Source organism: Diadema setosum, chromosome 22 (genome assembly GCF_964275005.1).
Source record: "Diadema setosum chromosome 22, eeDiaSeto1, whole genome shotgun sequence".
Taxonomy (NCBI): domain Eukaryota; kingdom Metazoa; phylum Echinodermata; class Echinoidea; order Diadematoida; family Diadematidae; genus Diadema; species Diadema setosum.
The window spans coordinates 16,197,340-16,269,428 of record NC_092706.1 but is presented as its reverse complement, the minus strand read 5'-3'; the positions used below and the strand labels follow the sequence as shown (position 1 = coordinate 16,269,428).

The following is a 72,089-nucleotide window of genomic DNA, read 5'->3' as shown; positions in this document are numbered from 1 at the left end:
TAGCATTCTCTGCCTCATTGTCCTGCAGATTTCTTTTAATGTGAGCAATAGAATAGCCAGTGATGTTATGTATTTTAACCTGGAAGTTTATGACATGATTAAAGAAAATTACCTGTATTGTAATTATTTAGCATAAACGGTAAACCATTTTTAAGGGGAAATATTTATGTTGAATCTATTAAGTTTCTTGACTCAAGTCATTTTACAGTAATTTCTCTAAATAATAAATGGTTGTAAATTAACCAGTGAAGATGTTTGGAGATTGTCAGTTTGATGTGAAATTAAATTGTGTAGAAATTGAGATGTCTTGATTGCCTAGAAAAGGTAGTAATAACTGCACATCTTTACACCATTTAAAGCACTGTTTGAAAGTCTTTGTATTCTTACTTTTACTTGTGGATGTTACATTTCATAGTCATATTCTTGCAGTTTACCAAGTGAGCTTTGGTTGACTTTAAGGTTCAGTTTGAATTGAGCTGTAGCAAGCAAACTACATCATTTAATAATTGAAATTGAAACTACGGTGGTTCATATTTTTAGTCAGCACCACAGATTATGGATGGATGGAAGAACGTACAGTGGGATAGACAACCTGAAAGTATGAGAGAGAGAGAGAGAGAGAGAGAGAGAGAGAGAGAGAGAGAGAGAATGAGTGGGAGGGTGGGAGGATGGGAGGGAGAGAGATTAAGATTAGAAAATGAGCAAGGGTTAGGTTTAAAAGGAGGTATCCATGCCCTCAACGACAAAACATTTACCCTGATGAAAGTGTTCAGCTAAGAGTGGAAAGCTGATGATATATTTTGTTTTGTCTAAATTCACTTCGAACATAATTGCTCTTTCTCTCTCTCTCCACTTCATTGCCCTGATTACTTGTAACTGTTTTGCATAATGAATAATTAATATGGTTCCATCATCTGACAAGTATGGGTGGACTATTGCTTCACAGAGAAAATAATTCTTTAAAGGTACTGTTTACCATTGCAAGCAGTGATTAAAAAATTTTCGAGTTATCACATCTGATGCATGTTATGTGTAGGTCAGTTGTATCACAAAACATCCTACCACACTAAAAAAAAAAAAACAACCTGCAATATATGGAGATATTACTATTTTTTTCACTAAACCATAACTGTAGACAGTTTATTCTAGAAATAAGTTTATTGTAACTATAGTTCTCATTTTATACACTTAACCATACTTATCATTGATTATGCTGATTAACATTTTTATATTGGTTGTTTCTGTCCTAACTTAACAATGTTGCTTTGCCAAGTCTTTGCAAGTACAGTCAACCTTGATGTCAGATTAGATGAATATCACTTAAATCAAAGGTAAAACCAAAGTCCTGATTTTTTTTTTCCTAATGTATCTCCTCGTAAAGCTCACATAATGCCTACCTTGAAGTTCTTGTACAGGCTAAACCATTTTCTTCAGTCCTGACTAATTTGAGGTTTGTTAGGTTGACTGTAACTGCAGTATCATTCAGTAATGCTAAGAGAAAATGTTGTTTGTCAGGTTGTCTGTTATTAATAACAATGACATGTTTGTTAAGGGTGTTCAGCAAGCTGTATTCACATCTTCATGAGATTTCGGATAATTGTTGGGATACTTTGAAATATTTGTAATCTTTTGAATGTGGAATACACAGTATGGACAAGTGAGTAGATGATCTTGAAATTAATGAGTATTCAACACAAAAGTGCTTAGATGGGTCTTATTCTACTTGTGAGTTAGGATTTTCTTCTTCTTCTTCTTCTTCTTTTTTTTTTTTTTTGGCTTCACTAGGCTATGATTTATAGAAATGCAGTTCATGTCAGGGAGATGAACGATAAAAAAAAAAGAAATATTATGGTGAACTTCCAAGTTATGGTACAGCTCCTAAATGTAAATGGAGTTATGTTTGTTCATAATGGATATTATAGCATCCCTGTCATTACTGCCACTGCCACTAGGTCCATCTAGTTTTTCATGGTTTTCTGGAAAAATGACAACCATCTTAAGTGATTATCATTTGTCTTATACAAGCTCTGCAAATGCCTAAAGGTTTTTTTTTTCTAAAATCCATCAAATCCATTGATTCCATCTTCTTTCAAAAACACACACATGCACACACACATATATACACACACACATATAATGTCATCGCAAATGCAATTACTACCATCCATGTGATATACATGATGACAGTAACTGGAATTGTGGGTGTTTGTCCTTGTCATTGATGCTCTAATAATGTTTTGAGAACTTCCCCAAGTTGATGCCATTTCATCATAAGCCTTGAAAAATGAGTACTTGTATTTATGAAAACCTCTCATGAACTTCCACTGATCATCTGTCAATCCTTTCGATCATCTCGATAGCAGAAAGTAATTTACTGTCTACAGCATGTAACAACCAATCACACTGTTGATGTGCAGCCAACTTTGAAGCCATGATTATAATTGCACATGATTAATGTTCATGGCAGGCAGCAGCTTTTTGATGAACATTTTCTTCATCTCTTCCTCTTTTTGTTCTCTCTCTCTCTCTCTCTCTCACTTTCTCTGTTGCAACTTGTTTCATAGAACTGTCAGAGTTCAGGATATGACAATGATTGATTTATCTCTATCACTCGTAGCATTTAAGTGTTTCCCCTGTTGGATAAGACGTAGAGTGTACATTGCCAAATTCGTGCCGTTCATGAGTCAATTTGATAGCACTAACGTGAGCAAATTTGTTTGCGAACGTTTTTATCTTAAAATACTTCCTAAAATCTATACAAGACATGTCACTCTTTGCTTTCATCATCAAAACTGTGTGAGAAAAAAAAATGTCTCTTTGTGTTCATCATGATTAGTATGAACTGGTAAGGATTATGGTAATTGCTTTCCTGCCCTAGCTCTCTCAGATTTGGGCTGGGCTTGCCATGGATTTGTTAGATGCACAGTCTTCTGCCGTGATCATTTTGCATTTCTTTGACAGAGAGTTTGGAGTTACAAGAAGAAAGTCACTGTGCAGACTTTTCAACCCAATGTTTGTTACTTGTGATGCCATTCAGGGTGAAGATAATTCTAGATTACTTACATGTCATAAGTTATGTGGAGACTCAAGCAAGAATACACTCGAGGAATGAAGTAAGATACATGGTAATTTAGACCAATGTTCAGATTCTTGTGAATGCAGATATTATATGAGTGGAAGAATTATTTTCTAAATGCATTAGAAAGCTTTTGAATTTGTTCTGAAAGGCCAGGACTAGATGCATGAGTAGACTTCATTAAGTAGCCTGATGGCCTGCCATGATGTGGATGTAGTGCTGACACTATTTTCATCATGACTGAGAACAGTAACCTTCAGTTCATTTCACCAACATATAAATGTAAAAATAGTTATGCATACTCTGTGTTCCCGGCTATGAGGCAGCAAGTCTAGGAATCATGGCCCTCTCTACGGAAGCTACAGTACGATTTGCTGTCAGCCTTATCCTGAGTGTTGTTGGAACATTGGGAAATGTTTGTGCCCTAGTGGTGGTGACCAAGTCACCAGCCTTGCGGAAACGGAGCAATGCCTTCTTGGTCAACCTGTCATTTGTTGACTTCCTTGTGACTGCTGTTGTCATGCCCATGTTCCTTGCACAAACCTACTATCAATCGTGGCCTTCAACTTATGGATCATGCCAGGCGTTTACTTACCTGTTCATCGCCTGTCCAGGAAATTCCTTTCTTACTGCCTTACTCTTTACTCTATATTGCTATGTAAAGATCACTAAATCTTCAGTGTTGTTTGAAAGACTATTCAGTGGATACAAGGTTCTTGTTTATCTCTTGTGTATATGGATTTGCTCCATTACTTTCACAATCTTGGCAGAATTGATATCTGCTAAAATCAAGTATGTAGATGTCTACATGTACTGTTTTTATGAACCTCATGACCACAAGTCATGGGTCTACTTTGCAGTGTTTTCTGGCATAGGAGGAATAGTCATTCTTGCGGTGCCCCTAGCCTACAACCACATCTATCGCTCAGTGCGATGTGCTCGCCAAAGGATTCACGCTGCACCCCCTGCTGATCAGCAGAATACAACTCAGCATGGTCCCTGTAGCAGAAGTGTACACAGCAAAGAAGAGCTGCGCATTACCAAAGTTGCTCTGTTGGTATCATGTGAGGTAATAATAACCTGCCTTCCTGGTTGTATCAATTTGATGCTGCAACAAGCCATTCCTGCAGCAGTGCCTGCTTGGAGGTATATCTCAATATTGCTCCTGGTGAAGTCTGCCATCAACCGATATCTGTATGGATGGATCAACAAGCACTACATGAATGCATATCGCAAGGTCTTTGCACCCTGCTTCAGGAACAGTCAGCCTTCTGAGAATTCAGACTGTGTGGATAACATTAACAATCGCAGTAATGATAAAGTATCTGAAACTAAGCAATCTTCCTAGTGACATGTTGATCCTTATCCAACTTTCCCCCTAGAGCAAGTAAAAGGATCGTACAGTTTTGGTTGAGACCTAATTTCAAGTTTCTAACATTTTTTGGTGAGATAATGAGAAACCTCTTATGAAATATAAAAGAGTATGTAATTCTATTAGGAATTCAACATTTATTTGATGAAAATTGGTTTTGAAATGGCTGAGATATCCAAAAAAGAGCAATTCTAATAAAGTGTGGGACCCACACTTTATTACAATCGCTTTGTTTTTGCTTTGTTTTTGGATGTTTCAGTCATTCCAAACCCGATTTTCATCAAATAAACTTTGAATTCCTCATAAAATGTTATGCTCTTTACTTTATCATAGTGTTTTCTTGGTATCTCGCAAAAAGTTAAAAGCCCAATTCTCATATCCAACAATACTGTACCATCCCTATAATTGTTGGTTCTAAGAAAAACTGTGTGATAATAGTTGTCCAAACTATTTTTTGACATTCCATGTCAATCATACTACATATCTTACATTTCTGTTATGACAACAAATGTACATAGAAATCATATCACAAATCAAATCATAGAAATCAAATCATATTTACCAGTGATGAGGTTGCATCTTCTTCTAAGCCACATCCTGACTTTGGCGACAAGTAAAAAAGGGGAGAATAAATACATGTGGGGAGATTTCATTCCTATCAAGATTTTCATCAGTTTTCTGAATTTTGACAACAAACTTAATTTAGATTTCATCCTGATTTTGCATGTTTGTTTCCTATAATTTTTGTTTTCTTTGCATGTTATCATCAATTCTAAGTTTAAGATGTACAACTTGATGATGGAAGCTCCATGTCAGGAGTTTGTAGAATAATCAGGCATGTAGAATGTAGAATAGTTGAATGTGCGTGTGCAAAATTTTGATGTATTAAACTTGAGAATAAAACTTGTATGAAAAAGAGCTTGCACATTTGTGATTTTATTCACACAGGCAGTACACCTTGAAACATGCAATAGATGTGTATTGCATGAGATTGGCGTTATCATTGTGTGATGTTAAGATGCATTATACAGGACAGTTTATTTTTTCCAATGGCCACAATGGGTCTGCAAAGTTACTTGTTTGCTCCGCACTTTGTGTCTGAGAGGGATTTAATCTCCCCAAATTTGGTATGGAAACAACAAGGATTAGTAGTTGTCATTTGATGGCAGAACATAGCTTAGCTTTGCCTGTGAGATTGATTCATTCATTGTATAATATTGAGTTGGTCATAAGGGCATGGCATAGTCCCATACTTGCTTACTTACAATGTATGTTGGTTAAGCAGGTGATTTGCTCAATGATTGGACAGACCATGATTTGGTTGTGCTGGTGCATAGGCCACACCCCAGGTTTATATACTGCTTTATTGCAGCCTTATTGCAACCTAAAACTCACTGTTGATATTTTTTTTTTCAAATCTGCATTTGGATGGATAATGGCACAGCAGCTGTAATCATAACTGAAGAAATTGACGCAGATGGGTTTCAGACCTATAATCATATTTATTGGTTATGCCATAGAACATTTTTCATGCAAAGCAAGGCATTTTTGTGCATGTTAAAGGATGAATATTTGAATTGAGTGTCTCTCAAACATATTTGGCCAGTCATGGTCCTTGTGTGTTTTCCAGTCAATCTTTTGTTTTTATTTTTAAAGGCTTTGCAACTGCAATCTGAATGGTCTGACCTCTAAACCATGATTAAGGAGGTACAGCTTGGCACTAACTTGTATTAAATACTCCCACCTTGTTGCTTTCATGTAATTATGTACTGAGTTTTGCATGTTTTGTGTTTGATTGACAGAACAAGGAGTTTGTGACACAGCTGTTATATGGAATGTCATTGTAAAAGGCAGGCTTCAATTTCAGATTCATTTCAGTGTCTGAACAGCTTGCAACTCTGAAGGTGATCAGAATTATGCTTTGAAAATGTCATTACAAAGAATACATTTTTTTTTTTTTTGGTGTCAAAACTCTCACAATGGGAAAACCAATTTTGATTTGTCATGGTGAAAAACATTAAGATCTTTCAGTGATTTTGTTGTCAATGCCCTTAATGCATTGGAAGATGTGAGCTGAATCAGCGTTCCCTTGAGGGAAAGTAATTTATATGCTGCACGACTCCAGCTTGAATGTCTGCTTTTCAGTGTGTTTGCCCACAAAGCATTTTTTTATGCCTCCACCACGAAGTGGTGCCGGAGGCATTATGTTTTCGGGTTGTCCATCCTTCCGTCCGTCAGTTCAACACATTTGTGACAAACATTTCAATATTTTGCTAATTTTGTGAAAATGTAATCACACATTGTCCACATGTACTATAGACCTATTAGGAGAATCATGCATTATGGCGGAGGCATACCAGTTGCCTTAGCGACATTTCTAGTTTTTTTTTTTTTAATATGAACACATCCAGTGCGGAATGTTTGCTCGGTCTGTGTAGGCATTATGTATGAAAACTGTTGTTGCTTTTGTTTGTTTGTTTGTTTGTTTGTTTTTTACCTCTGCTATATATTTGATAATTTACTTGTGACTTTCTTGGAATTCTGATGGGATTAAACTGATTACAGCCTGCCTTCCTGTTATTTTTTTTTTATGCCCCTGCCACAAAGTGTCGCCAGAGGCATTATGTTTTCGGGTTGTCTGTCCCTCCGTCCGTCCGTCCTTCTGTAATGAATTTTGTGGACAGCGTAACTAAAAAACAGTTTAAGGTATCCTAATGAGACTTGGTATGTATATGCATGAGTGGACAAAGTTGTGCCTATCAACTTTTGGGGGCACATGCTCAAGGTCAAAAGGTCATGGTCAAATGCTCAAAATTTCACTATTTCCCCCATATCTATGCAATGCCTGGAAGTTTTTTCTGGAAACTTGGTATATACATGTAATACCAAATAAAAATTTTCCAGAGAGAGTTTCAAGTCATGAGGTCAAAGGTCAGATGTCAAGTGAAAATGTTAAAATTTCACTTTTTTCTCCATATCTTGGAAATGGCTCAAGCTATCTTCATGGAACTTAGTACATATAATGCATGTACTGACTAGCAGTGATTATCTAGGGAATGTGGAGTCATGGGTCAAAGGTCAAGGTCAACTTCTCATAATTTCACTTTTCCCCTCATATTTAAATGCAATACTTGCCAGATTTTTCTTGAAACTTGATATATACATGTATATCCCAATAGATATTCTCTTGGAAGTTTCTTGCCCAAAGGTCTAAGGTCAAGTGAAAGGGCGAAATTTAATTTCTTGGTCCATATCTCGAAAGTGACTCAAGGTATCATCATGAAACTATGCATGTTCTACCTGACAGTGATTCTCTTGGGAATTTTAGGGTCAAAGAGCCAAAGTTCCAGGGTCAAAGGCCAAATTAAAATGCAAATATTTTACTATTTGATAGTGAAATTACACTTTTTCTCCCTACCTGTAAAATTTAATCTATGCATAGACTTATTAAAAAAAAGGGGTCAAAAGTGAAGTAAAAATCCTCAAATTCCCAAATACCTGCACTCTTAGGCAGTATAGCCATCCATCCAATTAAACCTAGTTCAAGGTAATATTTTGCCAATAATTTGAAACTCATCACACATTGTCAAAACATTGTACTATAGACCTATTAGGAGAACCATGCATTAAGGCGGAGGCATACCAGTCGCGATAGCGACATTTCTAGTTTTAATTTGGTATCATACTGTTATTCCTTACCTTTCTCAGTCTTAATTTTCAAAGTTAAAAGTTAGCTCACATAATTTGCAGTGTGAACCTCAGCAGCAGCAAATGGACAATTTGGTCATATTACTTGCAGTCCTTCCCATTTTTGCCTAGACATCCATATTGTCACATTAATTCCCTTCCCTTTTATTTACCATTCCATCTTCTCTACCTCTCTCTTCTGTGTCCCTCGATCTGTCTGTTCAGGGTCACGCAAACCAAACATTAATTCAGATAGAAGTTATGGCACTCCCATGATAATAATAATAATAATAACAGTAATATGAATTCATATTATGCTAAATCTACTCTGTAGAGTGCTCAAAGCACATTTTACCGATACTATTATTTCCCCTTTCTCTGGATACTAATTATTTCCTGCCAGCACTGACAGTGCTCACTCTCTACTCCAATGTGTTTGCTGGAAATTGGAAACTTTGAGCTGTAGCCACTTATTCAAAGACAAGTACTGACCGACAGACCAAGGAATGAACAATGACACTAAAATGTCTGCTGATACAGAACACATCCTGTGTCCAAACTACACTATACATACCCATTCATACATTGTACCTTTCTTTCTATCCTGCTGTTTCCCTTGGTTGCTTTGTCCAATTCTATTCCTGCTCCTGCTTTTATTTTCTCCTCAATTATAACGCCCCCTCTTTTTCTGAACAGTGTGTGTAGGCAAAGATAATCAGTCAATAGCGTAGGTGTTTCAGTGTGTCATGATGTCGCCTCCTGCCTCTGAGACAATATTATACAGATATCATCAAAAGTTCCTTCTTTGATATTTTCAGAATAAACCAAAAGATGTTGACTTGGCCGTGCTTTTGAAGTCTCTTCACTTTCTGCAGTATACAAAAGGGTTGAAGTCATTTTTTATTTGTTATCTGTTTAGGGCTTCTCTTTCAATGTATGATTTTCAAGTGCAATTGCAAGAAGGGCAAGGGAATTGAAATTGCAGTTTCATGTTTATAGGCTACCATGAAAACAAATGAGGCAGTGACTTTAATGAGGAAAATACAAGAAGATTGATTGAACCAGGGAGGTGGGTCCACCTCCCTGATTGAACTTTGTAGCAAGCAGAATGGTGCCTGGTGTGAGATTAGCATGATTTGCTGCAATTTGTAGAATATCTATGCACACACACACACACACACACATACACACAAAGACAGGATGACAAAGATTACTAAAAAAAGTATCAGGTTACAAGACATTGTACCATCTGCATAAAAAGAAGCAATTGCTGCAAGCACAATCTCAAGCTTGTCATGCAAAAGATGAAGCTCAAGTAATAGCTTTCAATTTCAACAAAAGGGACGTCACACCTTTGTGAACTAAAGATCAAAGGTGGGTTTGTAAATATTGGTACTGTTATTTTTCTGAACAAGAGTAGTGCATTCATTACTGTCATCACGGGAGTCATATGAAAAACTTGACAACTGGATTTTTAACGATGACTCAGGATCTAGATAATTTTTCAAAGTTGCATAGGTGATCAGTAACAGATAAGTTCTGAAAACTAACCTTTTTGTTAAAGAGACCAATTAAAGACACATTAAGTATTCTAGCAGATAGAGAAATCAAGGAAATGTCTTCATTCATCACAGCCAAAGTGTTTAGGCACTTTGAGCCAAAATTTTGTAATTACTAGAATGAACCAGACAGAAAACAGGTCTTTTTTGTTATCTTTGCATGAACAGGTGAAACTTTACAGGAATTTACGCCTTCTTCTCCTGCTTCCCCCAAAAGCAGTGCAGCTAGTTGAATGTTTCATGGAGTAAAAAGATTGAAAAAAGATAACAGATTTTTTTTTAATGGTATTTATGATAAAAAGTAAAGCTGATCATGGTAAATTGCAAAGATAGTAAAAATGGTAGGAAAATGGATATGAATGATGAAAATCATGGCAGAAATTGGATGAAAATGTAACAATGTTATTAAAAATGATCCCTTTTGTCAACCAGTAGCTGCAGCATCACCACACATGGCAAAAAAGATTAAAGTTTTGTGGAGTAGAGCATGCATTGCATGTTTGCGTAGCAATCAGTGCCTCTACTCAATTACCAAAGAACACAGAGACTGCATGTATTGGAGAACAATTGATGCTCTTTGTGCTGTCTCATCCCCTCTGAATGATGTCAACCTTAATTGCATTTGCATTGTCACGTCAGCATAGAATTTTCGTCCCAAAAGGAAGCATTGTTGAGAATAGGGAGGATCGCATCTCTGCCTTGCATTTCCTTTTAAGCAGCATGCAGGCAATAGTCTAATTGTCTCCTTGGAAGTGAATTGGAGCTGGTGATATGAGGTGAATATTCAAGTGTGATATGACTGAATCAAAAGGTTGTCGCTGTGGAGGCATGTGAGGGCCAGCAGTTTACCTCCCATTGTCTCATAATATTGTGGCAATATTAATATGTGATGAGCCTGCATCCCTGCCAAAATGAGAACAGAAAGCTGACATTGCGTTGTTGTTTCTAGTGCCTTTCATTTAGGAGTCATAACAAGCGGGCAGTCCCACTATTGCAAAAATCATGTTTGAACTCCGCAGCCTGTCTCGTTTTTTGTTTGTCTTCTATTGACTGTCCATAAATATGGCATGAAGGAGTTCACAGATATTTGACATTGACTGCTGCATCCTTGCACCTTGGATCTGCTCTCTGATGAGATTTTTTGTTTATCGTCGTCATGGTATTGAAGCATCTTGACAAACTAGAAATGACACGTAGGATACCATCCACAGCCAGCTACACCGCTTAAACATAGAAATCTTGTTTGCAGTTTAAGTCTCCGCAGGATTGGACACCATTGGCTGTTCATCCTACTTCAGAATCTTTTCAAGAATTTATGGTTGCAGCCAAATTTCCACATTTGACGTTCCTGAGGTGTAGAATTGAAGGCTGTGCTTGAGGCACAATAACCAGACTTGGTGTCAGTTTATGGTTAGCAGTCAGTGCAAGTTGAAGTATGGACAGCTATTCTAGACCTGAGCATTAACATCAGTCATACAACTATAGCTGTTCAAGTGGAGGATCTCCATTTCATCTCATTGGAAAGAAAAAAAAATTATGTGCAGGCTGTGTCTGTGGCTAGTCAGTACTTCAACCAACAGAACAGTGAGCTTTAGATATGCAGTGCTAATGGGTATGACGTGTCACCCCTCTGGTTGGACAGTGGGAACAGCTGTCTCGTGCATGTGCAGTACAATTTTTTTTTGCCTAATATCTGCATCGTAGGATTAGCTTCACAAATTTAAAGCTCACTAGTATCACAAGGGATGCTGACAAAGGCACAATTGGATTTCAACTACATGCAGTCTGGGAGCTACCTTGAAGCTAGTAAAGTCAATGTAGTTGTTCTTCCATATATTGTAGCCCTCCACAAGTGGACATTTAAATCGCTGGTGAATGTCAAGTCTGATTCTATGCCTGGAAATATACTCTGAGGTAATTTATATTTTGTGATCTGTCAGGGTTACCAAATTTCCAGCGCAAATGGCGGATTCAGGACTAGAAAGATAGTGGCATGCCGAAGAAAGATGAGTTTTGTACTCTGAACATGAGGAAGCTGCTTAAGCCCTCATGAAATGATCTTGGTCACTCTGTTATCATTTTGGTGCTTTGAAAGGTCAAAATGAATACTACAGCAGAATATTAACCCTTTGAGGGCGGACTGATATCACTATAACACGCATTTCCTATATAGAGACCTGCTGGCATATTCTTGGGACTCATCTTCAACAGGTTAAACATGTTTACTTCATGGCAAGGAATAGTGTACTTTGCAGTCTACCTATTTCTCAGTGTTGTTGGAACATTTGGAAATATATGTTCACTAATAGCAGTCATAAAGACACCTATCCTCCGCAGACGTGACAACTTCTTTCTTGTTAACTTGTCTTTTGTGGACCTCATGGTGACAAGTGTTTTGTTGCCATGGATACTTGTCCAAACCTACTATGAAGCATGGCCGTACAGCATTGTTACGTGTCACATTTTCAACTACTTTCTTGTATATTCAGCTGGCATATCACTGCTCTCTGTGACACTGATAACTCTTCAGCGATATACAAAAATAGCAAAGTCCTCAGCGGTCTATGAAAAGTTGTTTGGTTGGAGACAAATCCTGTTCTATGGGTTTCTCACTTGGTTTGGCACCCTTCCATTGGTTGTCATGCCTGAATTTGGATTTGGGCAGATATTGTTTGTGCCCCTTTTCTCAATTTGCTCCTTTGATCCAGCTGATTTCAACTCTTGGCTGTACATGACTATTCTTATGACACTAGCTTTAGTGTTCCTCCCACTAGTACCACTGGCATACTACCGGATTTTTAGCATGGTTCGCAATGTTCGCAGAAGAGTTCAAAACTGTAATCTGGAAGTGGGAGATATACAAGGACAAAACTGTCCTGTTAGCAAGGAGGAAATCCGCATCACAAGAATTGCCATGTTGGTGACTTTCCTGGTGATGTTTTCATGGTTACCAGTCTGCATCACCCACCTCCTGGAGATTGTATGCCCATGGGCAGTCTACGGCTACCGCCCTCTGCAGGTGCTTTTGCTGGGAAACTCAGCAGTCAATTCTTACCTGTATGTGTGGGTGAACAAACATTACCGCAATGCCTACAAACAGATCTTTAGTGTGTGCTTGTCACGGACACGGCTTTGTGTACTTCATGAAAATAATTAGTGTCAATTTTAGTCTGAATCAAGACATCGTGAATGCTTTGCAAATCCAAATTCTAAAAAAAAAAATTATGAAGGCAACATGGATCTTCAAAGTGTAGATGTGCAGGAGATGGAATAGAGCGAGAGTATTATTCGTGTGGTATAGAATTTTTGTATGAGACAGAAATCAAACATGATTGGATCCTATAAGTCTCAGCAGTATTTGCATTATGCAATTGCTGATAATTTCTCAACTCATATTTTAGAGATGGTGTACTCGTGATTAAAATTGTAATGGTTTTTATAGCTCTGAAAAAAAGGAAGAATTCTGGCTGTTTACAGCTTCATTCATCTTTAGTCATTATCATTTTACCCCTGTCAAAAAAGTTTGATGAGGGTATATTATATGACATCGCTGTGTGGTATGTCTGTCGGGTGGTCTGTAGCAAATAATGGTGGTCAAACTACTTCTCCACTTGTCAAGCAATCGAAAAGAAATTTGACACATATGGTGAACTTGATGTAAACTTGTGCAATACGCATTTTTGAACAATTGGCTGAAGAGTATTGCCATGGTAACAACACATTCATGCAAATGCTTGCAAACTCAATATAAAATTGTATAAGACACTTTTTTAAAGATTACTGGTGAGTGTGTCTGTCGGGTGGTCTGTAGCAAATAATGGTGGTCAAACTACTTCTCCACTTGTCAAGCAATCCAAAAGAAATTTGACACATATGGTGAACTTGATGTAAACTTGTGCAATACGCATTTTTGAACAATTGGCTGAAGAGTATTGCCATGGTAACAACACATTCATGCAAATGCTTGCAAACTCAATATAAAATTGTATAAGACACTCTTTTAAAGATTACTGGTGAGTGTGTCTGTTGGGTGGTCTGTAGCAAATAATGGTGGTCAAACTACTTCTCCACTTGTCAAGCAATCCAAAAGAAATTTGACACATATGGTGAACTTGATGTAAACTTGTGCAATACGCATTTTTGAACAATTGGCTCAAGAGTATTGCCATGGTAACAACACATTCATGCAAATGCTTGCAAACTCAATATAAAATTGTATAAGACACTGTGAGTGTCTTACCATGGTAAAAGTGCATTATGGCACCCAAACCAGGAATTGCCTTGTAGTTTGCAATTCTTCTCCAGTGTACTTAAGAAGAAAATTGGTGCACAAGTGTACTGCAATATAGAATTGTGCGAGACAAAGTTTTAAGAGTAGTGGAAATGCATTGCCATACACAGTAACAGTGCATTGTTGCCCGCAAAACAGGAAAAAGCCTTGTAAATGGAATTTCTTCACCAGTTATTAAGTATTACAGAAAAAAGTTGGCACATGTGGTAATTGTGATGTAGAGTTTATATTTTTTCAAGAGTAACCATGGCAACAGCACCTTTTGGTGCTGTTACCATGGTTACATGGTTATCAGGAAAACCAGATTTGAAACAATTCAACAAAAAATCTTACTTAATTAACGATGTCTGTTTAGCAATATTGTGCTTATGTCTTGCACTCATTAACATGGAGTATGTATATAAAGTTACCATTTACTCTTCTTAGCTGTGTACCAGTGCAGGAGTATTAGGCACTGTTATTTCTAATTGTGTTCATTCCTTAGTCATTTTATCTTTGACTTCAAATTTAGTCCTAAATTGACTTTAAAATGTGTGAATTGCATGAAGTTGTTTTATCTAAAATCTTTGCTATATGTACCTGTACAAAGCTGTTGGAATATCAGAATGAAGAATACTAGCATTCCATGTGATACCTATTAATCTATATTTTCTGGAGATGAATTCTAGAATTGCTTCATGAAGTCTGCCAAGTATTTCCATCTGTCAAAGATGCCAAATGTAAAATGTCCACATTTGTCAGTTAAAAATGTATATGATCAGATATTGACCAATCTAAAAACCAACCACAAAGAAATTACAGTCAGATTGAATTCGTATGGTAAATATCATATATTTCTATAGATGTTATAAAAAACACAATGAAAGCAAAATTGTTCTACAAAAGATGTTACCATTGCATGTTGTAAGTAATCATGAAGATTACAAATATCTAGTTTTCATGAGATTTCATCAAGAGCAGCAATTTTGATGACTTAATGAATTATTCGTTAACATTTAATCTATCCTCTAAATTCTCTGAAGGAGAAAGACTGACTTCAAGCTTGTGCTACTTTTCCTGAAAAGACAAACTTACAAGTTTCTCTTCACTGGTTACTTTGTTCTGATATAGCATGATTCAATTTTGATCTTGCTGTATTGCCAGTCTTTCAGTTTCAAAGCAGAAACACATTTTATTTATGGTGTCAAGGCATGACAGCTTGTTAGTTCTATACTTGAATAAAAAAGATTGTGAATTATCTGATATACTTGTCAGTGGTGTTTTGTTCTGTGCTATTCTGTGTAATTTTTATATTTGGTTTGTCTGATAAGAAATTGTGTTCTAGAAATTTGATTGAAATTATAAGTATGTACATGTACCTGGCAAACATTTACGTCTGTGTTACCCATTGAATCCAAGCCACGTATATTCATATGCATTCATACGTGCAATTTTTTGCTTTCTTTTCAAATCATATTGTGATCAGGAATTAATCAGTCTTAAAGATTTGATATCCACACTATCACTGCTCACTATGATAGTGAGCAGTCTGCTCTTTGTAGTGAATTTAAGTCTGCCAAAACAGTATAAAGAGATGCACTGTTTATCACTAAGAATGTACATGGAGGTAGGATCTATCTCTAAAGGTATGACTCTTTTGTTTTATGGGGGGGGGGGGAGCAAAAAAAAAGAAGAAAAAGAAAAAAATGACAACTATGAATAAGGCTTTATGAATACATGTATGTATAAAATTATTAATCCTTGACACTGAATTTGAATGCTAATATATATATATAAATGCTAAATAGTCCAAATACAATATTATCCAGATCTGTATATTTGAAATGGAATTCAGTTTCAGTTTCCAGTTTCATATTTATTTTTGCCTTGCAGGTGTTGGGCACAGTATTAAGTAGAAAGCAAATATTCATCTTTAATTTTACTGAGAACGGTGGGCCACTTCAATGGAGTAGGCAGGAAGTTTATTGGATTGCAAATGCAGTAACCATAGGCGACCAATGCCATGTCTTTTTGTATAATATTGCACAGTGAATTGCAATCTAGCAGAATGGCACATAGACACCAGAGGAGAGTTATTTAATTTGAACAATGCAGGCAGCAAGGAGCAGTGAATCCATTGCCTAGATTGTAAATATTATGATGAATTTCAATATTATAGAAGAAGTAATAGACTGGAAAGAATGGGTCTCAAGGGAACAGTTGAGAAAAATCACTTTTTCTGTCTCGATTCTTTTTAAGCATATTTTACTCACTTCCAGACCTGAGCAAATGTGACCTGTCAACACATGATCCTGTAAAATTCACAACAATCCAGCAGAGAGTGCAGAGCTAAAATGACACAAAATAAGATGACTTTGATATTTGAACAAGACAAAAATAAAGATTTTCAGAAATAGCAAGCTTTATGATAAACTACTTCCCATTAGAATATAAAGGACTACAAATGTTTTGAAATGCAGAAAAATTTGATGCATTTTGATGATAAGGAGTTTCTAAAAAAAGGTTTGGTAATGTTTTTTCTCTAAAATCAGATTTATTTTACATATCAATACACAGGTCTATAATCACATGCATATCGTAATGTCTTGTATTACCCTTGTTGTTGTTTTGTTTGTTTTTATTTCCATCTTCAGATAGAAAGAATAATACACACAAGTTGCCTGTACATTGCATATACGTACAGTATGAAGAAACAGGGGATTGTCCGCTCAGTCATATCTGCAAAATATGACAGTTCTTCCACAGGGTCCCAAATTTACAATACAAGAATAATACACTGTATGCACAAAACATGAAGAAAAAAAAACATAATGAAAATAATACAGAACTGGTACAGTGAGAGTCAACAATAATCAGAGATAGGTTAAAAGCAGAGCAAGGAAAAGAAAAGAAGAGGAGGAGAACAAACCTAAAAAAGAAGAAGCATGACTCATATACCCCCTCCCCCTTGCAGCTTCTCTTTGATTAATTAACTGCATTGTACCTAAATTGAACATTAAGAGGAGCTTCAATTAGGGAAATCTCAAATATATAGGTTGTAAAAGAAGGCTAAGTAATGCCTGTCAAGTGTACAAGAGGAAGGTTATTTGCAGACAAAATGCAGTATCATTGTCCTAAAGATAAAAGACAATACATTGCAACCCAGAATCAACTGACTTGTGACTGGACTGCTCACTGGCTTTGTATGAAAGATACACTGTAACTCCAACATTGAGTGCAATGGCCAACTCACAAGCTGTCATCATTCTAGTAGTCTGTGTGTATATATTGAACTCCTATGCCTGTTGCCAACTTGTTATATGCTGATGAGGTGTGCATGTCTACAGGGCAGGAATTGAGTTGATTATATGCAGACTTCTCTTTCTTTGATCTTATGTTACTGCTATCACAAAGCAAGTGCCACTGTAGAGCATTTTGTTTCTCTTGTGTTTATAACATTAACCATGATCCTTAGTGAACAAATTGACTGGCATTTGAAATCAAATCTATAGCTGGCTGTGAGTGAAATAAGAAAAAGCAAAAAGGTATAGAGGGAAAAAAAATGCAACCCCATTATCCTCATTGTTTGATATGTTGCAAAGAGATGTTAAACTCAGTAGGCTTTGTATCAGCCATAAATGTGACCGTGCATCACAAAACGAACAAAAAGTCGCACCCCTTGATTTTACGTGAGGACTCAAAAAAGGTCAAATGAGTCAACTTTCAGATTTTCTGAAAGGGCTATCATTCTTCTACAATATCCTTTAGTTTGGGATCATATCGTGAATGGGAAAATGTGTTTTCAGCAGTTTTTCTACAACCCTTTTTTTGAGGGGAGAGCAGAATGACCAGGTATGTCTCAGAGGCCACTTTCCATTTCTTGAAATCCTTTGCACACTCTTCACTTTCAAGTCTGATAACTTTTGAAAGGATAACGCTACTGCTTTGAAAGTTGACATTAATCATGAACAGAATGTCTCAATATAACATACTCAACTTCAGCTTAATCTGATAATCCCTTGATTGTTGTTGCACCAGTGGTTAACATCCTCTCTTTTGCTCTATTCATCGAGCAGCTAGCATGGCTTGGTAAGGATTAAGCGCTTGAATAGAAGCTGTACTGCAGAGCCTCTTTTCTCAGTTCACTCTTTTCCAGAGTGTGCTTTCTTTCCAGTATGTAGGTAGGTTACAGGAGTCCATTTGAATTGTGTCATACATCATTTTAAAGCTTAGAGTCTGCTCTTTCAGAATCTGTCCTTAACTAAAAATCCATGTCTGGCGACTTTTTGTTGGTTTTGTGGTGCAGGGTCACATATTATTGAAAGACCCTGTGCTTCTTAATTGATGTGTATTCACGCTTCTCAATTATGGAGTCACATATGATAACGATGGACAGGTAATTTATTATTCATACTTTGTTCTCCCCACACTTTGTTAGCCTTCTTGATGAATTGATTTTTTTTCCTTATATTAACTTCAAGGCACATAGAAAAAAAATGCATAAACAGAGGAAAAGCTTTTGAATGTAATATTTATGCAGACCTACAAGCTTGTACCAAGTCTCACGACTCCAGTGTGAGACACATGCCTCAGCACCTCATCTCATGCTCACACGCCTAGCATCCACTTTATCATGCCTCCAGGCACGGCAAGGGGGAGGAAGACCGCAAAATAGGTGCAATGCATCAAATGCGTAATATACTTGCCATCAGTGACAGAGAGGTAACAAGTAACTTTCAATCCAGTATATAGATTAGAAAATGCCCTGTTTGCATTTTATTCTCAGACAACCAATTTATTAATAAAATCATGAGATTTGGTACATAACTGTAAAGCAATTTCATTAACAAAATTGCCTCACAGGTATGCACCAAATCTCATAATTTCATATTCCAAATTTTAAAATCTCTCTACCGTGGGAGGGGGACCCTGCTCCCACCCCCCCCCCCCCACCACACCCTCCCCTGCTCGGTCGCTTCGCCCCCTCACAGGGTCTCACTCCCAGCCACTTCACAAACTTGCCATTTCTGCCTATGACTTTTTTCTTTTTCTGCTTCTGCCCCCCCCCCCTTTTTGCTGGCTGTCCCATCTATCCATGGGGGGAGGGGGGGGGGGGGGGGAAACAGGGTCATTAAGTCACTACAAGCATGGACCCTACCACAATAGGGTCCATGCTACAAGTAAGCTGAAAGTGTCATTAGTGCCATTCTCATTGCACTCAAAATAACATTTTTTGAGTCGCAACCCTGATCGCGGACCCAGATATTTGCAGTGAGATCAGAAATAATACATCTTTTGAAAAAGCTGACACTAGGGACATTTTACACACAAAACTAATATGGATAAATTTACATTACTGAACCGAGATGTACCAGTAGATATAGCTCCTAAGATTGCACTTTGACCCATTGCCTAGGTGAATATGGTGGATTCTGCATGAAGTATATGTGCATACTAGTAATAGAATTTTGTAAGGAGCAGGTGTGCTCAGATGTGACAAGACAGTGGAAATGGAACATCAAGGCTACAACACAGGCAATACTGAGATATATGATGATTTGACAGAAGTCAATCTCTGTCTCTCTGTTAAAAATGTCATCAATTTTTCCTTCTGCAGACATGCTTTAATTGAATAAGTGTGTCTGTATAATTAATGGAAATTTCACACTGAATGCACTGTATAAACTTTGACCAAACGTAGGAAATCAATTGAGGTGAAGTTTTCTGAACCGCAAGATTCTGTGAAATGAAGCCTGATTAAGTTTTGACCATACTGTCTCTGACTGTGAGTGGCAGAAGTCTGTTATCTGTAGAGAATGGCAAACTGATTCAATTACTGTTGTGTGACGTCTTTTATCATACCCCCGCCACACGTAGTGTGAAGGGGGTATATAGGAATCACCGTGATGTTGGTCGGGATAATTTGCTGTACTATAGAAGAAATGAGACTGCAATATATGCACAGTGGATTTGGGGCTTTGAAGCTTGAATGCTGGGTTTTGCATACAACACTTATACCCTATTTATACTAAGCAAAAAGGGGGTTCTAAAGCCTCTTATAACAGCCTCATGCAGCCTTTCAGCTCAGTATAAACAGACAGAATTCAGAAAAGGAGATCCAATCAGGTCAAATCGGGTCAGGTTCTGAAACCGCCTACAGGGGGTGGTTTCTGAGCCTGCTGTAGCAGCCTTATACCCCTTTCAGTAACTCTCCTGGCTCAGGTCAGGCCCAAGCTAAGCCATCAAATTTTGGGTTTATGAGTAGGTCAGGCCAAAGTGGCCTGCACCAGGCTCGGGCTATTTTGGCGCTGGCCTCAGTGGCGCCGATTGAAGAGTTTATGAACGGTAGCAGTGCTGGCCGGAGTGCGCATTCAGTTACCATGGTAGTTATCCCTTACATGGCTGAATTCTGCTATGATTACTGAACGCAATTTTTACTGCTTGGTGTTGGTGTTCAGTTACTGAAAGGGGTATCAAAAAGCCTCTGCTACAGTATAAAACTACGTAGGGGTTCAAGAAGCTGCTTTTTTACTGATTCACAAGTTATCACTGAAGGTCATTGGCAGCTGACATAAACAAACCGGCCAACGTGACCAACCGCCGCTGATAAATGCAGCACAACTTGCACACTTTCATGCTCAATCACATTTGCGGTTGTGTAAGAAATTCAAAAGCCTGTGCCATGTATTGAAGGGGAACCCAGTTACCATGGGATTAGAGCCAGTCGGGCCTGCTTGGGCGAAATCAACCTATGCTAGCAGTATAAACAGACATCAAGGAGGTTCTGAAACCCTCCTGCAGTAGAAATGAGGTACTAGATTCATCACAAAAGAGTGGTCCGTTACAGGATTTGATATATTGCCCAGGATGTGGCATGCTGTACATTGTGATGTAATAATGTAGCTCCTTAAGAGTCTGATGTTTATTTAAGACCCTATAGAGACGAGAGAGTGGTGTAGTTGTTGCCTTTTTGCAGGTAGAGCGTCACACCTGCCATCACTGGTTTTTATGCCTCCACCACAAAGTGGTGCCGGAGGCATTATGTTTTCGGGTTGTCCGTCCGTCCGTCCTTCCGTCCGTCCGTAATGAATTTTGTGGACAAGGTAACTATCAAAACCTGTTGAGGTATCCTAATGAAACTTGGCATGTATGTGTATTAGGGGGTGAAGTTGTGCCTATCAACTTTTGGGTGCACATGCTCAAGGTCAAATACATAAAATTTCACTATTTCCACCATATCTATTGAATGCCTGAAGATATTTTCTTGAAACTTAGTGTATACATGTATTACCCAATTAAATTTCTCTGGTGAAAGTTTGGGTCATGAGGTCAAAGGTCAAAGGTCAAAAGGTCGGGGGTCAAATACATAAAATTTTACCATTTCCACCATATCTATTGAATGCCTGAAGATATTTTCTTGAAACTTAGTGTATACATGTATTACCCAATTAAGATTCTCTGGTGAAAGTTTGGGTCATGAGGTCAAAGGTCAAAGGTCAAAAGGTCAAGTAAAAATAGTAAAATTTCTTTTTTTTTTCTCCATACCTTGGAAAATTCTTCAAGGTATCTTCATGGAACATAGTATATACATATACTGACTGGAAGTGATTATCTAGAGAATGTAGGGTTCATGGGGTCAAAGGTCAGGGGTCAAAGGTCAAGTGCAACACTTCAAAATTTTACTATTTCCCTCCTATCATGCAATGCCAGCAGGGTTATTTTTTTTTACACTTGGTGTATGCATACATGTGTAACCTAATCGAAATTCTCTGGAAAGTTTTTTTTTTTCTTCTTTTTTTTTGCCTCAAAGTTCAAAAGGTCAAAGATCAAGTGAAAGTGCTGAACTAACTTTTTCCTCCATATATCGGAAGTGGCTCAAGTTACCTTGAAACTTAGTACATATTATGCATGTTCTACCTGAAAGTAATTATCTTATGAATTTTAGGGTCAAGGGCCAGATGAAAATGGTAACAATTTACTATTCAATTCAAAAATTGCACTTTTTCTCCACACCTGTACCTTGAAAATTACTCAATGCCTAAATGTATGAATGGGTCAAAGTCGAGTTAAAGTCCTTAAATCCCTAGATACATGCTCGCCTATTCATCCAATTAAACCTAGGTCAAGGAAGGTGAATATTCAACACATTTGTGACAAACTTGTCATTTCAATATTTTGCCAATTTTGTGAAAATGTAATCACACATTGTCCACATGTACTATCAGTCTCACCTCCCTGGTACTATCTAGACCTATTGGGAAAATCATGCATTATGGCGGAGGCATACCAGTCGCCAAAGCGACATTTTTATCTTCTTGTTTTGTGTCTTGTTTTCATAATCACTTACAGCCGACAGCTTCCACCAAACTTCCCCTAATGTCAGCCATCCATCACCCAGTGCTGCCCCACCCATCCCCTGGAGCTACGATTTTCAGAGCCTGAGCCAGTCCAGCCAAGATGATATCAACTCGCCAGTCCTTGACACATTACGGACAGAGGCTAATAGGCTCCTGGGCTCCTTCCTGGACCAGCAGCTCCAGCAGGAAGGACTTGATCCATCCTGGAAGGAGGTGGTTTGGTCTCTTGCCACCAAGATCTGCTCCCTGGTGAGTACTCACGTGCATCCCTGCTATTTACCATGATTGAATTTTATGGGTCACAATTAGCTGTATGGTCATTGTCAATGGGAACTCTGTGAATGAATTTTTTCTTTCTACATGTATCTCTGTCTTTTTTCACAGGGTTAAGACCTTTAAGGCTGGGGACCGGTCATAAATGTTAAAATCATTCATAGGGCTAACCATCAAGACATATGAAACAAGATATGGATGATACAAAAGAAATTTAACTTGTTTTTTATATGTTTATGGGGTCAATATTTGCATCATAAGCAGTGGTGGTGACATTTCTTTATGTGAAAGTAGGTATCGACGTGATACAAAATGATATTCATCCTTAGACGCATTAGCTAATCTTCACAAAGGATTACCAGAGCACCCTATCGTGGGTCAATATATGCATTTGTTTTCCTGAATTATAACAAATCATCACTTCTTGTTTTAACATATGGTAGGTGAAACCAAATGTTACTGAGGGTGACTGCATGGACATCCGGTACTATGTTCATATCAAAAGAGTGCCGGGAGGAGCACGGTCAGAATGCTGCCTGTACAAGGGAACTATCTGCACCAAGAATGTGGCTCACAAAAAGGTACCTTCTACCTAACCACCTGTGGGTAACAAAGATGCCAGTTTGCTTCATTTATTTTACAGAAACAAGTTTTTGAGTCTATCTCTTCTTGAAGTGAGGAGATAATAATGACAAGATGTGCAGTGCAGACCATGGATTTCTTTCGTACTGTGCGTGCTAATCATTACAAGAGTGTATTATTTCTTGAATTGGGACTTGTGACACCATGTCATGAGGTGTTGAATTCATGATCAAGAACCACATTGACTGAACGAAGAAGAAATGTCATCATTTTACATGAGAAAAATTAGCGATCTCCCCTCTCAGAAAGGATACACAAAGCATTGATATCACAGAAGACAATGTTTTTGTGAGTTGCTAATTCACCAATGTCAGTCAATTTGCAAAATTCCTGAAAATTTGAAAAACATGGCAAAATATGCTTCTTATACAGAAAATCTCACTATTGTGAGTAGTAACATGTAGGTATGTGTTTGTGAAGATGTTTATCTTGATATTTGGTGAGCAATCCCATTAGCAGCTGACTTTGGAAGATTTACTTCAGTGGTGGTTGAGGCATATAGCTGTAAGACATGCCATGAAGTGCAGGCATCATGTTTAGACGAAGCAATAATCAATGTACAGAAAAAAAAAATGAAGGGTGTGTCCAGTACAAGTAAAAACAATATGGGTAAAATGGAACTATACCAAATCTGAGGGGAGACTGCATCTTTTTAATGAAGGGTAGAGCAGCCTCCTCAAAAGGGTTGTTCTTTTGCGTTAACTGCTGTGCCTGGTAGATGATTCCAAAATATCCTATTATTCTTGGGTAAAAAGAGAAAACCAGAAAGTTATGCCAAATGATTTTTGTTATATTTTTGTTTGTTGTTGTTGTTGTTGTTTTTGGCTGTTTTTTTTTTGTTTGTTTGTTTGGTTTTTTTTTTGGGGGGGGGGGTAATTCATGAAGACATCTTTCCAAGATACATGTAAAAAAAGATATGTTCCTTGTTTTGTTTTTTCTTTTATAGATTTCCTATTGAACTAATTAGCAAACCTTTTTTTTTTTTGGGGGGGGGGGGATTTGTCTGAATCGTGCTATTTTTTCCTACTTACTAGTCGTATCTAATTGGATTCTCTTGTTATTTTTCCACTAAAGATGGCATCCAGGGAGAATAACCCCAGCATCCTACTCCTCCAAGCAGCTATTGAACACCAGCGTGTCCAGAACAAGTTCGCCTCTCTTGAACCGCTCGTTCTTCAGGTACTGTCAAAGAATTTTAAAACGTGCATGAGATTGCACAGTTGAGTGGTTGTGCATCATATAGTTGAGAATACTCAATGTCAGTAGGCCCAATTTATTGGGATTGCAAAAATGACATCAGAGGAGCAGTGGAGTGTTAAGAGGCAAAGTGGTTACTGCTCTGATGGGAAGGTCAGGTGATGCAGTTGAATGAACTTGATTAGGGCAAGTAGCTTATGTACTCTGAATGATTGTGTGATACCATTACTTCATGATATTGTTAGGTATTCGTTGGTTTGACAGTAGAAGAAGTGGTGTTTGACATTGGTATTTGATTGTGTGGTCATTAAGGGTATGATTCTGTAATTTCTGCTGGTAAGAAATGTTTCAAAAGAGGAAGTTCATTGAACATTTTTACACAAAGCAATAGGAGATTTGTGAAGCCATGACAATATCACCTCTGTGACCAATGTGACTAATGTCAATCTGTTTATGAAACAAACAATTCTGAAGTTCCACAACTTCCTCTTTTATCTAATTTTGATGAAATTCCTACCAGCAGATTTATGGGGGTTTTTTATGCCTCCGCCACGAAGTGGTGCCGGAGGCATTATGTTTTCGGGTTGTCCGTCCGTCTGTCCTTCCGTCCGTCCGTCCGTCCTTCCGTCCGTCCGTCCGTTCGTCCGTCCTTCCGTCCGTCCGTAATGAATTTTGTGGACAAGGTAACTATCAAAACCTGTTGAGGTATCCTAATGAAACTTGGCATGTATGTGTAGTAGGGGGTGAAGTTGTGCCTATCAACTTTTGGGTGCACATGGTCAAGGTCAAAGGTCAAAAGGTCAAGGTCAAATACATAAAATTTCACTATTTCCACCATATCTATTGAATGCCTGAAGATATTTTCTTGAAACTTAGTGTATACATGTATTACCCAATTAAGATTCTCTGGTTAAAGTTTGGGTCATGAGGTCAAAGGTCAAAGGTCAAAAGGTCAGGGTCAAATACATAAAATTTCACTATTTCCACCATATCTATTGAATGCCTGAAGATATTTTCTTGAAACTTAGTGTATACATGTATTACCCAATTAAGATTCTCTGGTGAAAGTTTGGGTCATGAGGTCAAAGGTCACAGGTCAAAAGGTCAGGGTCAAATACATAAGATTTCACTATTTCCACCGTATCTATTGAATGCCTGAAAATATTTTCTTGAAACTTAGTGTATACATGTATTACCCAATTAAGATTCTCTGGTGAAAGTTTGGGTCATGAGGTCAAAGGTCAAAAGGTCAAGTAAAAATATTAAAACTTCTTTTTTTTTTTCCGTACAAGGTACCTTGGAAAATTGTTCAAGGTATCTTCATGGAACATAATATATACATGTACTGACTGGAAGTGATTATCTAGAAAATGTAGGGTTCATGGGGTCAAAGGTCAGGGGTCAAAGGTTAAGTGCAACACTTCAAAATTTTACTATTTCCCTCATATTTATGCAATGCCAGCAGGGTTATTTTTTTTTACACTTGGTGTATGCATGTGTAACCTAATAGAAATTCTCTGGAAAGTTTTTTTTTTTAACTTCTTTTGTTGCCTCAAAGGTCAAAAGGTCAAAGATCAAGTGAAAGTGCTGAACTAACTTTTTCCTCCTTATCTCGGAAGTGGCTCAAGTTATCTTGAAACTTAGTACATATTATGCATGTTCTACCTGAAAGTGATTATCTTATGAATTTTAGGGTCAAGGGCCAGATGAAAATGGTAACAATTTAATTCAGAAATTGCACTTTTTCTCCACACCTGTACCTTGAAAATTACTCAATCCCTAAATGTATGAATTAATGGGTCAAAGTCAAGTTAAAGTCCTTAAATCCCTAGATACATGCTCTCCTATTCATCCAATCAAACCTAGGTCAAGGAAGGTGAACATTCAACACATTTGTGACAAACTTGTCATTTCAATATTTTGCCAATTTTGTGAAAATGTAATCACACATTGTCCACATGTACTATCTAGACCTATTGGGAAAATCATGCATTATGGCGGAGGCATACCAGTCGCCAAAGCGACATTTCTAGTTTAGCTCTATCTCTTAGATGTCAAATGAAATGAAAAGCTCAGTTTTGCCATAAGTATGCAGAAATCATATTACAGTAAATGATGTGCTCCTGTGTTTTTCTCCCCCACCCCACCTTTATTTTGTTCATCTTCCTCTTATCAGGAACATGAGTACCTGAAAAATTGTGTGTCTAAGATAGCGGCCATGAGGCCATCTGTCTTGGTGGTAGAGAAAACAGTGGCTCGGCTTGCCCAAGACTTCTTGCTGGCCTGTGGAGTCAAAGTGGTTCTTAACGTTAAGCCGGTAGGTGCCCACTCATTCACGTTACAAACAGCATTTAGATAAATTGTTTTAAATTTTTATGTGTGTGTGTGTTTTTGTAGCCTTTGTTCTTACTGATGTTAGCCCACCTGCAACAATCATTAATATGAAGACAAATTTGTTGCAAAATTATGCAGTATTAATGATGGATAGATTGTAAAACTGTCATTAAAACAGCCAGGTCAGGTAGTTGCAGAAATAAAGGGAACTTCTGTGTTCATTTTCCAACTAAATCAAATTTTCCATGGAAAATAAGTGACAAAAACAGTGCTGAAACATATTTGTTTCTGCAGCAGCTGCCATCTGTACTATTTAAAGTGTATTTTAATCAAGATGTAGGGATTTATAGAGGTATGATTAATTTGACTCTGATGCTTGATAGAGATAACCAAGTCTTAAAAAGCACTGAACTCTTAATGGTTAGGTCTTCGTCACAGATCTGAAGCCCAAACCCCCTTTCTGTTCAATATATCTGTCAACAATTCTACAACCAAGACAGGTTAAAGTGGGACATAATATTTAAAAAGTGAAAGCTAACATTAACAAGACATACTTGGCAGTCAATTATTTACTACCCATAAAATCTTAAAGCACTGCCAGGAACTAAATTACACAAGATCTTTGAGGTAACATGAAGTGGTGCTCCTTAGAGTGTTTGTGTTCCTATTTTTTTTAAGAAAATTTATAATTCCTATTGACTAGGTACAATGTATGAAAAATAGAATTTTTGTAATTGTTTTGCCTTTTGTACTCAACAGAGAGTTCTTGCACGAATTGCTAGACAGACAGAAGGCACTAGTATCTCAGCAATAGACCAAGTGGCTACTGCAAAGTTAGGAACTTGTTCATCCTTCTATCTGCAGAAATACAATCTACCAGGCGGTGAGTTCAGTCTTCATGATAACATCTTGTCTCTGTTTATTGTACAATCTGACCTTGAGCATCCAGCCTTCTCTATCATCCTGCCATATTAACACAGTGAAGGGGGGGGGGGGGGGAGTGATTTCTCCCTCAATTGAAATTCTTATAAAACTCACACCATTTACCTTTAATATCCCCTACTGAAGCATGTTGTGAATTTTACATGTAAATGTTTCAATTTCCGGGGAAAAAAGGCTATAATATAATTTCAAGTGTATTCTGGCATAATTTACACCATTGTTGCAATTACACTATCTGTTTTAGCTACCACTGGGTCACAATGTTATCACTTATCCAGACAGGTGCTGGTCCCGTGATGGCCAGATAACAAAGGTCACACTGTTTTTGTTTTTGTGCACATGTGTGCATACATGTGTTAGAAGTAAGTGAGGGAAAGGGGTTGCATTCTTAACTTGTTTGATTATCAAATGTGGGATTTCACCTTTTGCAATGTCCTCTGAGGTGATGGGCATGTAATTTAAGATTACTCATTTTCAAATGAATAAAACCATTCCTCCTGTTTAAGAAATATGATTGAGAATAATTTTAAATGGCAATATCATCTGTAAAGTGGATTTTTCTTTCTCAGCATGATTTGACAAAACTCTCACTGTATTTTTTGAAAGAAAGTGTGATTCTAGTGCAATTGTTTAAGATTTGTTTTGAATGGTTGCCTAAGTTTCTCTACATTTTCTCCGCGTATTCCCACAAACAATGCAAAATAACAACTGCTTTCAAAAGATAATGTGTGCTAAAACTACATATAGAGGACAGATATAATGTATCAATGAGTAATGAGTGAAGGAATTCTGGGATAAGAAAAAAGAAATGACAGTTGGTGATTGAAAGCTGTTGATTCAATAGCAGAATTCTTGGGCATGAAAAATTGTGTTTTGTGTTGTTGTTTCTCCGAGGCCCCCCCCCCCCCCCCGACATTCCACGTGATGTATCGCTATCGCGAAAAGCTGTCGCCGCGACGTTTCATGACTTTTTTCTTTCGAGTCTCCCGCATCTTTTGACACCAAATTTGCAATGCCCAGGCACGCAGTTCCGAAGTTGCGCATAAATATGTACATTCATGTCAGACCAGAAATTGCTCAAAAACGTGAATTCGTGTACAATTTCAGTGCAAACTGTGCTTACAGGCAAATTTCATAAAAGCATTATTATTTTGGAGTTTTATTGATTAAAATCAATCAATAACATATTTTCTTGTTCGGAACAATGTCGCGGACAAATTTCATCGAAAAAACAATGAAAACCATAAAGTCGAAAAACAAAGAAATACTTAAGAAATTAAAAAGCAATAAAATGATTTTTTTCTCTTACATTTTCAAGGACACTAAAAAGAACATTTACAAAAAAAAAATGTGCCTGTTTTGAGCTTTATTTAATGATTTATACCAAATTGTCTGATTTCATGCATAAATTAGCATAATTTAGCATAAATGATATATATTTTTTTTTAATTTAACTTCATGGTACTTAAGATTACATCATAGGCAATGTGTGTGCCAATTGACATCGCAATCGTTACATACTCAGTTACATTGTGCTTTAATATGATTGTGTATTTTTGTTGCTGTTGGAAATGGAAAAATATGAACTGAAATGAAAATGAAATATATGGTTATGAGATATGCACAGAACTGGAGATATTTTGATAGTTTACCAAAATTGTGCATTATGATGAGGTATTGATTCCAGTCTGAAATCATATTTGTTTTATCCAAAATGCTTAATGAATCAATTTCCCTATTATGTGTATCCCTGAACAGGTTTCACAAAGACCTTGATGTTCTTTGATGGCTGTGCTGGTCACCTTGGCTGCTCTGTGCTTCTCCGAGGAGGAAACCTGCGAGAACTGTCCAAGGTGACTCCAAAGCATCCGTGTCATTTGTCTTTTTTAAAGTGCTATTGGACATGCATTCAGACAGGAAAGCATGACCCAGTCCCAATATATTAGCTATGTAGTAAACGATGTATTGTAGTAGTAGTAGTAGTAGTAGTAGTAGTAGTAGTAATAAACTGTGCATTATGATTTGTTTGTTCTATTTGTGTGTTAAAAATAACTATAAGTGTGTAATCTTTCCAATGGTGTATGATTTCAGTGTTTGTATATCCAAAATTCTACTGCAGCAACAGTATGAAAACTGGCCATCAGACAAACACAATTTGTAGAAAATGGGCATGGATGTTTACATGCAGTCAAGCATGTATGAAATAGACATTCAAATGTGAATTTGAATTCACATTTGAATTCACATTTGACTTTTCACTGTCAAATTCACAGTCAATGTGAATTTGACTGTGAAAAGTCAAATTAATACACTTTAGGAAAATACTTCAAAGAAAGATCACAAAGTGGTCTTACACTTTGAAACATAGATGAGATATTTAACTTCAAATTCAGAGATAAACCTAATTTTGCATACTTTCAGATCACCTGTTTGACATATTTTATGATGTTATTGTGTCTAGGGTATTGAAATATCGGGTCACATATAAATGTGCATCAATGCACTTCCTGAAAATTATTTTTGTTTTCACAGGTGAAGAGGGTCCTTAACCTGATGGTATATGCTGTCTACCACTCCATCCTAGAGACATCCTACCTCATGGATGAGTTTGCCATGCCTCCAGTCACCCCTTCACCAGTTGGGAGTCCCCCTAACTCTCCTCCTTCACCTATATCTGGCCTCCCCAGTAGGGAGGCCCTGCAGGACACTGGTTCCATCCAGGAAGTCATAAAGGCTGTGAGGATTGAACAGTCCAAGAAGATTGGGCAGGATCCAGGCGTAGAGACCATGCCCCTGGCTGCCCCAGCTGCCAAGAGGAGCTTCAAAGCAACTGTCCAAAAGATATTGATGGGGAAAGCAGTGGTTTCAGACAGTGGAGGAGGCAAGGAGAAGAACAGTGGTGATGAGAGCAGAAGTGGAAGCAGCAGTGCTGTAGGCAGCAGGAGAGGAAGTGATGTGGCACCCACCAGCAAGAAGCCTGGAGACATTGCAGGAACCAAGAAGGACCAAGAAAACCAGGGTGTTGGTAGTGCTATGGAAGCAGAAAGTGGTTCCAACATTGGGAGGAGGAACATAGCTAATGAGGAAGATGGTGGGAAAAGAAAGACATCTGATGAATCAGATTCAGTTGCTAATGTGGGAGGAGGCACCACAAGTAAGAATATTCTTTTTGATGAGTCTTCCCCTGAGGATGATCTCTTGAAGGAGTTTGTGCAGGTAGACATTGAAAGAGACTCTGCAAACCACACAAGCACTATGTCTTCAGGGGAGAATCAACCTCAAAGTTTTGTCCCAACAGGAACAGTTTGCAATGAGATTAAAGTTGAAGCATCCCAGGTGAAGAAACTCACAGAGAAGGAAGAGGATGAGCAGATCTTTAGCTTTGATGTAAATGACAATGACAGTGAGGCAGAGGAAGCAGTTGCAGATGAAGACCTTGAAGAAGTAGATGTAGCAAATTTGGAAGAAGTAAACTCTGGAGAGAAGGATGACAAAAGTGCCTTCAGCAAAGCTTGTAGGAGCACTATTCTTACTATATCACCTTTCCTTACCTCCCCCTTACCTTACTTTGAAACTGAAGAAGGAAAGTCTTCCCCAAACTGGGCTTTCTTCCCACCAGACATTTACTGGTCTGCCAAGTTGGGAGAAAACTCTGCTGACATTTCTCAAGCCTTGGAAGCAGCCCCCAGTGATGACCATGACAGTGACGAGGTAGTCTATTGGTCAACTGACCGCTGCACTCACCGCATCCATTCTGTCCACATCGCTGAGCCCCACCCTTTTACATGCCTCCAACTGACCGAGGACTTTGGGTCAGAGTCCACAAGGGCACTCCTAGCAGACTTTCGTGCTCGCGGAGGTCGATTCATCCCCAAGGCGCCTTCTGCCATCAGTGGGTCTGCAGTACCTCATGCTGTAACAGATCCCATTGAACACAATGCAGGGCAGATACCACAAACATCATCACAGCAGTACCTCTTGGCTAGGAAAGGAGGTGAGGAGGCTAGTGGTACCAACCCTGACACCCAGCATCACTTCCCTATGGAGGACTGCCTGGATCCCTATCGGCATCAGAAAATACTGCTTCAGTTCAGTAGCTTTTCACATCATATTAGTAGCAACATGGGCCACTGCATCCACCCATGGATTGTCACCATGAAGTACTATGGACACAACGATATCACTCTCGGCATGTTCCTGGAAAAATACTGCTTTAAGTAAGATTTTGGCACAACTAATTAGGTTTTTAATTTTGTCTGGCTTGCTTTATTGTACATCATGCATGATGCAGGTAGGAACAAGAGCTGTAAACTATAAAGAGATTTATCATTTGGGTAATATTTTTGTATTAGTTGAGACAAAAAAAAAGAGAGAGACAGTAATCTTGATATCTCCTGAGACAATGGAATCTAACAATACAATAAAGTTTTGCACCAGTGATTAATTAGCTAGCAAAAAATGATGCCATTTGCAATAAAATTAAGCTTCTATGAAATACCCTGTCATACTATACTTTCAATGACGGCTGAAGTGTTGTTTGAAACTACTTAATAGCTCCTCTTTGCAACTGATTGACAATCAGTTGCAATGAAAACACTTCGACGGAAGAATTTCATGAATTTGAATAATTACGCAGTACCCACTGCAAGCTGTAAGGATTAGAACCAACACTTGACGCCTGTCCGGTGATCAGGAGGTCATAGGTTCAAATCCTTCTTGAGTATATATGCCCATGATTTTTTATCATGACGACTACTAAAACACTGATTAATTCAGTGCTTATTTACATCGATGTAGGGCAAATTGTCAATCAGTTGCAATGAAAACACCTCGACGGAAGAATTTCATGAATTTGAATAATAGCTACTCTTGTTGTAAATCTTTTGATTTTTTTTTCCTTCGGAAAGATAACTCGGACAGAAAGTTATTTTGTATGAATAAATGATGAAGAATATGTCCAAATTCAACCAATGTTTTGTCCAGTTCAGTACAAAAGATATGCCTCTGAAATGTTGCTGTGATATTGTCATGTTCAGTGGTATTATCATTTATCCGAGTACTGATTAAACAGGAATGACTTTACACACACTTGCAGTGCAAACTACCTCTGCCCGAATGAAAACTGTGAAATGCTGATGGCAAGTCACGTGAGACGGTTTGTCCATGGCAATGCATCAATCCAGATTCTCCAGCGACGACTGGACAGTCCTGTGCCAGGGTACAGCAACAAGGTCCTCATGTGGAGCTGGTGCCGCAGGTGTAAACAGGTAGCTGACATTGAGTTGGATGGCTATATGTTTAAAATTTTCTTTAATCCATTGAGGATGAGTCCCGAGTATACTCGGGCAAGTGTCTATGGGAAATACATGTCGTAGCAAAATTAGCCCATCCTCAACATGTTAAAAGATACAATTTGGGATAGAGAGGGGCTATAAAACAGAAATATGAAATTACTGCGTACTGGGTTGCCCAAATCTGTCTCCATCTCTACCACAATATACAACAGATGATGACACAGAGGAGGCATATTTCAGTTCTTTCTGTGAAAGCATTCTTGCATGCATTTGTCGTAATGATACAGTGTCCCTGTTCAGAATACTCTGTTGTCATAGTCATAATATCACCCTGTCAAGAAGATACATGGTATTTCCTTCATTTTTCGTGTATACTTGTCATACCCTTGGAGCATAGATAAACACTATGGGGAAAGAATGTTATGCATTCCACCATCCACTTTACAGCTGATTGAAGGATGTTAAGCGCTGCACTAGCTAAGGTATTGTGTATAACCCACAAACTTTGAATTATATCTTTCCAACAATTTCAAGATGACTGCATCTCTTTTATGTATATCTGATATTGCAAATTCACATTATACATCTTTATGTCATGCAAGGAATACACTATCCTATATAGAGGGATGAGGTATTCAAAAAATTTAATAAAATTTCAACAAATGAAAACTTTTAAGTGCTATCTAGCTCACATAACAAAGTTATGTCTTCTCCAGATGTTGAATGCTCGACGTTCAGTGATCTTCAGTTGGCCATTATTTGCTTGTCTGCCAATCACATCTGAGGACTAACTAAGCTTCATATGAAGGGAAATAGATGTTACACTCTCTTCTTTCTCCATTCCTTCTCCTTCCCTCCTCTGTTTCCTTTTTTTTTTCCCCCTCAGGTGACACCCGTCCAACCAATGTCCAGAGACACCTGGCACATGTCCTTTGCCAAATACCTGGAGATTCGTTTCTATGGCAAGGACTACCGGAGGAGGGGTACATCCTCACCCTGCGACCACTCCTTGCACCACCACCACTACCAGTATTTTGGCCAGCATAACATGGTGGCCTCCTTCAAGTGAGTGTGCCAAATTTTGTGTATGTCTGATAGCATGCACAATGCCACGGTGGTGTGTTAATCTTATAACATGCAAATCTCATATGTCTGCCAAGCATAAAGCAAAGATTTGTTAAATTAAAACAGCTTTAAGACTTTGCTTTCCAAAAGCAATGGTGGATTCTACCTTTTATTCCTATTCACAGAATTAGAAAAGGTTATCTTGGTTTTCTTTTCTGTGAGTTTTTGTGCATTTTGTGTATGACATGGAGTTTATCATCACTCGCTATACTTTCATATTTTTGTGTAATGCTTCAATAAGATAACTAATGTGAAAGAATTTCTGAAAAACGCAATGATCGTTATTGTGTATTAACATATACGCAGGTTTCAGACAATTTCACTGTATATTTGGTGTCTGTATGTGAAAAAATGTTATGATGGCACAAGTCTAACATTTTTATTTTAAGGAAAAATATTGCTCTTCAGAATGCAACAAAATATCTTAGCTATACCTGTTTTGTAATCTGCAGATGTCCTACCTTGACTTAGTCAACACTTATTTATGCTAGACCATTCCAGGTTTACAGAACAAAAGTGGGTTCGAAATGGTCTCACAAAATTGTCCACACTACTGAAGACTGTCTCCACCTGATGTATGCTTCATTTTTCATGATATTCTGTTGTGTCACAAAGCACATGTGCTGTGTAGTATCATGTTTTGGTATGGTCAGATATGTATATACTAATACTTACTATGAAAACAAAGTCTTGGCCTGAAACAGGCCAGCCTACCTGTGCCACCTGTGACCTCCTCCTGTGGATACCACACCATTTAATGCAACTCTTCCTTCACCCGTAGGTACAGTCCCATCATCCTGAGGGAGATTGCCTTCCCACCTCTTCCCATCACCATTGAGAGGCCGTATCGAGCACACATGATGTACTATGAGGAGAGTGTGAACTTGGCTGCAAGGTAAATAGATGCAATGTTCAGTGTAAACTCAGCTAAGCCTTGCAATCAGCTACTCACGAAGAGTAGTCATATTTTATATGTATTTTCTTTACAGATGTTCTCAGAGCAATGATCTTATAACTTGCCTCGTGTTTACCTGAGGAATACTCAAACAAGCTAAACAACTGATTACCACTTTGTGTTTGTAAGGTGTTGCCAGCGAATGGAACATTTCTAGACCCTTACTCAAAATTGATCTTAAAACCCACACATAGGTCTATGTACTTGATAATAGATCTGATACATTTTACCAGTTGATGACAAGTTATCATATGTCTCCACTGAGAACATACTACAGTTTGTATGCAGGAATACCTAAACCTTAACATTCCTGCTAATGTATTGACTGCTATTGTATTGACCTCACTGTGATAACCTTAGGTGATGTGAGTAGGTAAGAAATTATATGTAATAGGACACTAAAATTGGAAATAAAGCACCTGTAAGACAAAGTACCCATTCATCAGTGCAGATATTAGCCTAATACGTAGGTGTGGAGTTGTATCATTCTCTCACTTGGTTTTCAAATACTGTTTGTAGGGGAAATCAGGTCTTCAGAGGTATCCATGGCAACATAGCCAGTCTGACAGCGGCAATGTCAGTGCAACGACTAGAACAGAAAAGGCCGGAATTCATCAGCAACTATGAGGTGAGTGCAAACAAAACAGCTATGAGGTAAACCAGATAGTTTTGTGAACAGTTCCATTTTATAAGTGCAGCAAAGGTCAAGTTGATATGCTATCCCTTTCAAATAAGATTGTCATTACACTGGTCTTCCATTCTGTTTTTGTATACCCATGTTTTTCTGCAGTCTCCCGTAAATAGAAACAGTTCATACCATTCTCTAAAAGGAGTGTGAATACCCTTTGCCCAAGTATTAATGTGGTATGTTTCCCATGGTATACCCATTTCATATTTCATTCAATGCAATTAATTTTAAGGGGCTGTTGTTGCTGAGTGGACAAGCCCACAAATAATAATGAAGCCCCTGGTTTGAGTTCCCTTGTTGCAGCAGCTGTGCCCTCAGGCAAAACATTTTGTTCTCTGTGCCTAGTCTTTTGAGGAAACTTAAGGCCATCTATCCCATGGTTGCTAGCTCACAAGCATACATTATATCCTTAGTGGTCACATCGAATGAATTATATCTTAAATCAATTCCTATCTGCTTCAAACTACCGTTGTTTTTGAAAGAAGGACTTTACTCTTTGAAGAACAATTAGGGATACTTTTTATCTTTCATTGTCTCCCAGGCTGATGTTGCTCGCTTCAAGCAGCAGATTGAGGAGTTGGAGGGGAAGATTGCTCAGGTTGAGTCTCACCATACAGGGGCAGAAGAGAGCAAAGAGGGGAAGAAGAGTGATGGTAAAACATTGTTCCTTACAGGACAAAAAATGCAGAGGAAAAGGTTGCAAGTAGTTCTTACTATGATCAGAGTTAACAACATATCAAGAGCTCTTGCAGCAGTTAAGAATATATGTACAGAGGTTGTGCACTTTTTAAATTGATACTATTATCATGATTACTCTCACTTAGAGGGGTGCATTGTTCATGTGCATTTGCAGTTGTCTCACATCTTGCAGAACAGTTGTATGACACAGATTACTCCACTAGTTGTGCATGAACCCGCCCATATTTCCTACTCTCTTCCCCCTTCTCTCTCTCTCTCTCTCTCTCTCTCCCTCTCTCTATCCCTGTCTTTTAGATTAATCTATTCGTTTATCTCTTAGACTATCTCTTTAAATAAAATCCCATTTTGTGCTTCTAGTATTTACCCTACAGGTCTTTTTCAATCCTATTATTCTGATATACATTTACTTCATGTACATCTTAACATTGTTGAAAGAGCACAAACTCAGCAATATAGGATGGTAATCCTATCTGAGCATTGTGTTACAGAAAAATTCTGTTCATAGAATTCATCCACATTTCGTCCATGAATAAGCTTTTGGTCTGGTTAAGACCAGCCTGATACGATGTGCCTAATTTTCAACAGATTGTAACATTTCAAAAGAGGACCAGCTACTAGACATTGAAGACTCCATAGTGATCACCAAGCGAGTCCTGAGTGAGATCATCTTTGCCTGGAATTCAAGGTAAGCTCACGATAAAAAGTCAGCAAGGTACAGACCTGGGACTAACCACATCAAACATACCAACTTTTGTTGTTCCCGATCCACATTCATTCAAGTGCTCTTGCTTCTGGTTTTTAATAAGTACATTGTATTTGTATTTATGCTACCTCTTTCTACATTATATCTCATGTTTCATTCATCCTGTTACCTGCCTCCACTATCTCATTGGTTCTATCTGTTTTCTGGTTCTATCGGGGGGGGGGGGGGGGGGGGAGGACTGAATGAGGGTATCGCAGTAGTATGTTTGACTTTTCTTTCATTTTATCTTGGGAGGGGGATATACAAATGTAAGTTCATTATCCTGTGTTTGATTTTTTATGTTGGTTGATGTTACTTGGGTTGCTTCATATACCAGTCAAGTGATCACACATGGCATTTACTGAAATATATTCCAAACAAAATAAAGTGTTTATCTGGACCTCCCTAACAGTTCGCTATCAACAACAATGGAGTTTTAAACACTCTCAACCTCATAGACGTCCATTGAATGGCCCTGATGGTCCCAGATTTAGTTTGCAGAGGGACTGGGAGATCCCTTTTGCTGTATTTCGTCATGTTCTCTGTTTTGCAAAGAGGTAGAGAGCCCGTGTCTCTCATTGAATATCCACTAGAGAACACCCTGTGTGCAAACCTTACCTTCACACTATTACCCTCTTCTCTTCTCACCTATATTAGCTAGGTGAATATTTAGTAGAGTGGTCCGCCATCAAAACATGCATTTTGAAGTAAGATTTGTCTATGGTCTCAAAATTAAACAAGGGAATGAGGGCAACACATGGCACACATGTGTTCATCACAATTTCCAACAATTTTCATTATGTGATCAAATGCCCCTTTAAAGCAGCTCTAATGGAACTAGTGTGGTTCTGCCAGCACCCTTCTTTATATGCATATGTATACGTGCATTTCTGGAATAAAAGCAGTATGGAATGTGTGTGTATATTTCAGAATCGGATGTACATTCAGGTTTTCTTGAGTTCCTGTATGTGGCTTTTCTGGCACCTGTGCCATTATCTGTTTGATTATGTTTGCATATTGCAGCACTATCAATACTGTTGCTAAGATTCATTTGTGCTGAATGACAAGTCTGGCTCTATCCAGTACTGGGTTCATGTCAAATCATTCTCACATGCTTTGTTACAGATTCCATGACTTCTTGCAGCAGGAGAAGGAGGTGGAGAAGCAGAGGAGAAAGGAGGGACCGATGTCTGGTCGCAAATTTTCCACGGATGTTGATGGGGGAACCCCTTCATCTGCTACCAAGAATGTAAGGATTTATGATAGGAAGAAGTCATTGCTTTGGGGGGTTTTTTTAGCCCAATCTCTGGACATCTGAGAAATGAACCCAAGTGCTACTAGTGCAACAAAAATAGTGCAATACTTCATGAGGTTAAGGTTGTTATCTAAATGTTATCCGCCAGATGTTTGCTGTTACCGATATCAAGCCATAATGCCAAAAACTGAGTATTGATCTCGTATTCCGCTCATAGATACATGTATATGAGCTGCACCTGTATTACTGTGATTACAGTATATTTCATTTTTCAGTGTTGATGGATGAATTGCCTTTTTATGTACTTGCAGTCTAAAACTGCTTTTCCTTTCGGACTAACACCTCCACTAACACCCACGCTTCCAATGGAACAGTCCAGCCCAGTGTTCATCAACCTCCCCCAGCCAGAATCTTCCACTGAAAGGCAGGGAAGTGGTGGATCCTCCCAACCCACATCCATTGCAACACTCCGTGAGAGGGAGGATAGTGATGGTAACAGAAACATGGTTTTGTCATCATCTGTTTTATATACTTTATTCTTACACTTTGCATTTTGGTTCAATGTTCAGCACATGATTAAATCTGCTTAGTCAAATTTCTTTAGTATGCATCTTAGATAATGGTGTTTACATGCACTTTTTTATCTTTTGTATTGCTGTGTTTTGCAATTTCTCATTTTCCACATAAATGAGAGAAAATCACTCAATGGATGAAATACTCAATCATTTCAAATTCAACCACCAAAAAGCACAGCATTTTACAAAATGAGATATGATTTCTGTTTTCAGAACAATTTGTATCTTATTCTTTGTGTGTATTCATTACAGTGCATGGAATTTTCCCTTGTGGAAATGAACACAAGCATAAACACTGTTCACAAAAACAATGCAAGTTGTATGTTTTGTCCATGCACGATTTCATTGTTTTTTGTATGTTCTTTCTGCCGACACAATACTCAAAATGATATATTGCACATTTGCCCAATACCACTAATATGCACTGGGTTCTCTTCCTTGAACTACATGTGGTTCTGAAATACTAAATATCTGTGCACAAACTCATTCTAGATCCATTTGTAATTGTTGTTGAAACTTATTCACCATATATCCTAGAAAAATGATTGAGTTTAGTTTCATTTTGTAAGTGATCTCTTGTGTGTATACTATGGTAACTTTTTTTGTTTTTGTTTCAAAATAGCAACCCTGTGTAAGCAACATCCCAAATTTCATACTACATTCCTTGATAGTCTTTGAATCAGTGTTACAACCTCCTGGAGATGATAGATGTAGCTTCTATTTGGTTGAATTGTGGAATTAAAAATCATTCCCCTTTTCAGCTAGATTGCTTGCTCTGACTGCTGTTGGCCATTTTGATGTTGCCTCGTATATATGCTTTAGAATTAGAACTTCTCATGTAAAGGAAGAGCTACATACTTTCACCTTGTGATGTATGAGTTGTTATTTTCACCTCATTATGTATGAGTTGGTGTTTTTTTTGTTCAGCTTTTTTTGTCACCCAAACTGTAAGAAATTATGATTTTATTATGCAGAATGTATTGTTTCAAGTTGATTTAGCATGAATGATATTTGCAAATGTTCATTTCTGGTACCAAAGTATATATATATATATATATATATATATATATATTTATCGCTGTTCATCAGTATACCCTTCTCTGCAGTTTAGCAGCCTTAAAAAAAAAAGAAAAAGGAATGGCTGTGGAGTTGTGATATATTAGTCCATTGATTCTGGCAAAGACTATAAAAATAGCAAATTGTATTTCTATTTTCAGTTGAATGCATTTTGCAATCATCTAGGAGATTTCTTTTTTGTTTATAGGGTTTTTTGTAGATTTGATTAGATGGACCATTTCGTATCATATTGGTCCTTGATGCATGTTTTTGCCACATTTTCATGATAAACTCTTGAGTCCATGAACAATTTGCAAAACATCTTTTTATGATTTTACCCATATTGTGGTCATTTAGTACAATGCTACCCTATGTTGCTCATGAGGATTATCATAATGTTGAATGACCCTTGTCAAAAAAAAAGCATTGTTTGCAGTTGGTTTCAAAGATAGCTGGCTAGTAGATATCAGTTTAGATTATTCTTCGAGTGCATCTTTTTGCTAGTGATTGCTGTATGCTCTGTCATATTGTTTCAGTTTTCTATCTCTTCCATTCTTGGTTTGTTTGTTTGTTTGTTTGTTCTTACTATTACATGTGAAGAGTGAAGGTGCTAGCTCATTTTAGATTGTATTTGTGTGTCTGTCTGTAGCTGAGTTTGCCCCTATGTGATGGTATGCCTTGTGCCTCCCTACCCAAATCCTCTCCTTGTATCCCATCACTCCCTCTTCTTCCTTTGCACAGTATCATGTCTTGGTGACCCCCATCTGATCACCTCTGAACCCCGGCAATTTACCAAGTTCGGCATCTCGCCGGGTCTTGTGGCAGGCCTCGAGTCCAACGCGGCCCAGCAAGGCCAGTTGTCATCACGAGATATTGGTCCCGTCCCCACTACATCTAGGGTTGAGACTGGGGAGGATGACAAATCTGGGCACACTAGCAATCAAAACCAGGCAGACTGTAGACTCAATACTACAGTGGAAGACTTTGCACCTGGCAAGGGGAGCTCAGTAGAGGGTCTCAGTGATAAATTACAGACATCAGACATTACCAACACCAGTCAAGAGGATAGGCAACTTGGTGAATCTGATAGTGAGGTTGACATTAACCCTGACAATGATAGTAGCACCAATGCAGAGAGTGAGTAAAAATTATATGGAAGATTTTGATTCAGTGGCAAAACCCGATATCAAATGGGTAACTCACAATTATAGGTTCCACGGGATAAACAGTGATACAGATAGTTGAAACCATTTCTCAATTGCTTTGTATGATAAACTCTGACATGTGTACATTGATTCCACTCTTCAAAACTGATATTAGATCAGAGCTATAATAATGATAAAAATGAGAATAATAATAATAAAAATCTGGTTAATGATAAAGTAGAATATTTGAAAATATAGCAGACTTCATTCACTTTGACAAGGGACAGTGACTTAATGCTAGACAACTGCCAGTAACACAGCAATAATGCGACAATGAGCCATTTTAAAAAAATACTTTTATTAAATCTGAGTAGTGACATTGTAAATTCCATATGTGTGAGAGGAAATTTCGAGATAATTTGTAGAACAGGAATTCAAATGGCACAACACCAACTCTTTACCCACTACACCACATTGCATGGTTCTAACACATTAACTCACCACTCTGACCCATGTCTACCTTTCCTACAGGTATACTAATCTCAAAACACATCAAACCATTTCATGCATGTTTTCTTGTCGGTATATAATACCCCTACAAGTGATTACTTTTTGTCCTCTCTAATCATTGCTTTGCAGAATACAAAGTGAAAAGGGAGAGGGACATTGTGAAGTAACAGCATTGAGATGCATTGATGATTTCTTGTTATTAAGTGCTCCACAGATTAAAACTTGAGAGCTTTTATTTTGCAGCAGTATTTAAAATGCAAAGCAATGCTACTAAAAGGAGCAATGCTACTGAAAGGTGCATTTCAGATTATTTTATTTGCAAGTTGTAGTAAAAAAAAAAGAAAAAAAAAAGAAAAGTTTTACCATGTAAGATTTGCAATGCCCATCAAGTGCAGTTAAACCTGTCTAAATCAGCCACCCAACAGGGACAAAAAAAAAAGGGGAGAAAAATAGTGGCCATTAGGTAGGTGGTTGCTATAGACTGGGTCTGTAACATGGCTTTTCTCGGGATGGGGGGGGGGGGGTAGTGGCTGTATACAGCAGATGCCCCCCCCCCCCCCCCCCAGGCAAGTTTGACTGTATATTGCAGTGTTTCAAATCATGCCAAATGATCAGGATGCGACAGATGCTACAATTTAATCCTTGGACTTGACTTGCCATAGATATTATATTATGAAGCATTCAAAATTTATAGGATTATTTAGCATACATTGTAAAAGCTGCTTGTGAAAATACACTGTGATTTGCTCTCCTGCTGTTTTATATGTTGGAACGATTTAGCCTTCAAATAATTGTATACATCAAGTTTCAATTTATTTAAGTCATTCAGCAGACATTTAAGTGTATTATTGTAGTTGATAGAAGTAGAATATTTAGCAAAGATATTCAAATACAAGCTTTGCATGATTGTAGATGATAGTAGTAGATCACTTAGCAAGTACATTTAAGACATGCATGATTATAGTTTATACTACCAGTAGAAAAAAGTGCATGATTGTCTGTAGTTATAGATTTTTTTTCTCTGCCTACAAAAATTGTATCATCTGAAATAATATGCATATCCACTCAGTTCTATTAGTGTCTAGTGTAAACTCTTAAAATTTTAAGGTCTTAGAAAATATTTTTGTAGCTACTCGTGCCTTTAGAAATTAAATCTGAATTAGAAATAGTAGCATGTGATAATTTGCATGAAGCTAACCACAATAATTTCCAATCAGTTTTTAATCCCAAAGTTTATATGTATACCAGTTGTATGTTCTTCTATAAAGCTTTCATTTAAGTTTGTACTTACATTTCAGTTGATTATTCTCACAGCTAGATTAGAACTGGAAGTGAAGATCTGAATGAGTGTGTATCTGTAACAGTAGAACAGTTAATTTTCATTGAGTAGTAGATTTTAGTATAAAATTTTCTTTCTGAAAAGAAAAAAGGATATCACATGCAAAAAATGAGTGCATTGGTGAATTCACAATACCAATAGGTATCCAACTTTTTGTTGATCCACTAGTCTCCCCACGAGGTTCCCTCAACTTTTTACGAGGATCTCCACTTGGTAGGCGTTCACCGCAGCAACAGTCCAGTCCAAAGTTGAGGGTTGACTGTGACCAGCAAGTAACAGAACGCAGTGAGTATGCTTTGCATTGCTTTGCATGAAACTTTTGTGCTGCAATTAATCAGTTATTCACCATTTGTTTCCCCCTTTTTCTTGGGGGAGGGGAGGGGAAGGGGGATATCTTCTACACAAGTCACTTTTCAAGTTTGTTGATTTGTTGATTTTTTATTTTTATTATGATTTTTTTTTTTTTTTTGGAGGGGGGGCAGACACATATTGCTGTAATACCAATTCTGTATGTAGACATGCATTGGATGTATTTGAGTGCATAGTCTCCTTCACACTTGACTTCATCAAAACTTCAGAGCCCAGCACACAGCTGTGTTTTGGGGGACTGGCTTTTATACCATTCCTGATGGAGGTAAATTGATAAAGTGATACATTTTATACATCAATGGAAGCTAAGACCTTACAATCTAGAAAATAAAAAAAGAATAGGAAATTGATATTTACCAGCGTACATATCCCCATCTCACTAGAAAGCAATTCCGCTACAATCCTCAAAAAACAACAAAGAGTGACATATTGTGGCTTGAGTGCTTCAAATTTTCTCCATCATATCTTGAGTGTTTCAGAAGCATGAAGGGTTGCCACCATCACCATTTTTAGCACAAAATTTTGAACATGTCCAAACTTTGAAAGTGAGTGCGTTACACTCGCTTCATGAGCACATTAAAAGCGGTATATTCATAGCTCTACCATGGTAGCAATGGCTAAAGCATATTTCAAGAGCAGTGAAAGCAGCTCCCATCACTCATGAAAATGTTCACTTTGACAGTTATTACACAACGGGAACGGAGTATGTATGAAAGAAATTGATGCACTCGACAAAGACATTGGACAAAATTCTTTTCGTCACATATACACAAGTATATGTGACCCGCTACAACAAAAAGGTCCTAAAGTCGCGCACGGTCGAAGCCGTGAAAATCGAGTTTGAAGTCAGAGCATTAAAATTGGTCAAAACTTACGATTTTCTGATTTTGATATATTATTGGAGTCTAACATGTCTTCTATCATCTGTCGAAATTTTGAAGCAAAATGATCAAAGGAAAGATTAAAAAAATAACGTTTTTCTGAGCCATGTTTTTTTGGCGTTTCAACGAAGCAGAAACTGGTTCCGAAATTTGGATTGAGCGCCACAGATAGGTTCCGCCCCTAACAACGACCAGAGTGATCTCATTGGTCAGTTTGCTGCTTGCTGCTAACTGAAGCGTGAAGCTCGCACACTGCCCAGTCGACTGGTGCATGCGGGAGGGGTGCGCTGTGCTCAGCCGCTTCTCACATCCTGGTCACTGATTGGTTGGTGAGGAGACCGCCGACGCTGATGTGCTTGAATGAACTCTTCGGGGGTTGCTAGGGCTTACCTTCTATTGTCCAGAGGTGAAAACTGACTTGCGTGTCTCTTGATCGCGATTGCGTCGAAAGGAAGACTTTAAGGGCGCTTTTCTCGAAACAGTGATTTTCCAGACGTCTCGACATGCTCTCTTTTAAACATTGATATCTCCGCAGCCGATTATTTTTATAAAATGTGTTATATATCAATGTAAAGCAGAAAGATTAGGGGATTATATCATGCAATTTTCAAATAATCGACCTCACGCGACTTTAGGATCATTTTGTTGTAGCGGGTCGCATATATCTTCAGTTTTCATTTACAGTTGCTTCACTGTGCAAGTAGTTGCAGTCATTGCAAATCATGAAATTGGATCTTTGTCTGATATAATTTGATGTGTAGTTTGCTCATAGGCAGTTTCCTTACAATTTATATACATTTCATCCTCTTACTGTAATGGATGACTAACTTAATAGTTCAATTCCATGACAAGTTTTAACTTGTGTTCTTCTAGAATGCTAAGATATAGGGGTACAACAACATGCTGCACATCCACTTTGGTATGACACTCAGCCTGGTATCTAAGTGAAGAATTTCAACCTTGCACATTGTACATGCACCCCCATTTATTTCCCAGTTGATTGAAATTGTAGCATGAGTGTGAGTCGCTCTGCTCACAGCACTATTGCCTTTATTTAGTGCAGGTTGACATAGAGAAGCTGTAGTGTAATCGCCACACAGGCTAGAAATGAAGATGGAGATGTGAATTTTTCACAGATTACCATGGTCACCATGATTGCTTTCCTAGTGAGATAAGGGTCTTGATACAGCTTTTATGGTGATGAGTCACATATTGTACCATTTTTATATCACCTCCTGGTACATATGACCACCCCCCCCCCCCATTTCAACTTTAATATTCACTGACTTGCTGCTTTTGTATTACAACTTTAACCCTATTCTAACTGGGCTATTTGAGACCAAGTTTTTACTGGGGGGGGGGGGGGTCAATTTGACCCCCCCTTCAGATCTCGGCCGCCGATCACGCGATCGCCGCAAAATTTTGCCTGTACATAGAGCCGGATGTCAACTACAAGATTATATGGTCATACAATAGAAAAAATTTGATTTTATATTTTTTAATAAATTAATTATGCAAATTAACGCATGAAATCATATTTTCACCTATAACTCCATTAAAAAGATTGAAGGATTGCTAAATTTTTGTGTCAGAGTTCCTCAAGACATATCGAACAACTTTCCTATAAAAAAATTGCGCAATCAAAGTCAGTTTCTTTTGTTTTGTATTGTTTTGTTAATTTCTTATGTATTTTATTGTTTTTTCGACATTTTGTTTTCTATTGTTTTTTCGACATTTTGTTTTCTATTGTTTTTTTGCCAAAATTTGTTGCAGGCACTTTTCCAAGCTGATCTACATTAGAATTGATTAATTTTAATGGTTTTAATGGTTAAAAGTTGAAATAATCTAATTCATATCAATTAAACAAAAAAACACAATTTGCATTGGATTTGCACACAAAATCATGAATTTGAGCTGTTTTGGGTTGACATGCATATGCAAAACATTGCGTAACTTCAGAACGGTGTACCCGGACGTCGCAAATTTGGTCTCAAAATATGCGGGAGACTTCAATGAAAAAAGTCACAAAACCCCGCGGCAAAATCTTTGCGCGTTGCGGAATCGTGGCGCGAAATGTCGAGGGGGGGGGGTCAATTTGACCCCCCCCCCCCCCCCCCCGTTAGAATAGGGTTAATTCAAAAGTAATTTGTTTTCTGAGACATATTCTCCATTATCTTCCTGTCGCTTTGTTCACCTAGGGGCTGACCTAGAGGCGAGTGGATCAAGCAGTGTTTCTAGAGACACCAGTGGGCAGAGAGATGATGACACTCTTGGTATAGATGATGCGGACGGAGTGGATGTTGGTGAGAATTGCAGAGGTAATGATGATGAAGAGAGAGACAGTCTATGCAGCTTAAATGAGAGGGATTCCACCACCACATCAGGTCCACGTAAGTAAACATCTAACATGTTATCTGTAGATGTACAGAAGTTTAGCAAATGGGAGACCTTCATTTAAAAAATAGATGAAGAAAGATTAGTACTTCAGAGGTCTTCAAGACAAATACTTAAAGTGGAGAGTTTCAGTCATGTAACAGCAATTAAAGTGTCATAATGTTAAAACAGTTTGCATATTTGCATGCTAGTACATGTACAAATTCAAGGCTCGATACCAACTTTTGAGCCACCAAATATAACATACACATGTAGACTGACTTTGGCCATGAAGACAGCAATCTGGCAACTTGGCTGGCTGATATGCATGCAGTTATCAGGCACAAGTTATTCTTCCCCTTTCAACAAAAACAGCAGCATATAAAAAAAGTACATGCTCACAAACTTTTGATGGCCTGATCAGGCCACGAAAATGTATCATTTCATAAAAAGTGGTGGAGCGACATCTGTTTCTGGTGGCCCCCAGAAACAGATGTTGGGCCACCACTTTTACATACCTCATTTGGTGAATCCTTGGTTCTGCTGGTTGATATCATGGTCATAAATTCAGCAATTGATTTATTGATCAGCCTCATAGTACAAACCGCCCTTTAGTATTATTTCCATAGTATGAGAGGTAGCCCTTGTCCTATTGCAGTGGCAACGCAAAATGTCTATGGCAGCATCTGATGTGTGAACTAGCCAGTGCAATCACAATTAATTTAGTAAAATTTCATCGATATCTATTTGGTATATAAAACAGATATGGACTGCTTTTATTGCAGGCAGCATTGTTGATATTCTTTTCCCTTGGGATCTGAACCAGAACTTCATGTTACGTCCTGTCTAATCCTTGGAGCAAGCTCTTTGGTGAGTTGGCTCAGTCGGTAGCGCGTCTGCCTCACGATCAGGCGGCCTGGGTTCGAACCCGAGTCTGGACTGAGCAATGTTGTGTGTAAGCATACCGTCCCCTCTAACAAGAGGCAAAACACTCTGTCCCTCGGATAGGACATAAAATGGAGGTCCCGTGTATGAGAGAGTCACAACTCATGCACATAAAAGATCCCGCTTCATTCATCCATCGCAAAGAGCAGGGTGTTTAACCCGGTGAAGTGGTCCCACCTCACATCCAACTGGACCCCATGGAAGACCAGCTTGACGTAGCTGAATATGGGTTATCCAGCCACCTTCTTAGATGGAAATGAACACACAAACAAACAAGTCATTGCATGGAGTAGAGATACAGGCTGTACCTGTACCCCAAAAGCAGTCCATATCTATGTGGCATTTTGTTTTTATTGTGTCAGTGTAAACTTCTGTGTTGTGCTTTTAATTTTCTAATTCAATGTTTGTTTGCCCCTTTTTATTCAACACTAGCTGATGATCCAGTCAGCCCTGTTCCATCTTCCCTTAGCCAGTCTGTGGATTACTCAGACCAGCGAAGCCCAGCCAAGACCAAACCTGGGGCAGTCAAGCAACTACTGAACCAGTTCCTAACGTCACACGAGTCCACCCAGATTGAAACACCATTGTAAGTATAGCTCCTTCGCACAGAGTCAGTTTGCGCTCTGATCTGTTGCTAGAAGATAACATGAATTTCAGTACTGGGGATTAATGAGAATTGCAAGTCAATAAGGATGGCAATTACTGGCATGCACATTGTGCTGGGTTTACTTGGTGAAATTACAAAAGACTGTAGTCTGTTTTTAGTTTTGTTTTGTATTTTATGGAGGATTGTAAACTCCAAGGAAAAATTAAGATTCTGTGAATGCTGTGAATTTAACCCTGATAGAGCAGTGTAAGTTTGCACAATCATAAACAGGTACCATGAAAGTATATGAATGTCTCTAAGTTTTCCAGCACAGTTTTTAGGGGCAGCATCAAAAGAGTTGTCTACACTGCAGGCCTACAGCTGAGATGTGTTTTTGTCATGCATATTTTCAAGAAATGTGTTGATGATTGTTTATTACACATTCTGGATGACAGAGAACAGAGAGTTCTTCAAAATTTATACAAGCAATGTCATGTTCTTTGTGTGTACAGGGGAATATTAAATGAAGGAACATCATGCACATGTGACAGGGACAATTGTTCTTAAGCTCCCATACCATGCTATGTTACCTGACTCCCAATCCACAGAATGAATTTATCTCTCTTCAAATATTTTTTAACTTGCCCAACTTTCTTCCTGATTTGTGTATTTTCTTTAATGTCAATTTCTGAACACAAGACAACTGTTTCTTTCAGGTAGAATATCTCACCTAATTTTGTGCCAGTATTTTTTATTTTTGGACATTTTGCTTAATTTGATGCAAAAGAATACGGCTTTGTGAAATACTCAAAACAAGCTTCTATTCAATGGTGGAAAAGCTTAACTTGTATTATGTACACAATAGTGGAGATATATATTTGATCCTCTTGATTAGAAAAAGCTTGAGGTATTTGTTATACTAGTCCCACCATGACATCTAACCTTCCCTACCGTACAGTCCAGCTGATCAGCATCACTTGCTTCCACCATGCTCCATTGTACCGATCACAATCTATGATCAAGAGCCAAGCTCCATCATTGCTTACGCTCTGAGGTGAGTTCCAAGGATTGCCTATTCTATTATTTGCTTCAGAACGGTCTCATATTCAAGCAATGTGCAGTTAAATGCCCCATCACTGTACAGGCATGCTAACCTGGAAACATTAAACTGCACATTACTTGAATATGAGACCATTCTGAAGCAAGTAATTTTCACACAACAATAGATATATAATGTACTCTTAAATGAATCCCACAAGGATTGGAACAATCATCCCCCAGCATTCCCACTGATTCCCACTGATCAGTTACTAGCCATCCCCTTATAAGTCCTGTGGCAAATTGCTCATAATGATCATAAGTACTGTAGTTCATTGCTCTCTCATGTACACATAATCACTCCTGACTGAACAATTTGGAATGGCAGTCGATTGCTTTTCAAAATAAATCATGTTTTTCATGTTTTGGTCCCCTTTTTCTTATTCCAAGTTACAGGAAAATCTGTGGCAAAGTCTCCACCGTTTTTTCAACAATTCATGCATGTAGTTTTTATACCTCCTCCATGAAGTGTCGCCTGAGGTATTATGTTTTCGGGTTGTTTGCCATCTGCCTGTCCTTTCATCCTTTCATCCTTCCATCTATCCATCCTTCCATCCATCCATCTGTCTGTCCTTCCTTCTGTCCGTCCGTCCATCCTTCCCTCTCTTTAAACAATGTAGTCATCCATCCAAAAAAAGATAAGTAAACACTCAACATTTTATGACAAGCATGTCATTTAATTTTTTTTTTTTTTTTTTTTTTGGCCAGTAATGTGAAACTGTCGTCTCACATTGTCAAGGCATACTCTAGACGTATTGGGAGAACCATGTATTATGGCGGAGACATACCAGTTCCCATTGCGACATTTCTAGTGTCATTATGGCCTGACCTCATGGTCCTCTAGAAATATTTACTGACATGTAATGTAACTGACAAAAACTAATGGACAAATCTAAATGAATCATCCACTTGAAGGCCATTTAGTGGCTGTAATATGAATCAGTGATAGAGTTTGGTTAATTGTTTCTTAACATTTTGGTTCATTTGTAATCTTTGAGGCACATGACTAATTGTTTGGAAGCCCTGGTAATATTTTAGAGCTTAGGACTATTGGTGAAGTTACATGCAATGACACGTGACAATGATATCTAAGATGCCATGTGTGTATGATGGTAAGAGTCTCAGTTTTCTCTCTACTACTTCAATAACTATCTGCACAGTTGGGTTATGCTGCTGGGCAATAAGTATTAAGTGAGGGGGTTAAAGCCTAGTAGGATGGTTCTTCTGTTTCACTTACCGTAATTAATGGTGTATTAACTGCACCCCTTCTTCCAGCCATTGGGGGGAAAAATAAAATGACAGCCCAAAGACGAGTGCTGATACTACTATGTAACAGGCAAAGAAACTGGCGACATGTTGGTTGAATTGAGTGAAATGTTTGGGGGAGAGAATGTGTTGATTTTTGTGCCATAAAAAAGAAGGAAATATACAGTAGAATGCCTATCAAAGAGGAAATTATTTCGTTAACATTCGGTGTAGGTATGACCGAGTAAGAGAAAAAAAGTGAGTCACCTCTCACCAGCAGGCAGCTCACTGCAAGCAGAAAACAGCAGGCATGCTCTTCTGCTACCACTACTGCTAAAATGGTCGACTTTGTCAACACAGAACACAAAAATGTTTTACCAAAGAAATAAGTACCTGGTAGTGATGCATAAGTGATATACAATCAATATATGGGATTACGTGAAGGCTCGAGGAAGGGTAGAGAGTATGAAAGAACATTGATGCTGCCGATAAGATGTTTCTTCCATTAGCTCTACATACCTAAGATAGAATGGCTTGCCATGGATGTTCCAAGTGGTATTGCTAATGTCAATTCCGTGATGTGCAATTAAATTTCGAGTAATTAAAATGACTCCCATGTATCTTTATTTGAACATTCAATTATCCTAACCATCCACAGGAAAGCTGAGAATGGTAGATTGTACACATTAGTGAACATTGTCTGTACACTATATGCAGACCTGAAGTAGTTATTGGCTGTAATGGTGTAAAAACTGCACTCTGAATTTTGACCCATTTTAGCACAAAAAAGTGCTGTTAATACACTGTTACTAGCAGCAGTCTATGATAACATACATCACACAAGTTATTATGACTAATTGTTGTACTTGCTTCTCACCCAAAGTTCTGAGCAGTACAAGACCAAGATATATGAGCAGCAGCAGGCACCAGGTCAGTTGACTCCTGGAAACATGTCCCTAGGGTCAGGCCAAGGAGGGAGCAGCAATGCAGCCTCTGGTCAGAACAGTCCTGCCACTCGCCGCAAGATGGGCGGGGACAGCAAGGGAGGGGCAGCAGCTGGACCAGAGACTAAGGACTTGTCCCGCAAGATTGGCCAATTAAAACGTACATCAATTTTCTTTTTTATTTTCTTTGATACCTGAACCAAACATAAATATTCAAAACTGCTAATCAAAGAATGTCAACTATGAACACCTTTTGACACACATTCAGTGAAAGTGCTCTATCTGTGGTCAGTTTGGTTTGTCCAGTTTCTTGAAGTTGCTTATACCTGTACGGTCATGAATGTGAGAGTTGAATTTCACAAAACCATTCTCGTGTGAAAGCAAAGTGTATTATTTGATGCTACTCTATGAAATCATCTGCTAAATATTGTGTATAATATGTCAATTTCTCTCTGTTTTTGTTAAACTCCGTTCTTTCAGTGACAAAAAATAGGTTCCACCATAAAGATTAACCATGCAATTCTTCCTTTATGTTCCGTAGCACAGGTGAAGATGTTCTGGTTTGAATGCTATATACATATACTGATGGTGCTGTTATTGTTTACCAGGTAAAATCAGCCAAGGTGTGTTAATGTTCCAGAGGACCAAATCAGCCAGTGGTGGGCTCATTGGCCCCTCCTCGAGCAGGGATGATTGGGGTGTGATGCTACCAGCATCAGAAGCCCTGGAAGAGGATGGTCAAGGTACGTATACTTTGTGGACAATATACATTGGAACTTGATACAGAGATGCAAATTGTTACCTTTTAAAGGTATGCTCATAGCCCAAAGAATTTCTGGGTTTTGTTTTGTTTTATTTTTGCCATTTTTTTTCTTTTGTGTACATTATATCACCTTGCCAGGTCTTTGGATCTGTCTTGATTTTTATGTATTTTCTATTTCAACAAAAAAAGAAGACATGGAAATTTACACATACTAGTTGTACCAATTTTAGGAGGCCTGTACTTCATGATGTGTAAAGCCTAATCACCTTCATTTTTCAAAGTTTAAGTGGCATATTATAGATTATAAGCATTATTAGTATTATTAAAGTTGTCATTATTAGCCCTAGTAAAAGCACTGATTAGTTTCATGATGGTACCAATTATTATACTTTTGATCGTCATTATGATGGCAATTATTACTATCACTATTGTTACTATTAATATCATCCCTTTTCTCACCTTCTACACAGACAAACTCAGCACAGATGACAAACTTGATGATCAAATCACTCCACACATTGAACTGCGTAAGTAGGCCTATATGTATCCCACTGCTGTGGAACAGCTTTGTACCGGCACACTACTGCATTTTCCTATAAGATTTCATACTTGTGTTACTGGAGTAGTTACCAAATTTGAATTTCATTCATAAATGAACATTATGTTGTGATGATGTACACAGTTGCACAAATCATCATACCATCTTAATGTTGTAATTGTGTGGTACCATGGCAATAAATATAATAATGATAGCTAGTCTTTATATAGTGCAGTTCAGACTTGTGAAGAACATCAATGCGCTTTACAGACTGTTATTACCCCAATCACTGGATACTATTTTTACAACCAGCACTGATTGTGCTCTTTCTCCACTGCCTGGGCAGCATACAAATGTGCATATTGCTGATCAACTATTCTCATCCTACATGATACCCATTTATACTCCTGGGTGGAGATCAGTATCATGGATAAAGTGCCTTGCTGAAAGGCAAACCTGACAAGCTTTGTTTGGCTCAAACCCACAAACCTATGTTATGTTCATGTGTTTCAAATGTGAACACTCTTGTCTGCTTCGCCACTCCACCTCCACATCTTTCCACTGAAACCATCACAAGTTATTGTCTTTTTTTGCAACTGGTAACTTTGCTTTTCTCTCATCGCTTCTTGCTTTGAAATCCTATTTGTGTTCTTGGCAGAGTTCTCAGACCAGACCAACACGCAGTTCTTTTGTGGAGTGTACTTTGCTGCCCAATTCCAGGAACTGCGCAAACTCATCTTTCCCATTGGGGAAGATGTCTACATCAGGTCACTGTCACGATGCATGCAGTGGGTTGCAAGAGGTGGCAAGTCTGGATTAAAGTTCATGAAGACATTAGGTGAGCCAAACTTTTTTTCTCATTTGTGTCTAGTATTTATGCCAATTGGTGGTACTATGGAACCCAAATCAAGAGTTGTGTGCACATTTCAACAAACTGGCTATGATAGATGCATATCTGTAGTTATTGTGGGGTGTCACACTATTCAGGGGTACTGAGAGGTATTAATTGGAATATTTTGCTTCGTCAGTGATAGCATGTACCACTGATTATTCAGATAGATGATAAAAAGTCACTTTTTCCACTTGGAGAGTAAAGACGTTCAGCTTTTCCTATCATTTTGTGGCATGCAAGTATCAGGGGCTGTCTTCTATCTCTTCCTTTGAAACAAATTTATTTCGTCAGTGTTTGATATGCCATCTTGTTTTGTTGTTGTATGTGTGTGTGTAAATGTGTGTATTTGTGTATGTGAATGGATGTCTGTGTATCTCACGTGGCAAAGTAACATTTGGTAGAATCTTGACTTTGATATTTTGCATGGTGTCAATGTCTTGTTCTAGAACGCACTCGGCACTTAAGGATACACATGTCAGCAAATTCCTTGGCAAGCTAAGAGCTAATGCCACAAGAATCTGGAAAATACATGTACATGAGGTTTGACAAGCTGAACAGTTTGGAGAATATATCATGATAAATTTCCGTTTAATTTCATATCATGCTGATGTATACATATATATATATATATATTTTTTTTTTTTTTTTTTTTTTTTTGTTACAGATGACCGACTGATTCTGAAACAGATGTCCAGATCAGAAGCCCACTCCTTCCTCAAGTTTGCACCAAACTACTTCCAGTACATCCAGCGAGCTCACAACAATAAGGTAACTTATAGGTTGGGAATCAACCTCACACATTATCAGAGGATAACAGTTGTCCAATTTCTTAACTTGTACCAATTAACAAAAGCAGAATGAAATCACATATCCATCAAAAGTCAATTGTGCTCTGAGGTGAGTGAATAAAATTCTGGATTTCTTTTTTTTTTTTTTTCACACATAAAATCTCCATGGCTATTGATTGCAGTCGCTTTCACACAATATGATAGCCTTGCAGTAGAGTTGTATTATTCCATGAGAACATGCTAGTAAATTTGTGCTAGCTTGAGACTGACACCATCTGAAAAAACAAGGAGTTAGATCCACACTTTCTAGTAGTATCAGTGTGTTAAAACCTTTTTTTGATGTTGGGCTAATAGTCCGGTCCTTATGTTTGAATTTTAACTTTCATTGGATTTTTGTGGAGAGTATGAAAACTATACAGTTTTGGAAACGTTACAGTATAAGCAATCAGACAAACAATGTTTCCATTTGCCCTGAGACATTTATGGCCGCCATCTTGGATTTTTCACAATGGCCGCTATAAATAATGTTTTGTTAATATATTTCAACTTCTAAGTGACATAGAGCTTTAATTTGACAGCTAAACTACCATTTTCAAGGCCAAAGAATCAAATGCTCCTAGTTACAAGTGTGTTGAGACATTTTGTATTGCAGTTCTTGCGAACACTTACTAATTTTGTAATAGATATGTGATATAGATTTACAGAGATTTTATTTATGACTAATGAACTGTCAACCTATATAGGCCATCATGCTTCATCTACAGGGGAAGGAGTTTTTTATTTGTTTGTTTATTTCTTTATTATTTATTTTATTTATTTCTTTATTAGAACCAACACTTGCTGTCGGGCGAAAGCTCGGTGGTCTAGTGGAGATGACGCCTGTCCGGTGATCAGGAGGTCGTAGGTTCGAATCCTGCTCGAGTATGTACGCCCATGATTTTTTTATCATGGCTACTACTAAAACACTGATCAATTCAGTGCTTATTTATGTCGATGTAGGGCAATTTGTCAATCAGTTGCAATAAAAACATCTCGACGGAAGAATTTCATGAATTTGAATAACAAAGCAGTACCCGCTGCATGATATAAGGATTAGAACCAACACTTGCTGTCGGGCGAAAGCTCGGTGGTCTAGTGGAGATGACGCCTGTCCGGTGATCAGGAGGTCGTAGGTTCGAATCCTGCTCGAGTATGTACGCCCATGATTTTTTTATCATGGCTACTACTAAAACACTGATCAATTCAGTGCTTATTTACGTCGATGTAGGGCAATTTGTCAATCAGTTGCAATAAAAACATCTCGACGGAAGAATTTCATGAATTTGAATAACAAAGCAGTACCCGCTGCATGATATAAGGATTAGAACCAACACTTGCTGTCGGGCGAAAGCTCGGTGGTCTAGTGGAGATGACGCCTGTCCGGTGATCAGGAGGTCGTAGGTTCGAATCCTGCTCGAGTATGTACGCCCATGATTTTTTTTATCATGGCTACTACTAAAACACTGATCAATTCAGTGCTTATTTACGTCGATGTAGGGCAATTTGTCAATCAGTTGCAATAAAAACATCTCGACGGAAGAATTTCATGAATTTGAATAACAAAGCAGTACCCGCTGCATGATATAAGGATTAGAACCAACACTTGCTGTCGGGCGAAAGCTCGGTGGTCTAGTGGAGATGACGCCTGTCCGGTGATCAGGAGGTCGTAGGTTCGAATCCTGCTCGAGTATGTACGCCCATGATTTTTTTATCATGGCTACTACTAAAACACTGATCAATTCAGTGCTTATTTACGTCGATGTAGGGCAATTTGTCAATCAGTTGCAATAAAAAAAACATCTCGACGGAAGAATTTCATGAATTTGAATAACAAAGCAGTACCCGCTGCATGATATAAGGATTAGAACCAACACTTGCTGTCGGGCGAAAGCTCGGTGGTCTAGTGGAGATGACGCCTGTCCGGTGATCAGGAGGTCGTAGGTTCGAATCCTGCTCGAGTATGTACGCCCATGATTTTTTTTTATCATGGCTACTACTAAAACACTGATCAATTCAGTGCTTATTTACGTCGATGTAGGGCAATTTGTCAATCAGTTGCAATAAAAACATCTCGACGGAAGAATTTCATGAATTTGAATAACAAAGCAGTACCCGCTGCATGATATAAGGATTAGAACCAACACTTGCTGTCGGGCGAAAGCTCGGTGGTCTAGTGGAGATGATGCCTGTCCGGTGATCAGGAGGTCGTAGGTTCGAATCCTGCTCGAGTATGTACGCCCATGATTTTTTTATCATGGCTACTACTAAAACACTGATCAATTCAGTGCTTATTTACGTCGATGTAGGGCAATTTGTCAATCAGTTGCAATTGTTTATTTCTTTTTTCACACGTGTGCATATGGTGGGAGGTAGGGGCTGCAAGACCAGGGCTGTGGGGGAAATCACTTGGTTTTGTTCTCTATAAAACCAGGAGGAGTTCGCAGTTTTTGAAGTTCCTTGTCTTATGTGAATACCATGAGGTGATGTAGGCAACACTGAGCTGAGTTTCTGGTGATGTGAGAACAACTTGTGATGTAAGTGTCATGTAGCGATTTTTCTTCCATGTGTCTGACAGACCCACGGGTTGTGGTGTGATAAGAGTGATACTGTAAGGGAGTTCACGGTTGTGATTTGCACATGTGCAAAACAAAGGTCAAGTGAGAATGTCTGTGTATTTGCCACTGACTTTAAAATGTGAAGAATTCTCGAGGAACTATGAGAATCTGAATCATGTCAGTACAATGTTTGTGTTTCGGACTAAATTAGAATGTACAGGTGTAAGTCATTCATCAACACTGTTTAGCAAAATCTCTCCATGCCTTTTATCAACATTGATTTAATAGAAGATGCCATGCTTCAACAAGGAATTCTTGATCACAACACATGTCCATGTTATTTCAAAGTCTGTGGTGTAGGGGTCAAATGAGACATGTGCTAATATGAACTCCCTTATTAACCCGTTCCTTCCGCAATTCTCTGAGTGCCTTTAATGCCCCCAAACGAGATTCTTTTTGCCCGTAATGCCCCAAACAAGATTCTTTTTGCCCGTAGACAGAGAGGCAGACAGGTTGATAATCCACCTGTGTGAATGCAGTCAAGCGGTACATTGTACATGTATGCCCCTTTCCATGGTCAACTACATGTGCCGGTGAACAATGGAAATATCGATCGGGTGCGAGGTATGAATAGAGCGTGCGCTGATGAGCTCACAGAATCTTTTGTTCTACACGAGTACCTGAATGGGGTGACTGGGGTCAGCGAACCCAGATATCTAACTGGCGCTGGGATATATAAAAGCTGATGTCGAGATCTCTGGGTCTGCTACAACAAGGCAAATCCTTAAATGTACACATTAGAAGCGCATGCTCTTCGTGTCCACACCTATTCATATGTTGCTCTATGTGAAATATAACTGAAATATCCCCCTCTAATTCCCAGCTCAGTGTAGACCCTTTCATATTGCAGGACAGTTTTTATAACCCTTTTATTCCTGGCTACCTTGTACACCCTTTCATTTGGTAGGACAGTTTCTATAAAACTTTTATTCCCAGGTCAATGTAGACCCTTTCATATGGCAGGACAGTTTCTATAACCCTTTTATTCCCAGCTCAGTGTAGACCCTTTCATTTTGCAGGACAGTTTCTATAACCCTTTTATTCCCAGCTACTTTGTACACCCTTTCATTTGGCAGGACAGTTTCTATAACCCTTTTATTCTCAGCTTAGTGTAGACCCTTTCATATTGTAGGACAATTTCTATAACCCTTTTATTCCTAGCTACTTTGTTCATCCTTTATTTGGCAGGACAGTTTCTATAACCCTTTTATTCCCAGCTACTTTGTACACCCTTTCATTTTGCAGGACAGTTTCTATAACCCTTTTATTCCCAGCTACTTTGTACACCCTTTCATTTTGCAGGACAGTTTCTATAACCCTTTTATTACCAGCTACTTTGTACACCCTTTCATGTGGCAGGACAGTTTCTATAACCCTTTTATTCCCAGCTCAGTGTAGAACCTTTTCATATTGCAGGACAGTTTCTATAACCCTTTTATTCCCAGCTACTTTGTACACCCTTTCATTTGGCAGGACAGTTTCTATAACCCTTTTATTCTCAGCTTAGTGTAGACCCTTTCATATTGTAGGACAATTTCTATAACCCTTTTATTCCTAGCTACTTTGTTCATCCTTTATTTGGCAGGACAGTTTCTATAACCCTTTTATTCCCTGCTACTTTGTACACCCTTTCATTTTGCAGGAAAGTTCCTATAACCCTTTTATTCCCAGCTACTTTGTACACCCTTTCATTTGGCAGGACAGTTCCTATAACCCTTTTATTCCTAGCTTCTTTGTACACCCTTTCAGTTGGCAGGACAGTTTCTATAACCTTTTTATTCTCAGCTCAGTGTAAACCCTTTCATTTTGCAGAACAATTTCTGTAACACTTTTATTCCCAGCTGAGTGTAAAACCCCTTTCATTTTGCAGGACAATTTCTATAATCCTGTTATTCTCAGCTCAGTGTAGACCCTTTCATTTGCCAATACATTTTCTACAATCCTCTGCAACAGAAGTGTATGAGGGGGTCACTGTAAAAGTGGAAATTTTCATGGTGTTGAAAGTTTTGCGCATTTTGCACAGCCAGAAACTGGCGCGAAAATAAAAGCATGCTGATATTTTTGCTTGCCATATGTTCCTGTGCATGATGTCTTGATTCCGCGGAATTAAAAACACGCGAAACTCTTCTTACCCGGCCAAGCACAAAAAATTAGTTGCATGAAAATATCCACTTTTGCAGTATATAGGAATCGATCAGCATGTTATTGGTCGGGCTGTCGGGCGGTCTGTTGCAAATCTTGCATTGCGAACTCCTTCTACAGTTTTGATACAATTTTGATGAAACTTTGGGTACATGATGACAGTGAGGTGTAGATGTACAAGACATGTTTTTTATGTTTGTCGGAGAAAGCGTTGCCATGGTAACCAAAAATTTCCCAAAACCTTTTGGAGTGACCTACTTCCACAGTATTTAAGCAATTTATTTCAAATTTGGTGTGTATAATGATCTATAGTTGTAGTTATGCAAGGCACAGTTTTTGTTTGTAGCCAACAGGGTGTTGCCATGGTAACAGCATATTTCCTTGAAATTCTTGTGGAGTGAACTATGTCCACAATTTTGAAGCAATTGAACTCAAATTTAGTATACATGATGACATTGAGGTGTAGATGTTCAGGACATGTTTTTTTATGTTTGTCGGAGAAAGCGTTAACATGGTAACCATAATTTTCCCAAAACCTTGTTGAGTGCACTATTTCCCCAGTATTTAAGCAATTTATTTCTAATTTGGTATACATAATGATCTGTAGGTGTAGTTATGCAAGACATATTTTGCATTTGTACCCGCCAAGGCATTGCCATGGTAATGGTATATTTTCTTGAAAATCTTGTGGAGTGAATGTCTTCCACAATTTTGAAGCAGTTGAACTCAAATTTGGTGCAATGGTGGTTTTGCTGCCAAAATCAAGTTTTTAGGTTATTTAGAAGCTGATATATTGAAGAAAACCTGTTTTATTGCAGCCATCTTGGAAAAATCAAAGATGGCTGCCATATAGGTATCAAGGCAAATGGAAACATTGTTTTCTTGCTTTCTTATACAATAAGCTTTCCAAAAGTGTATCATTTTGATACTCTCCAAAAAATCTGGCAAAATTACATAAGGAACCTGACTATAAGCCTGTTGCAGAATATATGTATGTGGAATATTACTAATTAAATTGATAATTGAAATTTTCTCATTAAACCGATGGTGCATGTCAAGACCAATGAATGAGTACATGTTACATGCCTTTACCAGTTCATTACATTTGAATTGTTCTCACACATTTTCAGAGTACTTGAATAGATTGATTGTAATTGACAGACACAATTAAGATTGTTCTTAACTGCCTAATTTAACAACTATATTGTTCCAATTTCAGGTACAAAAGACCGTCAACACCACAGAGGAAATAATGTGATGTGTGAAGAAACCTTAAGGCAATATTTGGTTTTTTTTTTTCTGTTTATTGATGATCAGCAGTCACAAGAATAATTTTTTGCTGCTGTGAATGTTTTGATTTCAAGCTGGCATATATGTGAAGCCAAAGTAGAACTGTGGTCTCAAAATATTTATTTCAAGAGAAACTCCCAAAGAGCAACTCTCCTTTAATCACTTAATTTTGTTTCCTCAGAAACCAACTGCCCTTGCTAAGATCATTGGGTTCTACAAGGTGGGCTTCCATAACCCGGTCACCAACACAGCCCAGAAGTTGGACCTCCTGGTTCAGGAGAACCTGTTCTACAAGCGAAACATTGCCCAGGTCTTCGATCTCAAGGGCTCCATGCGCAACCGTCATGTGAAGACCATGGGAGCCCAGACCCAGGACTTGGTTCTCATGGATGAGAATCTACTCAAACGTTAGTCTCTTTAAATAATCACGATCAAAATTGGAATCATTATTGTGATGATCAAGATTACAATCATGTATTTAAAATAACCTTGCATTGTTCAACAAGATTCTGCTGAAATAAGTATCACTAAATCCATAGTAAATGTCATCTAACTAGTCAATTCATATAAACTCCATTAAAATCCTATTCAGTCCAATTCACTGTTTGTATGTGGTACACCACGGTGATTGTGTCTCAAATGAGTGTGAACCTACAAAGGATCTATAATCAAAGTATGCCCTTGAAACTCAGTTATTCATTCTGTTGTAATCTGTAATTATACCCATTTTCTTTTAATAAGATTTACTCAAGTCTTTCTGAGATGTCAAACTTCATTGTGATTTGTGCTATACAAGATGATATGCATTATTCCTCATGAAATAAGTACATGTAGGTCCTTCTCAGGACCACCCTTATCCAAAAGAGATTCTGCACAGAGCACCACAGAGCAAAGGAGCAAGAGCCTCTAACCATGCAGAGCTCCAGAAAGCATATGTGTAGTCATTATAGATGTGAGAATCATGTCAACTCATATCCCCACTTTCTATGTAAAATGATTACGCTACTCCTTTTCACCTTCTTTTAAAATCAATCTGTATGTCATAAACAATGCTGCATCTTGCTATAAGATATGTGTCTAGATAGTTGAAAATATCTAGCTTGAATTGAAGGCCTTTACCTGTCAATCTGGCTAGCCATGAGAAAAGATGGGTGTGATGTATGCAGTGATATCCATATGGTAAAGTTAGGTTACAATGACAAGTCACAACATTCAGTTTGTTCATTTTTGTCGAGCCCACCGGAGGTGAGGGGAGACTATGGGATTGCCTGCGGCGTCTGTCCTTACGTCGTCCGTCCGTTGTCTGTCCGTAACGCTACAAAAACTTCAATAACTCTTTACTCTGGGCTTCAATTGCAATCAAACTTTGAGGGAAGAGGGGTCATACAAAGTTTCACATTTTACCATATATGAAGGTCATCTCAAGGTCAAAGCTCACAGGCAGGGGTCAATGAACTTTAGGGCCCAATGCTAAGTTTTTATGGCGCGTTTCTATTATGGGTCTTAACTTTTGATCCATAGGTCCGTTTGTGACTAAACTTGGATGGTAAATGTCCCTTGGGGAGTGGATGATCACCACAAGGTCAAAGGTCACAAGCAGGGGTCAACAAACTTTTAGAGCCCAATGTTAAGTTTTTATGGCGCATTTCTATTATGGGGCATAACTTTTGATCCATAGGTACGTTTGTGACCAAACTTGGATGGTAGATGTCCCTTGGGGAGTGGATGGTCACCACAAGGTCAAAGGTCACAGGCAGGGGTCAACGAACATTAAGGGCCCAATGTTAAGTTTTTATGGCACGTTTCTTTTTTGCCACAAATTTTTACCTTTTTATATCTCTTTATCTGTTATATCTCTTTTTTATCTGTTATATCCCATTCGCATACAATTTCTTGTACGCAAATGGGCGAGACACATTATGGCACTTGCCTTGTTGTATAGATCTTATGTCACAAATGCAAGACTGGCCACAAAATGTGAGATGTAACGCAATCAAAAAGCTTTGTTTTTGTGGGTAGAATGTGTGTGCTATGTTGTGTCGTCATACCCTCACTCTGTAGCATGTACAGTGTATGTGTAGAAGTTTTTGCCATGTGAAGCTCCATTCAAGGCAGGAAGCAGTAGATTTGACATAATATTATGCATTGATTAACTCACAGCTTAGGGTGATAAAAAGATGATACAAACCATCGCAAATTCACACACAAATTTTTACACACTTTACTGCCATATATGCACCAACCCCCCCCCCCCCCCCCACACACACACACACACAAATGAGACCAGCGACAATTGGTTCAATGTTTTTCGCGAGGAGCAGCCTTGGATGGTTCAGCTACTCAATTGATCAAGGGGCTATATTAACAGTTATTACCTCATCAAGTTATATTTCCTCCAACTATCTGTTCATGTTATTCGCTTGGAATCCTATCCCTCCTCTACCTTCAGACATTGTGGACTCGCCTCTCTACATCCGGATGCACAGCAAGACGGCCCTTGCCATGGCTATCAAAGCCGACACTGAATTCCTCTCCTCTCATCTAGTCATGGACTACTCCCTGCTCGTTGGTCTTGACAAAAACACCAAGGAGCTCGTCGTGGGGATCATTGGTGAGTTTGAGAATGAAGTCCACACCAAAGTCAGCTAAATTTGATTAGTATGGCCTCTGGAAATAAGTGTCCACAGCATCCCTCATGACTGACCCTTAGTGGATTAATGTATATACAATGAGACACAGTGCATTGAAAATGAAATGAAGATCTCTTGGTCCTTGTCATGGTGGTTTTTAAGAACATTTTCAGAATGCATGGACTTCATACAGAATTCAGTTTCAGACTTTTGCAAAATCAAGTCTAACAGAGAGATTTGTGAGTGTTAATTTTCTCCATATCTAAATGAATTTTGTTGCATGTCTATCCAGCCTGTGCCATAAGTCACATCTTTCTCTGAGCTCAGTAAAGTTGTCATGAATGGAGTGGTTGAGAGAACAGGTACCAGAATTTATCAAGCATATCTTGTTGTGTGAGTAACCAATAGTCCACATTAGTTTTTTTTTTTTTTTATTATTATTGTTTAGATGATACCCTGTATCAAATTTCATAGAAAGTACGGTAAAACACAATATTTTTGTGCCACGAAATTTTCGCTAGTTGCCTCTAACATTCAAAGTGTAGACAAGAACTTTCACGCGCACTTTAATTTCACGAAACTTGGCTGTCGCGAAATTTGCGAAATTAAAATGCACGCGGACATTCCTCGTTTTACAGTACGTTGTAAATATTAGAAATGATGCTAGTCTGGATCATAAAGGCATTCTAAACCAGACAACCAAAGATACATCGGTATGATAAATGTAGAGTCCAATGCAGTTCCTGTCTCAATCATTTCAATTCAATATAAAATGCATCTGTTCCTGCTTTTTTTTTTTCAGATTTTATCAGGACTTTCACATGGGACAAGAAGCTGGAGACCTTTGTCAAATCAACCTCAGGTAATTATGGAGGAATGACTTCCCCAAGATCACTGACATCTTATACATCTTATACATACCAAGTAGAATGCTTACAAAGAACAATAAACTGCACATAGTAGTGTGTTGGTTGTGTGAGATTATTCCCTACTGGAATAACTCATGATATGCTGTAAAACATGTTGTGTATATGAACTAGTAGCAAAACTTAGCAAAACAGAGGATAACAACATGATATGAAAGGGTTATATAGTCACCTATATATTTACTATTCCAATGCCTACATGAACCTGGTAGATGTGCATATAGTCTATTGAGATCTCAGAATCTTGTTTGGAATGGCTTTAGAACTTGTAGGTAGTAGTGTCAATTTCATGTCAAATACCATGTCCGTGTTTCCACTCTCTCCCTCCCAGGCAAAATGCCGACAGTTGTTTCTCCAGAGCTTTATCGCAGCCGCTTTCTGGAGGCCATGGATAAATACTTCCTTCTAGTCCCTGACCGCTGGACTGGTCTTGGACGAGATGCCTATAATGAGGACTGGACTGCCAATTAGATGCAGGTCTAGGTCTTGCTTCCATGCAAAAGCTGCACCCGTGTCTCAGTTCCATTATCCAGTTCAAGGCTGGTGTACGTCTCCCTCAAGAGTTGTGTGTATTGCTGGCTCAGTCAGTAGTTTGTCTGCTATACTGTCTGCTGGTCTTGCCTACAAGGCCCTAGGAAACCAGCTGAGGTTTGCTGTATGTCATCATGCAGTCCCCTTTGTCAAGAGACAGAAACAGTTCATGTCTCAGATAGGGTATAAGAGGTTCCAGATGAGAGGTATATTGTAGTCACAATGCTTGCACATAACAGATCCCATGTCAACTCACCTCACAAGGGGCAAAAGTGTAACCAAGTGAAAGGGTCCACCTAGGGTCAAAGGTCATATTTAGGTCATTGACTTGTATACACTCTACTGGCCACACTTTTTGACCTTATTGCTTTCATATGCAGGTCCATCATGGTATACTCTTAACTCCCATCGTTTGATGACCCATGACATACACACACATTGCATGGCAACCAATATTTCTAGTTGTTAAAGGGAAGATAAACCCCAAGAACAATGTGGATTGAGTGAAAGCAGCAACATTAGTAGAACACATCAGTGAAAGTTTGAAGAAAATCGGACAATCGATGCAAAAGTTATGAATTTTTAAAGTTTTGGTGTTGGAACTGCTGGATGAGGAGACTACTAGAGGTTATGACGTATGAGTGGACTACAATATCAAGAAAATATAAAGAAAATACTACAAAAATCCATTTTTCATGAAAATTACAAATTCCATCAACTTGATATTGACATATGTTAAGGCTAGCAATTATTCCCCCTGCTTTCTGAAAGCGGTTGGTCCACTGCTCTTTCATAATTCTAGAAAAGTGAATTTTTGTTGAATATCCTTTATATTTTCTTTGTATTGTTGTCCACTCATACGTCATATCCTCTAGTAGTCTCCTCATCCAGCGGTTCCAACACCAAAACTTTAAAAAATCATAACTTTTGCATCGATTGTCCGATTTTTCTCAAACTTTCACTGATGTGTTCTACTAATGTTGCTGCTTTCACTCAATCCACATTGCTCTTTGGGTTTACCTTCCCTTTAAAGGATTAAAAAAGAATTGAATATCTGATGGCCACTTTCACCATGCTCAAATTTGCCACATAGAGAGTAGCATTAGGATAAATAGATAGAATTTTGATTTTTCATCACAGATGTCTTGGTTGCAACAACATAGTTCTAAGATAGAAAAGAGTACACCCAAGTGTGTTTTTTTTTCTCTATTTGAATATCATTTTACAGCCTGTCCAGCAAAGTTTTTTTTTTTTTTTTTTTTTTTTTCAGACTGAACCGTCACAAATGTTGTTAAACAGTATCTTAAATGCTACAGATTAGAGACATCAGCATTATACATTATCACACATGTAGTGTTTGACATGAAATAGCTTTACACCAATAGTGCATTGCATCATCAAGCATCCAAATCTCACTGTTCACAAAGTCCATAGACTTTGGCCTATAGAATGCGAGTAGGTATGAACAGGAAATTGTTGTCATTTTGAGTGGTTAGGTGAGCATTTTATGATTGTGCTTTGCAGATACCGCTGAAACATTCTTGGGTCAAAGTTCAGTGTGTGTGTGTGTCCTATCCATAGTTAGAAACAGTACTATCTACTCTGTCTCTGACAAAAGTAAAGAGCATTATATTTTCATGTCATTTCAATGTTTTTGTTTGTTTTTAACAAAACAGAGACTGTGCAAAATTGTATTTATACAGTGTGCCTTGTCAATTTTATCTACATTGGAGTAAACAAACAGATTTGTGAGTGAATACTTGTGTAAGGGTATGCAAATTGAAGGTAGCTTAACAAAGTGCTAATTTGGGTTTCACAGCTCTGTGGGATGTTAGGCCTGTTTTATTCAGTATATATAACTCCAACAAAAGAGGGCAGCAGTTATGCCACTCGGGAAAAGATAACCTTGGAAGTGAAGACAATAAGGAACTTGCCGTCGCTGGGTTCAGTGACGTGGCAGTCACTTTGGTAGGTACAGTGGCAGCTGTCTTGGGGTCAGTCTACTTTATAGGAGGGGTTACCAAGTGGTAGTTGGACAACTCAAGGGGAAGGTTGCACCATTAAAAAGGGGGTGATTCTCACCCATGCTTCTTAGGTCATCACAGTTGTATACAGTGGACTCCCGTTATAATGAAGTCCTCGGGGACAGGGAGTTTTCTTTCATTGTATCGAAATTTCATTATAACTGAACAAATTAACAAAAATATGTTTGACAAATAAAGTTGCGGCCTGAATTTTTACTTCGTTGTAATTTGAATTTCGTTATAAACGTGTTCGTTGTAATGGGAATGCACTGTATCACATTCCTTTTACTAATAGTCAAAGGCCTGTGTTAAGGAAAAAACACTTCAGCTCAAAGCGCATTCCTCACATACAATAAATGAAAAGGTACAATTTTTCTCTCCTATATATTGCACATAGGAATGGGGGGGGGGGGTGGGCAAAGAAGAAAAGAGGAATCTTGTTCCCAAATTGCTAAATTATTTGAATTATATCTCTGATTAGGTTGAATCTAAAATGTCCATTCCCTTACACCTACATGTAGTTCATCAGTCCTTTATGTTCAGGTTAATTTTGTCATTGTCAGTGATCCATGCTAGCCTGTTCTTTTTATATATATATATATAATAAGAAGTACAGCATTTGTGTTCTGAGATTACACAACAGTGTAGACATGAGCATGTCTTGTTATGTAAAATTTGTAAATTAGCATTAGTCAGGACACCTGAAATATTTGTTATTGCTGAAATAGCAATTAAACAAATTTTGAATTGAAGATATATCATCATAAAGTAATGTCTGTGTACAATATTTGTTGACATCACTTGAATCCTGCAATTTGTTTCTTGTACAGAAAGAAAAAAGACATTTTTTTTATTGTTGTCATTGTGTAACCTGGAGCTATGCTAATACTATTTCATGCATTTTGCCTCTTTGTGTAAAATCTCTTTTGTTTAGAAAAAAGAATTGATGGCGATCATAGAAAATTGACATGTAGCAATTTCACATCAAAGACTATTCATTGTTAACTGAGTATATCCTGGGTATATCTCACTACAAGTAGCACATCACTGAATCAATGAATGTATCTGTTAGTGTGCAGACAATTGTCCCTGTATTAAGGTTTGCTCTGTCCTTTGATAGCCATGGTTCTAGTGTGATATCTCATAAAGAAGGAAGCAGACATGTTGATGATAAAGTCAATAATTGTATGATATGAAGGTGGAGACAATGCACAAACTTTAGTGCACATATTATGATATGTTTTGAAGTGTTTACCAAAGAGTATGCTTAGAATTGGAGGTGAAACATATAGTTTAACTTGATGGTGTTTCCGGTATCTTGATGTAAGTGATGTAAGTGACGTAAGTGACCACTTAGTCATTGATTATCCTTCTTTAAAATTGATTTAGTGCATAAATCCAATACAGTACGAATAACTGGATGTAATTTCCACACTCACAAAGGCAGTATAATCCATCAATATTATCAGTTTTCATAGCAGAAGGAACATGGAAAATATATAAACTTACATGCAATCTTCTATTTCTCATTAGAATACATACTTCAGAATAATGCCATTATGGTTTCTAGAATTATGATTTCAGTTGTTGCTTTGGTGCAATCTTTGCATGGTTTTATAATGTAGTATCTCATGTGTTGCACACATATTTTACTATTGATATGTAAGATATATGGGACTTTTGTTCCAGCTGGAATACAATGCATGTGATATAGTGACACTGATAAGGAAGTTAGAGTATTATGACTCATGTTATAATAATTAATCTGATTTATATCAATGGTTAATACAGAAGCAGCTTACATTCCATTCCATGCTGCATGAAGTACATGTATGTGACTTTATTTTTTATTTTTGTGTATGTTTAGTGTGTGTAGTCAATCTATTGATGTAAGTAAACGTTGACATGTTATATTCCAATAATTCATGTGTAGTTACGTGAACATTGTGGTAGATGAATTTGCTTTATGAACTCACTGATTTCTCATGGAAGGATATGTGATGAAGATTCAGAGATTCTAGAATTATGCAAAACTGATCACTAATGGTGAGTTTGATTCTTCCCGTTTTCTATTCATCAATCACTGTCAGTGGATAAACAAAGACATAATGATGTACTGTAAAAGTGGAAATTTTTGCGGTGTTGAAATTTTCATGCATTTCGCACAACCAGAAACTAGCTTGAAAATAAAAGCATGTGAATATTTTGCTTGCCATATGCTCCAGTAGTTGAAGTCTTGATTCTACGGAATTAAAAACACGCAAAACTCTTCTTACCCAGCTGAGCGCGAAAAATCAGTCGCGCAAAAATATTCACTTTTACAGAACTTACTAATGTGTGACACCCCCTCCCCCTGTCAGACTCCTGACCCATCGTACATGGAAACCAGACATGCTGTGTATTGACCACATGGGATGGGAAATTACAAGATCTGAAAAGTAACTGGTTAATTATTTCTGATTCTGTGGATTGGCCTCTCATCTATAGTATATAGTATGTAGTATCTATATCATATAGTCGATGAGGAAAATGGACCACATTTTGTTCCACTTAGTGTATGCATGTAAATATTTTGAGACTTATGTAAAGAAATAATGTGCAATGAGATATACTTAAGTGTGTTGAAGACTAGTCCTGAATATACTTGGGCAAGGGTCCAGGAGAAATGCATGTTATAGCAAAGTCAGCCTGTCCTCAATGGGTTAATATCGCAAGGTAGGCAGAGAGACTTATAGTAAAGATATCATTTAATCAAATTTTGTTTCTTTGTGTCCTTTACTGTTTATTCATAAGAAGAGAAAGAATGCTGCAATATTGTAGAAATATGAAAATAAAAAAAAATAGAATATTGAAAGTGTGATGAAGGGAACATATTCTCTCTTGCTCATTTATTTTCAAGAAAAGAAAAGAAATATATTGAAAAGAGAATTTATTTTCTGCATTTGGTCAAAGTTTGCAGTTTAGATTTCTTCTCAAATTGTGATCGTCCTTTCTCATTGTAGCCAGTTTATTTGATGGTGTTGCTGTCTGCAGTCATGACACAGAAGATGTGGACAGTGTTCATTGTGTAAAGGGTCTATTAAATGCACTTGAATTGTCTTTTGAAGTGATTATCTGTATCAACTGTTATGGTCTGCAGCATTCTGCATCTTTACACAAACCTTTAAGATATCAAATGCTCAGTACCCTTGAGCCAGAATTGGACACAAGGAATACTGTGTAATTAAATCAAAGATGTTACTGTAAGTCAAATGCTCATGACATTGCAGTGGTTTCCTTTCTTTGTCTGGATACTGGTATGAATGAATGATGATTGTTACAGTGCTTTACATCTTGATTTTTTTCTTCTCTGGTTTGTGTGGGGGGGGGGGGATGTGTGTGTTTGTGTGAGTGTGTGTTTGTGTGTGTGTGTGTGTGTGTGTGAAGTGCATGTGTTGGAGAGGAACATTGGTGTTTTCTTAAAGGCATTATTTACCATTTGCAGATGAAACAAAAACCTAACTTTGGTGCTTCAAAATAGTTCTAAAATGTGAGTTAGGGATAGAAATAACCAATGTAAAAATTTGAATCAATATACTAGTAATCGTATACAAAATGTGAACAATAGTTAGGCCTATAATATAAATGTCTCTAGACTAAACCATCTACAGTTATAGTTTATTGGGGGGGGGGGGGGAATAGTGATATGTCCTTATATCTTGGGCTTTATTTTTTTTATTGCAAAATTTTTATATGGCAGGCTGTTTTATGATACAACTGACCTACACATATGTATCAAATGTGATATTTTGAACTTTTTTTTTTAATCACTGCTCCCAGTGGTAAACAGTACCTTTAGTAGCGTTCAGGTTTGTGTTACAGCTTGAGACCCGGAGTGTGGTTCATTGCAAATCATTGTAACAACTTTCCAACCAAACCTCTTTCATTCATGATTTAATTGCAAAGAGGTGTGATTTTGTAAAATTTTGTGTTGTGCTTAAAGGGGGTATCTCACTGAGCGGCGAACGTTTGCGAACGTAACGAATTTGGGATTTCGCCAGGGTTCGTAAAGGGTTGCAAAAGGTTCGTTAACGGTTGCAAGAAAGTTCGCAAACGGTTTTTATTGTCGCAAGCAGTTTTTCTTGTCGCAACATGTTCAAAATTTCTTTGCGAATTTGTATTTTCGCTAACAGTTGCAAATATTCGCAAAACACTCGTAAGAATTCGCAAACGGGCGGTGTCGCTAACATTTTTATTTGATTCGCCACTGCTAGCGATCAAGTAACCGTAGGGTTCCTATATAAAAGTTCCTGCAACAGGCAAGGTTCCACTCTAAGAAAATTCTTGAAGCTCTTGACATCTCCATCATGTAATTGCTGCAGAAGCTTTTCATATTGACCAAAGTCTGTCCTCTGCAACAACCAGTCTTCCTTTTCTTCTTCCTTTCTTGTTTTTCTTCATCTTCTTTCTCTTAAGCTGCACGATAGCTGTATATAGCAGCAGCCAGAAAAAGCAGCTCTTCAAGGCTAGCAGCACGTTGAGCCTCTTCTTGGCAAAAATTCACTTCCATATTCTGGAAATCCATCTTGAACGGTGATCACAAGAGATCTGAATGCAGTGGAAGGTTGTACGTTCGTTTTGGGTCTGACTATACAAAATCGCCTGGTACTTTTCCAGGTCCGAAAACATTCGCAAATTGTCGCAAGGGATTTGCAAACAGTTGCTAATACATGTATTTGCAAAACTGTCGCTAACATTTGCTAACAGTCGCCACCTGTGTTTCGCAAACACTTTCGCAAACATTCGCTCAAGTGTTGCTAATTGTCGCTAAACATAGCTAAAAGTCGCTAACTGTCGCTATGGCAGAAGCGAACCTTGATTTTTCGCAAACATTCGTCAGAAAAGTTGGCGAATCTAAAATTCGCTACGTTCGCCGCTCAGTGAGATATAAGCTTTAAAGGGGGTATCTCACTGAGCGGCAAACGTTTGCGAACGTAGCGAATTTGGGATTTCGCCAGGGTTCGTAAAGGGTTGCAAAAGGTTCGTTAACAGTCGCAAGAAAGTTCGCAAACGGTTGTTATTGTCGCAAACAGTTTTTCTTGTCGCAAAGAAATTTTGAACATGTTCAAAATTTCTTTGCGAACCTTTGCGAATTTGTATTTTCGCTAACAGTTGCAAACATTCGCAAAACACTTGTAAGAATTCGCAAACGGTCGTAATACGGTATCGCTAACATTTTTATTTGATTCGCCACTACTAGCGAACAAGTAATTGGTTCCTATATAAAAGCTTCTGAAACAGACGTGGTTCCACTCTAAGAAAGTTCTTGAAGCTCTTGACATCTCCATCATGTAATTGCTGCAAGTCTGTCCTCTGCAACCACTCTCTGATCCAAACAG

The 72,089-nt window shown here is 38.1% G+C and overlaps 2 protein-coding genes across 2 annotated transcripts; both read left to right on the top strand.

Moving 5' to 3' along the window:
• The first annotated feature begins 3,416 nt into the window (after window positions 1-3,416).
• LOC140245164 (melatonin receptor type 1B-A-like) lies at window positions 3,417-4,424 on the top strand. The gene has a single exon (XM_072324763.1). The coding sequence runs from the start codon at window positions 3,417-3,419 to the stop codon at window positions 4,422-4,424; it is 1,008 nt and encodes a 335-aa protein (XP_072180864.1).
• Window positions 4,425-30,345: 25,921 nt separating this feature from the next.
• Window positions 30,346-65,139, top strand: LOC140245498 (1-phosphatidylinositol 3-phosphate 5-kinase-like). Its single transcript, XM_072325066.1, has 22 exons — window positions 30,346-31,926; window positions 32,805-32,976; window positions 33,890-34,068; window positions 34,910-35,023; window positions 35,603-35,711; window positions 36,313-36,424; window positions 37,056-37,155; window positions 38,338-38,461; window positions 38,779-38,959; window positions 43,261-43,377; window positions 46,541-46,732; window positions 48,093-48,246; window positions 49,205-49,300; window positions 51,473-51,693; window positions 52,142-52,276; window positions 52,767-52,823; window positions 53,493-53,672; window positions 54,391-54,494; window positions 60,782-61,007; window positions 63,050-63,211; window positions 64,033-64,092; window positions 64,488-65,139. The coding sequence occupies exons 1-22, from the start codon at window positions 30,497-30,499 to the stop codon at window positions 64,625-64,627; spliced, it is 4,365 nt and encodes a 1,454-aa protein (XP_072181167.1). The 5' UTR covers window positions 30,346-30,496; the 3' UTR covers window positions 64,628-65,139.
• The last annotated feature ends 6,950 nt before the right edge of the window (window positions 65,140-72,089 follow it).

What these genes read in the sequence shown, in the direction of transcription:
- LOC140245164 (XM_072324763.1), top strand. Translation starts at nt 3,417, where the DNA reads ATGGCCCTCTCTACGGAAGCTACAGTACGATTTGCTGTCAGCCTTATC.
- LOC140245498 (XM_072325066.1), top strand. Translation starts at nt 30,497, where the DNA reads ATGCCCCTGGCTGCCCCAGCTGCCAAGAGGAGCTTCAAAGCAACTGTC. An exon ending in TGAGAGGGAGGATAGTGATG is followed by an intron (nt 38,960 to 43,260) that starts GTAACAGAAACA and finishes TTGATCCACTAG; the next exon opens with TCTCCCCACGAGGTTCCCTC. An exon ending in CACTCCACACATTGAACTGC is followed by an intron (nt 52,824 to 53,492) that starts GTAAGTAGGCCT and finishes TGTTCTTGGCAG; the next exon opens with AGTTCTCAGACCAGACCAAC.